Genomic DNA, 72,089 nt, shown 5'->3' with positions numbered 1-72,089 from the left:
ATTTTAATATGATTTTAATATAATTTTGAAATCAAATTATGTATATTACATCTAATTATTTCATTTAAAATTTTGCAATATTTAGAATATATTAAAAATATATTATTTTCTTTAACATTTGTATGTATGTTTATTTTGAAAAATTTTTTTTTTTTTCTCGAAAATACACCTAGGTCAAAAAGACGTTTACCTAGCATCATAAAGACATACAATCATAATTTTTCAATTATATTTTCGGTTTGTTAATTAATTTTTTTTTAATTAGTGATACAAATATTATTTTCTTTAATTAAATAAATTTTAAAATAACATATACATTATAATTTTAACTTCTAAAAATTTAAAAATTTTTAATATTAATGTTCTAACAATATCTAAGAAAATAAAAAAAATTAAATTATTAAATATAAATTACATCTTTAAAAATTTTTTTTACATATTCCCATTTAAGTACATACTTACATACGCATATATAGGAATTGTATTTAATGAATTTTAAATTTTTTTTTTAATATCGAAATATTGAAACTTAATTTTTCAAATCAAATTTAACACGCATATATGTACATTGGGGTATGCACATATACATTGTAAAATTTAAGTGCATTGTGACCTTTCATATTGATATATTGTTTTTTTTTCTCTTACCTGAAGTGATCATACATTTATTTTTTTTTAATTTTTGGTGAATACAGTAAAACCATTTTTTATTGAACGTTAATTTAATTAATGAATTTTAAGTTAAAATATTATTATATTAAACAAGTGATCATACATTTATTTTTTATTTTTTTTTTCATTTTTCGGTGAATACAGTAAAACCATTTTTTATTGAACTCTAATTTAATTATTTTTTATAATTATTCATATTTGAGTTTTATTTCCCCTAAAAGTATGCAAACGGACATCATTAAATTTTATTCTTTAAATTCTTATATCTCAGCACTCTTGCTCTTGCCTCGCAATTAACAATTTAATATTACAGAATAAGAGCACTATCTGTGCAAATTTTCTTAATTATTTTCTAAATTTGGACATTACATGTTGTTCAAAATTAAATTCTTCAATTAAAATAGCATTATCATATGAGACTGGTTTACCGAATAAGAATGCACAAAATCTATCATATTTGGATTAATTACCAATAGAAAATATTCTCAATTAATAAAAATTTTATTATAAGACCTAAAATGCTCTGATTTATTTGAACCTACAGAATTTATAGCTATCAAATATAAAAAAACCATCAAATGCAATTAAATAACACTTACACAACTATATACTATATACGAGTATATGTATATAGAATTCAAACGATTTCGAAAAAAAAATCCAGACCGTTTTTTCTTCAATTCTTTTCAAATTAACCATCATCGTCCAAATCAACATTGCAACCACATTACTACAACTATTACAAAAAGCAATTTTTCTTTTTTTTCAATAGTTCAGTGTTAACCACCACTATATTTGTATATATACAAACGCGTATACCAGCATTGCAATATTTATAAAATTTTTTACTTTTTCAGAAACCAAAAAAAAAAAAATCTCATTCTTTGAAATTTTAATCGATACTTTGTAGTCAAGTAGAGCGCATGACATACTCTGCTCACCTTTACATTTAAAAATATTATAAAAACTATTCCTATACATTATATTATTTACTTAGTACGAGTATATTACAAAAAAAAACAAAAAATTTTGTGTATAGAATGGAAAATTACATTCCATTCTGTGTTGTCATTACAAAAATTTCCCTTATATTTTAAGTAAATAATTACATATATATAGAGCTATATAGGTTTACAGGAAGGACTCTCTTCTCTCCAAAGTGAAATGTATAGTAATATCTAGTAACTATGATTAAAAGAAGGTAACAAAAAAAAAAAAACAAATATGTTAAATGCAACAGTGGTAAATTTTAATGTTCTTCTTTTGAACTAAAATTTTTATACTTGGTTTCTTATTACCCACGTATATATACGCTTTTACCATTCAACCACAAAAATCACATGTTTTTTTTAAATAATTTTCCCTTCAATTTTTTATTATACTCTTACTTTAAAGTTCTTAGATTTTTAATTTTATATTCAATTTTTATGCAATTGAATTTGTTATTTGCACTAATTAAAAGAATAAATTTATAGTAGGCTGGGCCATACAAATGAGTGAAGAGCAGTACCGACTCCGGTGGTCATTGGTATAATAGTATCCGAGTGGAAAACCTTATATTTCTGGAAATTTATAATTTTAGATGAATAAATTTTAAATTCTTTACTTATTAAAAAAATTTTTTATACTCCGAAAAGTATGCAATTTTTTCTTCGAAATTAAACTTGCTGAATCTGACTGCATTAACGATGAGCAAATTAAACTACTGGTTCACTGGCGAATATGGTACTCTAACGACTTGATAAGATTATTTATATAAGACAAAATGGCTACAAACTGTATTAAAATTGCATATTTTTAGGATAATTTAATTTTTTAATTTATATTATGGCAAACCTTTTGATAATAGTGAAAATTTCTAATAATTTTAATATTATTTCAGATGACTATTTTATATTCACATTAAGAATATACATACATTATATAAAGAAAATGATCAGAGCCAGATCAACTTTTTAATAAATTAACAATAAACTTATAATATTGCAATGAGAAATAATAAGTCAGTCCCGTAGTCGCTTTTTTTTGGACTGGTTTGCCCAGATTTAAGACTAATAGTTTTGGTACTTACTCCACATTGCCTCCATACGGCTCACCTGAAGAAAATAGGTTGGGTGGAAAAAAAATTAGCTATGTTGTCTCTGCTTAGAGGAGCATTCAACGGTGGAGCATCTGAAGTGCGAAAGTAAGGTAAAGGTCTTGCGGGCCAGGATTGAACTCTGCAACGACTGCCTGGGCTTATCGCACTCTAAGAAATTTGTGTCTCACCTGGGACTGGACGACAAGGTCTGACCATGGTCAGTCGTGCAAATTTGAGTACATTAGGGGGGTTCTCACTGGACACTGCCTCTCGAGGGTCCATGTGAAGAGGATGGGCAGGGTGGCGTATGCAGTCTGCCATTTATGCCAGGAGGAGGACGAAACAATGGAGCACTTACTGTGTGAGTGCGAGGCGGTTGCTCGCCTGCGACTGAGATGCTTCGGGAGAGGCTTTGTGACTCCGGGGAGGATCTCGCAGCTTGATGTGGCTGCCATACTGCGGTTTGTCAAGGGCCTAGGTATAGAGCTAATGTAGGTGGGGATGGGAATAACAAAATGTCCTATGGGTCGACGTGAGGAGGGCCTAAGGGTCTAGGTCCTCGAGAGGAAAAAAACAAAAATAAAAGGCAAAGGTGCTTCGCAAAGAATTTGTAACCCCAATTTAACTCAACTTAATAAATTTTCACACAGAAGAGCAGAATATATTCTGTCCTACAAATATTTTTCAAGCTTATTGTTTAATTATTCAAGTTTCCTCTTTTTGCAAAAATTAATTGAATTATGTCAAACTAATTACAACTCCATAAAAATATTATGTAGTACTGTAAACAATTATTGAAAACTCTTCTTATAATTTGCAACCAAATTTAATTCTCAACATCATATAATTTAATTTCAAAACAAACAGTGCCAAACCATATTTGTTCTGTCATTTACTGCTCATATTATACAAGCAATTATCTTCTCATAAATATGCGCTAAATATTAATGTAAAATCTAAATATAACATACATATTAACAAAATCATAAATTATATGCATTTATAAATTACAAATTTTTTATTTTGTTCGTAAAACTTGTTAATTATTATTATGCTGTAAATTAAATATTCAAATATCTTAAATCAATAAAGTAATTTGTAAACATAAAATTTTATGAACAATTCTCTTATATTTTTTTCTCACCACGCTTACATTATTATTTACGTATGTAGAAGAGTAAAATGTCTACTCACATATTAACTTTTAATATTGAAGCGCTTTACAAAACCTCATGTAAAACAAAACAGTCTTAAACAATTAATTTTAAAGATGAGAGAAAATAAGAAGAATGTGTAATTTTTATTATTACTAATTAATACTCTTGTAAAGTATATGTGGGAAGAAAGTAAAAAATTTTACTATAAGTTCATTCACTTTGTAAGATTAAGAAAATAAATTGGGATTAAATCAATAGTTTGTAAAATAGCGCAATTCTCTTAGAGCCTAGTAGTGTACCTTCCACTTTTTACCCACTTTTTACTCACTTTCAATTCACGTCTCACTCTCAAAAACAAGGTGAATAAATTTTGTACTCATATATATTTTAGAAAAAAACGAGATACGTAATCCCGAATAATTTTCATCAAAGTGTTTAAAATCGATGAAGCAAGTTTATTTCTATTATTAAAATTTATGAGTAATTCGTAGCATTATTGCATACTTTTAGGATATACTTAAAAAATTTACCATTAATGTCATAGTTTTAGACGAAATCTGGTACAGCTTTCAGTTTTGGTGCACTAAAAAGTGAAAACTTGAATCGATAAGGAGAGAAAAACAGTCAAGAGCCAGAATGATCAATTTGTTAATGTCTATGTATTGTTAATGTCTATGTAAAGTATCACATTGCTACAACTTAATATCTAAGGTAAAAAAAATTTTTAGAAGATCAAAATTGAAGCCGTTTTGTATATGAAAAATTTTGCAGCATTCTACATAAAATTTTGCCCAATAAATGGTATGTTTAATTATTTCCAGGCGTGAAAACCTGTAAGGAGGAAATTTTTACGGCATTGCATGGTTCTTCGTGAAAGAACGGACGAACAGACAAGGTAAAATTATTAGGCACACCTTTTTTTCAAAATTTTGTTAGAATGTTTCTAATAGTGGAGTAGATAGCATAGAAAGCATTTTTTTGTTTTTTTGCTTTATAAATCCCTTGAATATTATGTTTATTATTTGTGAACTTCTTAAAGCTATTATTAACTATGAATAAATTAATATTGCTGTCATGTTACTGTAATTTCAGTCTTATGAATCATTTTTCATTTTGTTTTCATTCACTTTATCTTCTACTTCTTCTTCTTCTTGAAATCGTCTTCATAGTATTCTTATTCTTCTTGATTTTGTGCAAAAGAAGCAAAATAAATGAGAAAAGGCTTAAAATCGTTTTAGTATTAAGTGCTAAAGTAAACTATTTCGCGACATGTGTATTTAAAAAGCAAAAACAAAATAAATTCCCACTTTTTATTGTAATATTTATTTTTAAAAAAAAAAAAAAAGATTATGTTTTCTTCTTTTATACCGCAAAATAAACTCTTCTTTAAAGTATTACAATTATATAAATATGTACATGTATATGAAGAATTACATGAATGAAAATTTTATATTTAAACAATTTACTTTATACAAATATATCTATATATATATAGAAAAGAAGATTATAATACGGATTATGAGAAACAATCAATCAATCGCTTGTAAAAAAGCATAATATTGTACTTGTATTGTATTTGTATATAAAATAATTTTCACTCTTCATTATTATATTTACATACATATACTTACTTACTTATTTGTAAATAAAAGTTCAGTGACATGAATTTATATTGCACATTATATACACGTTATTTACTCTTGAAGAAGAAGTAATTATTAAGTAGATTATAACATTTCATAGTCGATTACTTAAAAATTAATTTCTATATTATAAAAAAAAAATTATTTATTTAAAATTTAAAATTATAGTGATAACAAGGAATTTTTTATTTAAGAAAAGGATATCTTTGAATAAATTGTGTAATTTTGAACAAAATGGTTGGTACATGACTGCTTTCAATAGTGTGATGTTGAATTGAAGAATGTTCAAATTTTTGATTTGAAAATGGAGAACATTTTGTAATAAAAGTGTAAGATGGAATCTTTAATTGCAAATCAGCTGAAAAATTGAGCAAATCCCAATTATGTATTGGACATTTTTTTCCGTATGTATCAAGATAATACAAATACATTTTGAAAATTTCCAATTAAACAAGATACTTGAATAACGTTTATCTATAGACGCTTTAGATATTAGATAGATTTTGGACTATTTAATTGCTATAGATATTGGATTTAGTGGAAAATTGATTGGTACACCTTGGATTTTAAAAATACTGTATAAAATAAAAGTACTGCTTGTAAATGGTGTGGTCCCAAAATTCAAGCAAGATATGAATTTTTTGCCATTTATGCCAAAACAAAAATACAGCGGGACTGCTGACAATTCATACTAATTAAAAATGGAGCGCTACACAAAAAAAAACAACGCTATGAGTTTTATTGTTGGAAAATATTTTGTAAATAGGGAAAATTTTATCGAATCATCTTCAGCTATGAGTCTCATTTTCATCTTGATGGCTTTGTTATAATCGACAAAATTGTCACATTTGAGATTCAGAAAATTCACAAGTGGTTGTTGAGAAACGAATGCATCCACAACGTATCACTGTTTGGTATGGATTTTGGGTTGAAGACGTCATCAAACCATTGTTCTTGGAAAATGCAGCTGGTCAGACAATAACAGTTAATGGTGCTCGCTATCGTGGCATGGTAATCAAGTTTTTTGTGCCAAAATTGCAAGATATGGATGTGGACGACATGTGGTTTAAACAAGACAGTGCTAATACTTTATACTGTACGTTTTCCAAGATGAGCGCAAAAAAAAATTTTTTTAAAGAAAATTGGTTGGTATACCTTGGATTTTTTAAGTGAAATTTCAAGAATTTACCAAATTTATTAAATTTTAATAATTTCCAGATGATTATTTTATTATTATTTTCAATTATTCGAAATAGTACACTATTAAATCTTATGTATTCAATACGAACAATAAAATATTTAATATTAATTGGAATATTTTAATTAATAATGAAAATATATTTAAAAATTTGAAATAAAATTATTAATATTCTTATAAATAATAAGGTGATTACATTTATCAAAACTATTTCAAATTTTATTATAAATTTATAATATTTAATTTAAAATATTAAGTGTTATACCAATTAAATTCAGAAAAAAAATATTAATATATTAAATTCAATTTATTCACATTATTTGAATTAATTTTTTTTTTTTAAATTTAATCCTTTAAATGATATTTATTTTTTTTTTTAATTTAACATTTCAAGATCTTCTAAATTTGTTTATAAATTGCGTATAAGTATATAAATAAATATAAATATTATTAATTTATAAGTTTATATCATAAAACAAAAAAAAAAACATAGAAATCGTACTTAAAAACAAGAATCAAGTACAAGAAGAAAAACATAAAAAGAAATCAAGGATTATTAAAATCCTTTTTTCATATACAAATATACTCGTATGTACTTTGAATATTATCATGTATGTATGTACACATAATTATTGATATAATATAAAAAAATATCTGTTGATATTCTGTTATACTTAGGCAAAAATACAATGTTTGAATTCACATACGTACACACATTTTCAAATTTATTTTAAAATTATTATTTAAATGTGCCCTTACTCACTAATAATACAAATTATTGTAATTAATATATAGGGCTACTACAGATAATATGAATGTGCCAGGCATGACAACATATTTTATAAATTTTAGTACAAAAATATACTAGGATATATTGAAGGAAATGGGAGACTCTCTCATTTGAATTGCATAAAATTGTCGGAATTTTCTTGCAATTACTCATTGTCCCACTCCTAAATATAGTACGTTTGTTATGATGACCCACTAAATAATCGAAGGTGTACTGAAAAAATTTTTCATTTTCATATTAATTCACCAACGGAAACACTGAAATATAATCTCAATAATTGAATTTTCAATGCATCTTCACTAATCTTGTACCATATAAGATTTACTTACTAGTATTGTACTCGTAATATTTTTATTTAGTAGTTACCATCACTGATCTAATAACATACACTCATCATATACACATGTAATACTCATCATATGTATATATACTATTTTTTCTCTTTTTATCACAATATTCTATTTTTCCCTCCCTCTCTCTATCTCTCTCTCTCTGTATACACATTACATTAAATTAATAATATAAATAATAATAATAATAATAATGATGAAGCTGTTAATTATTATTAAGATAATGATGAGAAATCTATATAATATTATGTATTTGAACTTCTTTTTTAAATAATTATTAAGATATCAGAGAAAAAATAAAGCTACTTATAATGATTTATATTAAATAAATTATTATTATTATTCTACTGCTCTTTTAAACTTTTAAGTACATACACACATATTATATTATATTGTTTATATGTATACATTATTACTATAATTTTAATAATATCGCACCCCCATACAGAAAACTGGTAGCAAATCAAAAATAAAAAAAATAAATTTTTTTTTTATTTACGTAATGTTTAGGATTTAATTACATTAGAATTTTTTTCATCCCTTATTATAATATTCCTATATTCCCCCGGGGAACATAAGGTTCAATCAAGCTTCTCCTATTTTCTATGTTTTGTGCCAGTTTTTTTATTTCTGCTCATATTTCATTAGTAAACTGCAATCATTTTTTTTTTCAAAGAATTGTCCTTTAAAATCTCTAAAATCTTACTAGTATAACAGTTAACACAAATACCAAAAATATTTTCTTATATAATTTTAAGAGAATTATGAAATTGATTCCAAAAATTTTAATTTGTTGTCAAATATTTTTATTAAATTTTCACTCAGCTTTAATTTTAAATTCAAAATAGTAGACTTGTAATTTTGTAAATATAAAATCGTATTCTTCTGAGGGTGCCTATTTTAGAAATTTTAATATAATATTTTCATCTAATATATTTTAATATTAAGATTTAAATTTTTATAATAATTTTAAATAATATAGTTCCACATTTTTAAATAAAAATCTAATGAAGAGGGAATTACCCATTCATATATGAATGTATGCGCATAATTATGTACATATATGACAAAATGAAGAAAAATTATACTAGAAGCATTCTTTTTTCTTCATCTTAATTTGCAATTACAAAAAATATAATAATAATTTTATATATATATTGTATAATTGTTGAATATAAACTTCAATTATTCTATTATTTCTATAAAAGTTTTAAAAAGTTTAATGTCCTCTATACGCTCAGTTTTATTATATAGAAGATTTTTTCAAGAATGTTATATAGAAAATCTTTTACAAAAATCTTGAAAAACAAAATAGAAAATTATAAAATGCATAATAAGCATATCTAATCATATGTACACATGTATATATGTGTGTACGTATATAAGTAAACTATTTAACTACTTATATAATATAATGAACTTTAGTTTCTATTCTATTATCCCAGCTTTTATTTATTATTGTTACGAGTATATAAAATCAGGATATATGAAGAATATAATTAACATTAATGGTATATTTTTGAAATAGTTCAACAACTTTTTATATATATTGTGTGTTAGTATATGAACTTTTCTTAAATTATGAAATGTAAATGCAAATATACATTAACATATTATATACAATTAAGAAAAATTGTATAACAATAGAAAAAATATTATAAAAATATGAAAAATTTTAAAAATCTTGAAAAGTGCGTTTTCTAGTTAAAAATTAGAATGTTTTTATGCGAATTTCCGTATTTCACCAATGGTATACTTGATAAGAAAAATGTGTTATACGAAAATTTTAAGTGAGTAATAGTTACTCTATTTACTCACGAGATATTCTCAATTTTCTCCATTTGTCAATATTTTTTAATGAATATTAATTATTTTTTCAATATTTTTTCCAAATTCAATATTAAACTGTTATACAAGTATAAATTTCAAATAACTTAAAATTAAAAGCATATTTTTTTTTCTAAAAAAAAACTTTATATAATATACACATATAGAAACATACTTTTATATGCTAAATCAACATTTTTTACTCAATTTACTGAAATAATAAAACAATGCACTTAAAGAATTTCCATTTTTTTTTTTGAATCAAAGTGTTTTTGATTATTATTTTGTTATATTATCAAAAACAAAGAAATTGTTAAAGTACAAAAGTTGTATAATGTATGTATGTATGTAGAACAAAATTACATTTTTAATTTCAAACAAATACATAAAATACTTTGATTACTAATTTAAATATTAAGAATAACAAAACAAAAAAAAGAAAATAATGAAAAAAAAATTCAAAAACAAAAGCGAAAAATTTTCAGATATCAAAGGTAATTTTAGGAAAAACAAAAATTAGATATTCTTTTATATAAGGTATATATATACGTACACATTTACATATGTAATGTGTTTGTATATAATATTTCTGTGCTCCTTTTTATCCCCTATAATTTCATGTTCCACTATATATTTTCCATTTGTTTGTGATTATGTGTTCAGGAATTAAATTCCACTTAAATTACTCCATTGTTATTCAGGGTGCTTTGTGTTTATGAAATTTTTTATATAATTCATATTTTATTTTGTATAAATATTAGATTTTTGCAGTAAATTTATTCAAAATAATATGTTGATTACGCAATAAGTAATCCGTCAAACCGATTTTGTTTAACTTTATATGTTAGTTTAATATGGCTATGTCAAAGATTAATAAATTTTTTTGACAGGTGTCAGTTGACAAATGACAATTGACAGATGACAGGTGAAAGGTGATAGATGACAGATGACAGTTGGCAGGTGACAGTTGACAGATGAAAGATGACAGTTGAAAAATGATAGTTGAAAAATGACAGTTGAAAAGTGACTTTTCAACTGTCACAATTGAAATTTATCAGTTGACATTTAACATTTTGAATTTCTTTATACAATTGCTACATTTATAATTTTGTTTTCTAGGGTTCGGAAATCGAACTGAGGGCCGATTTTACAATTTTTATCATATCTATGTGGAGCTAAATTATGGAATTTGTTGGAATTTATTATTTGAATTTTGATTGTCATCAAAACTAAGTGGCAAACTTGTCGGTTAATTCGAATGGCACAAAACGAAAGTCTGCTAAGAGACAAGTTTACAAAAAGAAGTGTTTAGAACGCATTTTCATAATCTTCTCTAACACTTCACTAACTAGACAATACACGTTGCCGTCAGTTATATACTGATCCCATTTATATGTTTTCCGCAGAATGCAATTGAAAATCTTATAAAATTGGTATATTTTTTTAAATACCACTTTTATCATATAAAAAAGTGCAGCAGTTCAATTCAACATTTAATTTGATTGTAAAAAATCAACTCAATAAAAAACATCATTGTTTCCATGCGATTTAACCCGATCATACATCATACGATCAAACACCTAAAATAACTTAAATTAATTGACCAGAAAAGAAAAGTACAAACAGTGCAATAATCAATGAGTTGCGGATAAGAATAACATTCTATACACGTTTTTATAATTATAATGTTAAACGGAATCAAAAATGAAATTATTAGGCAAATAATAAAAACCTGCAGAATTCTCTCTTTAAAGCTGCAATAAATTATAATTTATAAAATGTGCCAATTCCCGTCTTAAGATGGATTTATTTCATATCACTTAAAATTTTATTTTACATTATTATTATTATTAGAATAAAAGTAATAAATTAATGGCACTGATATATAGTTTATATATATAAAGACATAAATAATATGTATTCAAATTTTATTATATATAATGTAAAAATAACAAAAGAACCTAATATTAAAGAGACGGGTAGAGGAGGTGAATCGAACTAAAATCTTCTGCTTTTTATTTTTTTCTTTCTTATTTTTTTTTTATTTTATTATTAACATAACCTTTACGCAGTTAAAATAAATTTCTTCTTTATTTTTATACTCTCTCATGCTTTCAACAATACAAATATCTATATATTTTTGCATATATACTCATATATATATATATATATATATATGTATCACATATATATACATATATAGTTGTTCTTCCATTTTAAATTAGTGAACTTCACAATATCAAAAGCATATTTGAACATATTTTTCCTTTTTTTTACAAAATCATAAAATATATAATAAAATAATGTAATAAAAATAATTTATGTTGCCTCAGGTATATTTATATATACCTTATATGGTGGATATATTAATATATATCAATATATATCACAATACACCTGTATTGTAAATTTATGCTCTTTCATACTAAATGGACCAAAACTTTTGGTCGACAATTCCATACATATATGGAAAATACAGCAGAAAAAAAGAGAATATATATATTATATATATATATATATATATCTGTATATATATCTGTATATATATATATATATATATATATATAGAAATCGCACATGTGCATTGTACACTCATCGTAATTTCAATTATAACAAATTTACTTTATTTTTTTTTCTCTTTTGTTTTTTCTTTTTTTTTTTTTTTACTTTTCGACTCTCTTATTATAATATCTTCCCAGTTCTAAGCTCTTTTCATTCATTTTCAACAAAAAATTCCCCAATAATCAGAAAAATAATAAAAAAAAAAAGAAACAAAAATTCCATTTGTAGTTACACTTTACATTTTGTATATTACATAGAATATAATATTAATGGAATTACAGGGTGTAATAAAAAACAATTAATAAACAAATATTAATATTTGTTGAAAATTATTTGTAAAAGTTTGTGAAAAAGGTAAAAAAAAAACCTTTCAGAAAAATTTCCATATGATTATTAAAACATTCTAAAATCGAACTTAAACTGACCTTGCAAAATAATTTTGTTATTAGTTCATCCAACAACGCTCACACGAAATTCGGAATTCGAATTCGCTAATGTTCGGCAATTTTCGGATTTTTCATATAAAATAATATATATTTCGATCAAATGAATAGCATGCCATGTTCTGGCAGAGGTTTATGTGAGCTGTGATATTAACACATCAGTGGCTCAGAAAAATAAGTGAATTGTGATTCATTTCGGCCTTAGTTTTCAGGTGTACACAATTATGAACGAAATTATTAGCAAACTCATTAAATTATGAACAACGAATTTCGGCAGAATATGCCAAAGTTGGTTAAATACTGTCTGTAAAATCTTCTCTCTAAATGTCATTTGTAAATATAAAAGTTTAAAGTTCAAAAAACAGTGCCGTATATTGAAAAGAATATGAGATTCATGGTCATCATCTGGGAACTATATAATTATCCTTGGAAAATTTTTCACAGTGTTCGCCATGGTAATCATTGTCTCAGCTCCATAAACTTGATTTTTAATCAACTTTATTATATAAACAACTATTGACCATCCTGTATAATATATAATATTGTATTACATAATTACATAAAATGTTTAAGCATATCACATACCTATCTGTTTAATGTAATATAAAGTATATATTTTGTTACGAAGCAAATGAAAAATGTAATCAGATGTGCATATATAAATAAGTATATACAACAATTTAACTTTATTTATATACTTATATTTAAATACATAATGGTATTATATATACAAACGGCATATTATTTATATATAATGGTTAATATAATATTTATTCAGTCGTTAAGCTCAATGTTCTAAAAAAAAAAAAATCATCTTAATAATAAAATAAATTTTTCGTGTAAAACAAGAGAATGGATGACTCTTTCTATCTTAATTTGAATCTTTGATATCTATGGAATGTTGACTGAATAATTTAGTTTTGTATATATAAAAAACAAAATAATTTCGGGGTCAAAATTGAACTTGAAATTCTACAAAACAATTCATATTAACAATATAATCACTATTTGGGCAGAAGACTCCCCCACTATCCAGAATGTTATGCAATAAAATGCAGAATGAGTAACTCAATTCTGAAAGAAATTATTTTAAGACTCAACCGATATAGCTATAAACTGCTTTAGAGTGAGAATATTCAACTTAATTGAAAAACAAAATATTTTCGCTAATCAGGCGTAACAGAATATTATTTCATGCACATACGAATATCTAAGCGAGTATATATAAGTGTGTATATTTAAAAGTAGAAAAATTTTATCTAAAAAATTTAAAAATATTTGTACAGGTGAGCATGATTATACAAAAAAATATATAATATTATTATTTTTTTTTTTTTAACAAACAATAAAAATGAAAATGGAATATGGTTTTTAGTGCAGGATGATGTATGCAGGATATTTCTCTTCCACAAATGTAAGGGAAAAAAAAAATAAAATAAAACAGAACAAATACGCTCTATAGATAGGTATTCTCCCTCTCTCACAGTGTTACATATTATATATTTGAAGGTAAATAATAAAAATATAAAATACAAATTTAGAAATTTTTTTTTTTTAATAAAGTTACCAAATGTTTAGTTTTAGAAATAAGTAAAAAAGTATGTCAATGTTATTGTTACAAAACAATTTAATCAGAACAAGAAACAAAAATTTTTTAATTATGACCGGATTCCTGATTACTTTAGTAATATCAGCTCAATAATCTATTGAGCATACCATGTTTTAATTACGTTCGAACAATTGCATTGCTTCCTGTTATTTTATGGTTTTTATCTCAGTTAAAAGAGAGCCCGAATTTTTTTAAACTTCTCAAGACAAATTTAGAAATTCAAGAGTACATCAAATTTTTCTGATGAAATTTTAAAGGAATTTCAAATTTTTTAAAATCACACTTTGTTTTTATTAATTTTTACTACTTTGTAAAAAATTCAGGGAAAGTGCTATGTTGGTAAAACGCAAAAAGGTACAAACATTCTTTTTGTACCACGGTCAAGAATCATACTTCGAAACCGCAAATTGAATTAAACCGTTAATAAAACCGTTATATATAAAACTCGTGTTGAATTAAACCGTTATATATAAAACTCATATTTTTTATCAAAATTATTAGCGACACAAATAATTAATTGATTTCTATACAAAAAACTATTTTACAATCTAGATCGCTTTTCAAGTCATCAAATCTTGAATTTTGTAAAATTTTAACCCTTACATTTACTTCCACAATGGCAAATTTTTTGAAATCTTATAAGATTTCTATAATAGCGAAAAGAACAGTATGAACAAATGCCATACCATCAAATACCCTTACCGTCCGTGGATCGGATTCGTCCATTTTGTCAACATTCCTTCAAATTATTTTTCATTTCATCCTAAATGTATGCAATAATTTGATATATTTTGTAATATTAATAAAAGTAATTTAAATAGCCAGCTAATAAATTGGTTTTTTGAAAAAAAAATCTTTCCACTTATTCGAAGGAAATGTGCTCCTTTAAAAACCATTAATTTACCATTCCCGAATTTATTTATTAAAATTTTGAATTGAAATTTTATTTTCTTATATTTGAACATCTGTTAACTCTAATTTGAAATTATAAATTTTTAATTGTTTTACACACATACAAGAATTTACATTAAATTTCATTTTACAAAAAAAAACAAAAAAAAAAAATTTTTTAATGCCCTACTTTTTTAAAATTTACTTTCTTTTTTATGGATTCCGCTTTTTAGATTTTTTCGTTTCTGTTTTTTTTTCTTCTTCTAATTTTTTTCGTTTTTCGTTGTTTTTGTGCCTTAAAAATGAGAGAAAAAAGAAAAGAAACATTAAAGTCATTAGTATTAATATTTAAAATCGCAAGTCTTTTGAATGAGATTCCATAATTTTATATTTTTGATTTTTTTATTCTAATATTTTTTTTTCTGCGCTTATTTTCTGTAAAATTTCAATTATATTTTTTATTTTTTTTACGTGGGGTAATTTTTATTTTATTTTTTTCTTATATTTAATGTTATAAAATAACAACCTTTAGATTTACTAATGTTTACATTTTTATAAAAGGCAATGGTTATTCGTTGTCGTTGTTAATGGGACCTTTGATATAAAAGCTTGTATAAAAATAAGAAAAAAAATTTTAAGTATATGTACTTACAATTATTCACTTACCCTATATATATACATATATAAAAATTTAGATGTATAGGCATAGATACTCATACATGTGTACATGATTATGTGAATTAAAGAGAGGCTATACTTGCGTATAATTAAAGAAGTATAGGACTTAATGTTTTTCCTCACATAGCGTATAATACATACAATATTGTATTGTTATATTCATTTTTTCAAGATCGTTAGAAAATAAAATAAAATTGACTATAGTATAATTGAAATGTTTAATTTTTCTTTTATTTCTAGACGCTTATTCTTAACAATATTGTTATTACTTTTGGTTATTTTTCGATTATTATTATTTTTTTAATGGTATGGAAGAATTAAAGTATTTAAACTGACCGATAAAAGAAAACCACTTAACAGGTAGATAAAGAAAATATTATTAGAGTAAAGGAAATAATTTTACTAAAAACATAGGGAATTGCACACGTTTAGAAATAAGTTGCATACCTTTGGGATCAAGCTATTTGAATTCGATTTATTAACAAGAAAGACGGAATAGCCGCATCTATCTAGTAACGGGTAAAATATTCGAAGAATAACCGTCTCTCAGAGAAAATCAAATGAATTGCATATCTTTAGGGGAACTCAAATTTACTCAAAACAATTTTACATAAATAAATCATAAGATTAGGTCTAGAAATATGAGAAGAAACTATTTCAGAAAAATTCAAATAAATTGCATAGTTTTAGGTGCCATATATTTGTTTTCATTTAATCTACGGGTAAAAAAATCTAGACTGCTTAATTAAAATAACTAGCTAGCTGTCCGGGAAAAGAAAAGGTTTTTTTAGACGTTGCATATTTTTAGGAGATGAATATTTTCATTTAATTCCCTATCGATTTTGATTTCATTTTAAATTTCTTATTGATTGGAGCATATCCCAATATTTTGATCCTGTAAGTTTTTGTGGAAATTCATCACTGTATCTGCGGTAATCAGGCAAAACTGCGCAAATCAAATTCAAAGAGTTTCGAGAAAATTAACCACAATTATATTTAATCTGAGTTCCTAAAATATACTAAAATAAAAAAAGGAAAACTCTAATGTTTCTTATTAAAAATTACTGAACAAAAGTTAAATTTATGTTTTTAGTTGGAAATTTTTTATTAATGAAGGTTATCTGCGTTTAAAAAAAATTGCAAAATTAAATTAATAGTAGCTAGAAATCAACAAAAAATTTTCCCCCATTTTCTTGTTTCCTCATTAAATTCAATGTAATAATAATTTATTAATAAAAATTTTTTATTGGTTCCTTTCTCGCATGGTTTTATTAAAAATTTCAACATAAATTAAATAAATATTAAGGATTATAAAAATATAAGAAAAATATTTTATAGGGAAAAAATCAAAAAGTAGTTTACATAAACTGTGAAAAATTATTTTTAAAAGTTAATTAGTAAAAGTTTGCTATAAAAATTTTTCACGCAAATCTGCTATTATTAATTTGTCTCTTTCCTTTTTCCTCTTTCAGTTTCTTTATTTGAAAATTATTATTTTTAATTTTATATTCCTATAATTTACCTAGTACGAGTATTTTATTTTATTACAAAGAATTTTATGGTTTTTTTTGTATAATTGCAATGAAATGTGCATATTAATTTTATGTAGTTTTAAAAAGTAATTACTGTGTATGCCATGACACAAAGAGAATATTGTAAAAATATAAAATTTTTATAATGAATGAGGATGTTCTGGAATAATTGAAGTTCAGTAAACACAAAATTTTATTGAAAAAGCAATTTTACAGAGAATATTAAATCCAAGAGAATTGATGTGGTATACTTAGATTTCAAGAGAAAATATTATAAATTAAAATTTCTTTCGATTCGAGCCGGTCCTTACAAGCACATTTTAATTTTTTATAGTTGGATTCGAGAATTTATCTAATAGGAATGATAGAGGTTTTAGAAAGCTATTCACATACTTGATTCAATTATTGCCGATTTTTATTATGCTCTTCCCTTCCTTTGCTTTAAATAAATTATATTATAATACCCCATTTGACGGATTGTACAAAACACTGTCAAATGTACCCGATGCTGTTTTATAACGTTGTAAGCTGTACGACTGAATTTTCAAAATTTCGACTGGACAATTTCAAAAATTTTATATCTATTTTTTAAGACTTTGTTCCAGAGTATCAGGTATTAAAAATCTATTACCAAATCTTCTCCTTAATCTAATTTTTATCATTTAATATTGTCTGACTGATATTGTAATCACTTGTATACCTTATATTAATGGCGCATGTATGAATGTACTTTACATATAATTTATTGGCCATCTATTTAATAGACAATCAACCACCCAAAGGACAATTTGTCAAATTTCTCTTCAATAACATTTAAATTAATCCAAGAGTCTGCAAAACAATTTTTGTTTTTTTCATAATTAAATTATTATTTGTAATCTTTATTTTCTTAAAATTTTTCATTTAAGATGAAAATGACCTTCTTAGTGGATAGTCAGGACATATAACGTAACAAACATCTTATTAAATACATACATTTAAACATACATATTTTCTCTGTTATATACACATAAAATTCTCTCTTCTCTTTATTTAGTAAATATTAAAAAAAAACCTCAATATTAAAAAAAGAAAAATTAAAATTTAAAATCTATTGTCTCTGAAACAAAAGAAAATAAAAAAGTTTTTTTTTTTGGTTCGCCTAGCACTCCTCAAGCGCCTCAAGAATTCAAAATTAATAATTCTAAAGCGTACTTTAATTTTTTTTCTCTTTTCTTAATAATAAAAAATTATAGTATATTGCCTGCTGGTATTCTTTCATAATCTCCTTATTATTTAATAAAGGTATACTTGAAAAACCAAAAAAACAAAAACCTTGTACCACCCTGATTTCTTTTCTCCTTAAATTCTCATTTGTTTCTTAAATTTTCAGTCAAAAACAAAGAAAACTGCTTACTTTCTAAAAAAAAAAAAGAAAAAAAAAAAATTAATATTTTATACTAAGAAATTTTAAGGAAAAAAAAAATTTGGTATTGTTACCACTTCCAAATCTTTTTTATAATTTTAAAAACCTAAAAAAAAGTAAAGAACAAACAAGCATACGAGAAAGAATGCACATTTTTACAAACATGCTCAAAAATTATTAAATTTGGCAAACAAAAGCGAAACGAGAAAAATTCAATTTCATTTATTCAAAAACTTGTTGCTTGCAATAATAAATGGCATAACAGCAGCAGTAGTAATATTAGTAGCAGCAGCAGTAACAGCAGCAATAACATTTAGTAGCAAAATTATAAAAAAAATTAAAAAGTAAATAAGAGAAAGAAAAAGAACCCTACGGGATTCGAAGAAATTTTTTCCATTTTTTCTTTCTTTTCTATTTTTGGTTTTTACTATTTCTTCTTTGTTATTTTGCCCAATGCATATAGTTTACTCTGATTAAGTATAATTCCTTTACCCATACCTACTCACATAATATTTTTTTTCTCTTTTTTATTAATTTTACAATATTCTTTTAAAATTTAAAAAGTTCATTACACGTCTGTTAAATGAAAATTCTTCAAGAAATAATAATAAATAAAAAAAAAAATTATTAAATTTAGAAAAATATCTGGGATTAAAGCAAAGCTAAAAGGTAAACCCACACCAAAAAAAAAATGATAATACCAAACACTTTTGAAATTATTAAAAGACTAGAAGAAAGAAAAAAACAAATTCACTTCAATATTTTCCTCCCGATCCTCCCCTCAGTCCTCCCCAAACTGTTACGTATTCTTTACCAACAAGTACTTTGAATATACACACACGAGTACCACAATACCCACAATACCCACAATATTATACTTTTATACTCGTTCTAACTTCAGCAGAAGAAGAAAAAACAGAGAAACTTCTAAAGAAGTTTATAATGGCTTTCCTTCTAAGAAAATTTTGATTGATCTGTTTAAAAAAAAAATATAAAAAAAAAAACAAGAATAAAAACAAAAACAAAGAACACTTTAAATCGCTAGGTGATTTTAATTTTTTTTTTTTTGTTTTTTCTTAACAAAAAGTTTTTCAAACTTAAAACAAACAAAGGAAAATATAAAAAAATTGAGGAGAAAAACAAAACTTATGCTAAAGCTGATACAAAAAACATAAAAAAAAATGTAAGATTTTTTTTTTTTAGAAAAAAAAAAAATTTTTTTTTTTTAGAAAAAAAAATTTAATTTCAGTTTTTCTTTTTATTTTTCCTAATTTTCTATTTTTTCCACAATTTTTTTTGTTTTTTTTTTTTAATATTTCTTTTTTCTCTCTTTTACTGCAGAAAATGGAGTCCCAGATGTCTTAATATAAAAAAATTTTAAATGCGCACATATACACAATCAAAAATATTTTTTAAATTGCTTACAAGGATTTGACAATCAAAATACTCAATTTTTTTTCACTCATGTGGAGAAAATTTACTAAAATTTTGAAATGGAACTATTGGGTTTTTTTCTTTTTTGTTTTTTTCTTTCAAATGAATTTTAAAATTATTATTGAATGAATCTTGCAATATATTTTTTAATTTTCAAATATATTTATGTAATACTTTTCAAAATGAAATTAGAAATGTGGGTAATAAGTGCTACAATACATTCAGATTCATTACCTACCAAAGCTTATGGCAACAAAAATGAATAAATTTTTTTTTCAAAAGTAAGATTCTTTTGGACCTATTATCAAACAAACTGAAGAGGAACTGTAAAGGTTGGGGATCAGGGGGAAAACACAATATTTCTCTGATGCATCAAAACGGCGTATCTCAGCATACATCAGGGATGACATGTCCCCAGAGGAAGCTCACAGATACAAGCTCGACAAGCTGCTGATCGCATGTTGTAGACAACCATCCCTAGAAGATGAAAAGGTCAGAAAGCAACACTCCGAATGCCGGACCCTTTAAAAGATGTTGATGAAGGGTAACGTTGAGGAAAAGGTACCGAGGAACATTCCTCAATAACACCCGAAAATGACTTCGTATGTGAATGTAGTTACATAGATCGAGGTAATCATAGATTTAGGAAAGAATATCCGAAATCCAGGTGGGAAAGCTTCCTTACAGAACATCTTCCATGAGCCGCTCTTTGCTTTTCTTATATCTTTATTATAAGGTCGTGAGTGAGCGTCTATACTCTTCCAACGAACCCGATGTCCTGGCCTTATTAAAACGCTTTTTGATCTCTATACAGATTAGAAGTTTTCGTATACGTTCTTCTTTCATTGTGTATTTCATTGTGTATAACTTAGAGAAGTGTTAATTATAATATCTCATATTATAATTAACACTTGCGTGTAAATATATAAAAAAAACAGTAAAAATAACAGCAGCAAAAATAAATGGTTAAGTAATTGAGAAAAGAAAGTGTTCTTAATGATTTCAGAAGTAAATTACCATAACAGTATATAAAATTAATAAAAATTGCATATTTTTAGGAGTTTAATAAAAAACTTGTTCATTTATTGTTGTATTATTGTGTTCCTCTACATCATTTATTACTATTATAGTATTATTCAATATTTAAAAAAATTTTAATTAAATGCCCTGGTATAAAAGTTAAATCTACGGTACCGATTAAGTACTAAGCCTCTATTTTGAATTGATCTCTCGAGACTTGTACGGTAAAATTTGAATATTTTGTTAGGAATTATTACTGCTAGGACATATGCATATACCTAGGTAATAAGGACGGATCCTTAATAAATTCGATGAACAAATCGAACAAAAGTACACAATTAATATAATTTTAATATTTTGTTATCTAAATATATAACTATTAACATATTATATGAGAAACAAGAACCACGTGTAGAAAAATATAAAAATTAAATAATTTTCTAAATATTTTTGATTCAATTTAGAGCAAATATCGCAAATCATTCTTGGACTCTATATCTTACAACTGCTTCTATTTGGCTTGCAATATGATTCTTTACCAAAAATTTTATATAAATAATTTTTGTATAACAAATTTTGTACTCATATAACTATAGATTGTCACTATATAACAAAATACAATTTCCATTTAATTATCAACTTTATTAATGTAATAATTCTTATTTATTTATTTATTTTTCTCAACAAAATAAAAATATATGTATATGTATATGTATAAGGATAAGTAAGTATAACAAATTATTTCGATAATTCTGTCAAAAACCAGAAAAAAAATTAAAAGGGGTTGTTTATCTTTTAATAACTATTTTATACGCTTTGTTTTTTTTTTTTATTTTTTTTTTGTATTCTAAGTACAAAATGATGTACATTACTATACATACTCGTATTATATAATGGAAAAAAAATATTTAGAGTAATTATTCTAATAAAAATATATACATAATAGATTTAATATACTTTTTCTTATGAAATGTTATACACAATGAAAGAAGAACGTATACGAAGGGTAATCGAAAAATTTTTTATTTAAGACCTTAGACGAATTTTTTGGTAATTAAAACGAATATAATGCCAATTCATAACTGTTATATCCGCAGAGTTGAAGACCATATGTTGATATTATGATCCGTTTTAAATCATTTTGATGGTATTAACAAATTTTTGAAATAAATTTACCTTACCGTTTGATTATACTAAGAAACAATCCTCTTAAATGTAGACATAATTGTACGTTTTTGAAGAGAGTCGAACTCTGAGTCGATTTAATCGTGTTTGTTCATGTGTCCGTCCGTCTATTCCAAGTATAACTCAAAACCTAATTGAGCTAAGCTCACCATATTTTCACAAAAGATTTATCATAGTTTTAATCCTGGAACCTTATCTAAATTAGATGCGATAACTGTGACAATGGTTCGGGTTGGAATTGTGACAAAATATCAAATACTTGCTCCACAACTTAAAAAGTTATTCTCGCCATATTTCAGAAATTATTGAAGCTATAATATTGAAAATTTACACAAGGGAATATCTTACTGGGACTGTTGAAATTTTTTGACTCCTTGTGATAGCTGCCGTAAAATTTCAAACTAAACTTTGAGATAAAATACTGAAATTTTGTATAAACAAATGTGGTAATATTTTCGACAAAAACACAGGGTCGCGTGAAAAAGTGTTGCAATTACAATACAACTCTTAAAATTATTCATTTGCACAGACATCACAGACAGATGTCACTGTCAACTCTATCTATTCAAGCAATTTTCGGCTAAACATGACCAAATAGAGCGATTCTAAGTGTTTTTCATATCGTAAATTTTAAAATTTCGCATCGAAAAATTTACAAATTTCAGCCTTCAATATTTTCTGTTCAACTGTACATTTGAATTCCAAAATTTTTCGATTTCTCCATGTCTTTCATCTACATACACTTGTGTATTTGTATGTATATAAATAAATTGTAAGTATAAATAAAGTTATTTTTATATTTTATATAGAATATTTTGAATGTTTTTATGGTTTTGAATAAAAATAAATTGTTAATTACCGTAAAATGACATGTAAAAATTGAACAACGTTATAATCTAAGGTAAATAATTTCTTAATTTTTTTTTTTTTTATTCATTTTTCCATTTTTATTATTATAATAATAATGTACAGGTGTTTTCTTCTCGTTGGTATACTCAAAATAAGGTTTTGTAATTACCAAGAGTTTATAAATTATAGCTTAATTGTGTTCTAACGCAAAACAAGAAAGAAATAATAAAAAAAAAAAATTAATAAAATATAAAAAAAAAATATGAAAAAAAAGAGAAGAAAAAAAAAATAAAGCCAGGGATTTTTTTTCTCTCTTTTAAGCTCTCAATTTGTTTTTGTTTTTCGTTTTATTTTATTTTTCCATATTTTTTTTCTCATGTTTTCTTATTGTCCTCTGGGAATTTTAATAGAAGTTAAATAATAAAAGTTATAATATTTTTATACTTACTTACTTATTTTTTTACTGTACTGGTTTTGTACTACTTTTATACCAAAAGGTACCACTGGAAAAAAAAATTTGTGAGGTGGACAGCACATAACTATTGTTAAAATGTTACATAAAATTATGAAATTTCCATTAAATATTAATTGTTTCAAACTCTGTAATTATCTCAAAGAGAAAATTGGCTTCAGTTACCTAGAAAAATATAAATTTAATAAACTTCTTAATAGAGGTTCTTATACTGTAATCCGATTTCCCTACAAAATTTCCCAATTAATCTAGTTGACTAAAATATTAAATATCAAACAATTCCTTTAAATTTATTGTCTAAATATATTAAATCGGTCCTTATTCAAAGTTCTGCTTGATTGATTCAGCCCTTAGTAAACTGGTTGATTATTTCTATCGATTTAAGAAAAAATCTAAATTCGATCCGACCCGTGCATATTCCGAACCCGATTTCCTCAAAATTTTAGGTGAAATGTTGTATTGTCACTAATTATTTTCTTATATATAGTCAAAAACGTAAAATCGACCCGTAATAAATATCCAGTTCCACATATCCTAAACATATCCCAAAAGTTAATTTAACCTCAGACATAAATTTTCGTGAAATTCGGTTCAACCAAACTTAAGATACTGATCTGCTCACAGGTATACAAACAGGCAAACTGACAAACATATAGACAAACAGACTGACAGATATCTCTCAAAAAATTTTAATTACGCTTCCTTACCATAGTGAAACACATTTTCACCGAAAACTCAATTTCGACATTTGAAATTTGCTACCATTACATAACCTCCCCTAATTGTATGCAATGCAGTCGGTAAAAAAAAAAATTACATTGATTATGGTAAACTTCTGTTTTGGTCCACTATTATTTTGTTTGTAACGGTGATCCAGCGAGGATTATTCATAATTAGAATTTTTTTGGTAATAATTGAAGTATGCGACTTAATATTGTTATTTTATAATAACAATAATAAAAATAATAAAAAAAAAAAAAAAACAATAATAATGACAACAATAATAATTTTTTTTCTATACTACTTTTTGTCTAGACTTCAAAATTCTTCGCTAGTTTTTCTTTTAATTTTCGAAAAAAATTAACTTTGATGAAGTTTTGTTTGTAATTTAATGAAATGAATCAAGGTAAAATAATCTGGGCTCATCTTTAATAGAAAATTAACAAAGGAAAAAGAAAAAACGAAAAATACAAAGTCATTAAATTCTCATAAAATAATGAAATTTTGGGGAAGGAATGGGGATGGAATGAAAACAAAACTTTCATTTGCAAGTACTTAGATTAATTTTCTTATTATTTCTAATTCTATAATAAATGAGTATTAATTATGCAAACAATTAAAAATGGTTTAAAATGGAAACTTCTATTGCTATGAACAATTTTTAGGGAAGGTAGGGGATTTTTTTATTGTATATGTAATTTAAGTTTCGAAATTAAATGTGCTATTTTACAAACCATGGAATCAGACAAAAGTTTATAAATCTAATTAAAAAATTTATTTTCTAATTGATTGAAAATTTAAAATTACAAAATTTCTGATTGATTTATAATAGCGTTTACATTATACCGACCCTGAAAATTCTTAATGAATTTAGAAGCCCCTTTCACCTTAAAATCTTGTCAAACCAGCATCGGCTAACCACTCAACAGTTGCATATAATTGACATTCCGTATTATCACTTTTCTCTAGCACCATTGCCATTCTTTTAAGAAAGGAAATAAAACAACCAATGTACATGGAACAAAACAATCAGTAGTCTACTAGCAAATTATGACCTCACATTAGCCGAATAGACATTCCACAGTGAAATTCACCTCCAACACATTTTCCAGTCATGTTAGGAGAAAATTTTACTCTTCACCATTCTTATTATTTTAAAATAGAGCACAAAAAGGCAATGCCCAATGAGTATTCCGTAGCAATTTTTGCCTCAAATCTACACTCTGTGCACTGAGATCAACTTTTTTCCTTGCTTATAAGATACTATTATTGCGAAGATCGCTGTTCGAAACCCTTATTATGCCATATTCTTTAAATAGCCACAAATATACCAGACAATTTTTTTTAATTTTCAACTATTTTAGGCCTAAAATTTTTTCACCAAATTACTTATTTTACACAATTTTCAACACTATATTTTATTTGAATTAGTACAATTGCATTTTTTATCATTGTTTTTATTATGGTCATTAGCAATAGACAAAAATTTTAAAAATTTATTCTTGGCAATATTATGATGGCACAATTACAAACAAAAAATCGTAATATTTTAATCTTAAACTAAAAATTTTTTTATACTTTGAATATAATATAAAAAATATTATGACCTATTGTGGAATTTCAGTTTTTATGGAGAAATCTTCAAAATAATGTTAATAACATTCTAAATTATTGTAATTTTTTTTCGTTATTTAAACAAAAACAGTAAAAGAGAAAAAAAAAATCACGTTACATAATTTTATTCACTCCCATTTATTTGCACATTTTATTATTGTTGTTGTCACTTTGTGTTTATGTTTTTGTGTTTGAACAATTTTGCAAATGAACTAATTGAAACTCAACTCACGAAAATTATGAAAATCCAAAACCAACATAAATAAACTATATTTTATGAACTCTAAACTAAAAAACCTACACTGAAAAAAAAAAAATATAAAACAAGGAATTTTTATTTTTTTTTATTTTTTTTTATTTTAATGTGCATAAAAACGCGATTTCCATGCCAAGAATGTCTTTTTTATTCTTCTGTTTTCTGCCATTGTATTTTTATTTTTTAAGGACTAAAGTGAAAAACTTTTGTTTCTTCTTGTTTTCCTTTTTTTTTCAAATTAAATTTGAGACAAACAGAAAAGGGAAAGAACAAAACACACACACAAATAATACAAAAAAAAACTAAAACAAACGGTACATATTACAAAATCGTAAACACATGTTTTGCCATTTTTTTTCTTGTGTTATCCTTTTCGTAAAATGGTTTTGTATTTTCTTCCCACAACCAAAAAAAAAAATAAAGGATAATATATATGAAACAGTAAACTCCATTATGTGACAGAGAATATCTACATATTTTTGTATAAAATCTCATTCACCATCCTCTCTGACACCATCATCTCCACTCTCACCTCTCTTTCCTCTTCACAAAATCATACATACTTTTGTTCATCACGTTTTTGCTTAGCTGTTTTTATTCTTTTACTATATTATTTTTAAAACTAAAGTATTACTAACATTTTCTATACCCTTATATACCAAATTCAGATCTACTAAAACAAACAAAAATAAAATAATAAAAAAAAACCCAAGAAACCTAACTAAAAAGAGAGAAAAAATAAAACAAAAAAAAAAAGTATTTTTGCATACGTTGTTCTCATAAAGGGGAGAGCAAAAATACTAAAAACAAAAATGAAAATACAAAACAAAAAAAAATAGAGTAAACTAAATGGAAAAGTAGTAAATGTACAAGAGTTGGCATCTCTTAAATTTTTTTTTTTTGTATTTTTTATGTTTTACACTAAGATAACAATACCAGAGTAATAAACATAAATATGCGAATAAAAGATGGTAAAAAAAGATAATAAAAGACACAAGCAAAACAAAAAGCGGAAAATAAGAACAATAAAATATGGGCAAGAAAAATAAATGAGTTAAATGTAAAGAGTTGAACTGCATGACTATAAGAGGTCTATTCAAAATTGTTCTCTTACAAAACTGCACACTTATCGAATCTGAGTTATTAATTAAATAAGCGTAAATCAAGAAATTAATTGAAATATTTTTTGTTATTTTGAAATAATTAATACCACTGAAAACGCTTATAAATTTCAATATTACATACAACTAAATTTATTTAATTTCAATAAAATTTGCATAAAATTAGGGGCCTATCATATAAACATATGGCAAAAATTCAGAGTTTCAGTATAGAACGATGCAAAACCGTAAGTTGATGACATATAGAGTTAACAACGTTTGCATTTACGTTAACATCAAAATTTATCTTACACGCGACGTATTCCATATTCAAAAGAACCCCAAAATTTAAACGTTGCAAAATTTAAAGAACAACCACTGTTCTAATACATGAAAAATTCATATACAATTCTTTAAAAATAATATAGTATAAGATTTTAATATATGTATTATAAATCGGATGATGAATTTTTCAATAATATCTAAAACAAAAATTTTTTTTATGTTTGGGATGGCGAAAAAAAATACACGAATAACACCGAATAATAGAAAAAAAAATTCATTGGAATTAATATTGAAATTCTAGACAATAAATTTTACTATACGCAACAAGTTTTATTACATAAGAACTACGTATATTTTTTAATATATACTTACACGTATACTACAAAGTAACTGAACGCACCTATATCAATAAAGACTATAGGTATGCAAGAGATATGATGGAATCAAACACGATATATCCGTATGTTTATTACGAACATTTCTGTAATTTATGAAATAGAGCTGCTTATTATTTAAATTTCCATAATGTTTCATTATAGGATCTTTTTATGAGCGCTCATACAGAATTGGCATATGACATTGACGCAATTATGAGAAGGGATTCAATATTCCATGTCTCGTTCAATCTATATTTCGGCAGCTACTGCTTTACTTTTTTAGTGTTGTCAAATAATTATAAAAATTAAATAATACTAAAATAAATCAAACGTCATGCAACTCAAACATGTTTGAAATCAAACTTGTTAGTCATATAAATTGCCTTTCGAACTCATACATGTCTGAAATTAATTTTTACCTTTTATAGTTTACATATACTTCTAAGCTCATCTCCTCATAAATTTAAATATTAAACATAAATTCTTGTATGATATATTATATGTAGCTCATGCATGACCTCAAACACACTTACGCAAATTTTACAATACTTACATACATGAATGAATATATTCTTTTTTTATATTTATGCGTGGGTATTTTTAAAACTTTTATAACATCATAAAACAAAAGAATGTCTTGACTAATCTTGGGTACTCATTTGGTGTGGCCCTTTATGACACCATTTGCTCTTTTTTTATTTCCCGTTCTTGTTAGTTTTTGCTTTTGTTCTAATTTTTTTCTTTAGCTTTAACATATAGAACGTCCTTTTTTCCTTACCTGTATGTGTTTTGTTCTACAAAATTTTTACTAGGACAGATTCAATGCACTTGCACGTGTAAGAAGAAGGTGTTTTTTTAAAGCTGGCAGCCTTCAGTTTATATTTGATCATTTTAACAATTTTTATGTTTGTTGTGTGCCATTGAAATTTCACTTTTTTTCTTAATTATGAACATAAAATTTATTAAAACCAAGCAATCTAATTGAAAATATTTTTTTTTAAAACAAATTACTTTTTATTTTTACTTCATTTTAAATTTAAATACAATAAAATTTAGAGAAAATTTTAGACCTTCTGATTCTAAATTCGATTTTTTGTTTTTTTGGAAAAATATTAAAGAGAAAAGAATATTGCATTTGAATTTGCAATCTTAATCCTTTTACATTTCTTACTGGAATTTCTATTTAAATACAAAATAAGAGGAATTGATTGAATTGCGAGCAAGAACTAACAAAGGAATAGAAGCACGATCAAAATGAATTGTGGATGCTGTTCAGGTTGTTGCAGTTTTTTATGCAAAGGCAGCATTATAAAATATGAAAAACCTTATTGCTGTTGTTGGCCAAAACCATGTCCAGCTCACTGTTACAACACACCACCAGACGTTAGGCCTTGTTAATTATATGCAACAAACAACATAAAAAACAGAAAACTAATTTTACATACATACATACAAAAGGAAAAAAATTAGAGCTTTGGTTATTGGATTTGATTTTTGAAATTTTTTTTTGGATTTCCTAAATTTTAATCAATTTAAATTGAAGAGACGAAAATGAATTTTGTGTTTGACTTTGAAATGGTAAGAATAATTTTATTTTTTTTTCACGTATTTTCTGTTCATTCAATCCGAATTCTAACAACAAGTGTAGTTATATTGCTTATTATTGTCATCAAATAATTGAAATTTAACTTTCTTATGGTGATTTTAAATAGAGAAATCTACAAAAAAGCTTAATATTTTATTATACTTATACTCACCTCTACAAAGCAAAATCAGCTCAAATTATCATTGAACTTAAATCAATATTAGATTAGGTTAGATTAGATATGGGGTAACAATCCACCGCCACCTAAGAGGTCAATCTGTTGTGCCCCCTACCCACCTCGCTTTTGTTGTGGATCAGCTCCAAGAAGACCACGCCTACCAAGAAGATGCATCATATACAGAACCTTTAAGTGCCCTCGTCTACCTGGCTCAAAGTCCTTATATAGTCCCTTAGCCGGCAGTGTCTCGTTAGAAGATCTACATTCATTCTCACCTGGTCCGATTTCGTCGCTTCTGTCTCCTTCCTGAATTTCTCGAGAATTTACTGCGACCTGGTTAATAAACAACACGAAAGTGTTTTGTTCACTTGACACACATTTAGTGGGATTTTAAAAATAAATTTTAGCAACTTTTCGTATTATTAAAATTTAATTTCAATGCAATTAAAAAGAGAAACCATATTTATTTATACGAAACTTTATTTTATATATAAAGGAAAAACAATTAAACTTTATTATAATTAATATTGCATATATAAATATAAGTTCCAGCCCTCAATATCATTAAATGAAAGCAAAAATCTCACGATCCATTTTATTTTTATTTTTTCACTTGCTTTTTTCACTCAATTCTCTTTCTAATTTTTCATTAATTTTTTAGTAGTAAGTATATGGAAAGTTCTTTAGAATCACAAAAAATTACTTTTGTTTCCCTCATTTCCTCGTTGTTATAGTCCCTAAATGAATACAAACCCAAAAAAAAATTAACGCTTTCTTTAAGATTGGATTCGTTTGTCCATACATTTACCATATACACTGTTAAAAAATTAATACGAAATTGCTACAACAAATAAAATTGAAATTTATTATAGAATTTTCGCTATAGCAATATAATTTTCACCACATTCAGTCGGAATTTATGTAATTTACCCTGGAAACATACTAAGCAGAACCGGCATTAGAGCAAAATTAACCGGGTAGACACGATTTCACTTATTCACGGAGCGATTTCTTTCACCTTCTGCCATTCATTTTTTTGTGTAGCAAAAAAATTAATGCAGTAATAATTTTTAAAAAACGTATAACACTTTAGTATAACACTTTTATTGATTGTATTATTTACACATTTCTTCAATTTTTGTAATAATTTTGCACGAAAATTTTTTACAGTGTCTTATTATAAATAAATCTATACCATACACACAATAATACTCACATTACAAATGGTATACACAGTGCGTTTAATGTAAAAATGTTGATTTCCTTTGACTTTGGTTATCCTTTTATTCGTTTCTAACTTACAAGTAGAGGTACTAACAAAAAAGAAAGGTTCAAATAATTTTCCTTTTTTTAGCTGTTGTACCTTCTTTACCTTTTCTCTCTTTTTGAAAATACAGAAGTTAATTTGCATAAAATATTCCAAACAATTACATATAATCGAAATAAATGAATTTTAAAATATTTTTCATTCAACATTTTGTATCTACACGCAGTTAAAAAGTCCTTTTTTTTAATTTTATATATCCATTCTTATAACAATATGTTCGTCCCTTTGTGTGTATCTTTAAATGCAAATTTATACCTATATACAAGCATGTATACCTTCTTCAATGTATATTAAATTATAAATATTGCATGTTTAATTTATTTTAACGGTTATTATAAATATTTTAATAAAAACGAAAAGTTATAATGTGACTAAAAAGTTCATTTTTATAAATGTACACAGAGAAAAAAAATAAAAGAAAAAAAAACTTTTTCTAACTTCTTTTTTTAATAAATTTTAATTAGGTCTAAGCTAAAACATAACTTTAATAACTATAAAAACATAAAAAAAAAATAAAATATACAAAGAATTTATAATAAAATCTCATAAAATATGCATATATACAATCATACACATGTACACAACATACAATGCATTCCACAATAGTGGAATCACGTATAGAATGCAAACGGAAAGGTGCGGAAGAAATAATTATTAAAAACGTATCATATTTTAATGGCATTACATGAAATAAATTTTTTTTTTATGTAATTAACCATATAAAACGAATTAAATTATAATTTTAATGTTACACTGTTGACACAATTACAATAAAATAATTAAATTTTAATGGAAATTTAAAGTAAAAACAAAACATATTATACATAATTATTGTAATCAGAGAAAATCTCATATAAATTAAAAGTTTTTTAACAATTTAGTCGGAGAACTTTGTATGATTAAAATTAAATTTACTCTTATTAATAAATGAAATTAATTAAAAAGTTCAAACTCCAAAGAAAAGGAGTTCATAATTCTTATCTTGTAATGAAATTACACTATGGGACAAGAAGAAACCTATTTTTGGTATTTTTGCATAATTTATATTAAATTAACCCCTGTAAATGCCGAAGTTTTTTTCATTTACATAACCATATTTTCGTTTCAATTAAACACTATCACTCTGAATTCCTATTTGCAATGAAAAATTAAAAAAATTTTAACTCATTTAAAGCGGCAAAACATTTCCAAATTAAAATAATATCCATCTATCACTTTTGTAGATGTGTACAGCGGGGGCTACAGTGTACCGCGACCACGTATAAGGATCTGTTGTGCGCCCCCCCCCCCTCCCCTCTCTGAGTTCGCAGCATGCCCTACAACACATGATCGAGGCCCACCTTCCTGATCAACGTAAGCAGCTTATGAGGCCCAAAGGACCAAAACTCCGCCGCCGTGAGAGCAAAGTCCCCAGCGCCTCCCTTTTCTTTTAAGTGCGAGCACCGTACCCATACCCCCACAGAATCTTCCCAAGTCCCCACTTCCAGAATAAAGTGTCCCCACTTTCCAAGTTCAGCCGACTGAGGTGCCTCCTAAGGTTCTTGTCCATCCTTATAATTTTCTTAAATCGCTTCAGGCCATAATCCCCCAGAAGTTCCTTGGACTGCCGCAACCCCGGAAGATTTTTTCAGCGCTCTGATCGCCTCTCTGTTTGTTTCCTTAATTCCCAATGAATTGTATGCGGTCCAATTCCGCAGAAGGGCTCCCGCCCAACAAGAGGTATACTCGCCCCCCTTCCTCGCTAGCGCATCAGATGCCTTATTTCCTTCCACGTCTACATGGCCCAGTACCCATACTTGTTTTCGACCCATCACCGTGCCATCACCTTACCGGGCTCGTTACGAGGTGTAGAAAGGAGCGGAACCTCCTGGATAAGACGATACCCATCCCCCGCTCCGATCATTCTGACTCCATTTCTTCCCGACTTGTAAAGGCGCTAGTCCCAAAATCACATCCATTGCCGCAGTTGGACAAGTTCTCATAGCCCCTGTAATGCAGACGCAGAGTCTCTGCAATCGTTTCAGATTCCTCCTAGCCGTACCACCGTTTTGAAAGCATCTTTCAAAAAATGAAATATTTTATAAAAAATATACGTCAAATCTAGATTTTATTACAATTTTAAAGTAGAAAATCTAAGTTTATATCACATTGAATTCTAAATATAGAAAAACTTTATTAGTAAATCCACTTATATTGTATAAGAAATGATTAGGTACCTCTTTCACACTAACACTTTAAAATACTACGTGTAAACGTACTTACGTCAATTACATTTATGTATTTATTATACATTACGTATTACACAGTTATATAGTTAAAAAAAAAATAGTTAAAAGTATAACATTAAAATATTTATGATAATGTACGACAATTGTTTTTACTATATAATTTAACCCGTTTTACACTCCCATTACACCATAAATGTTACATACATTTATATGTTCCGTTACTTATAAAATATTCAGTAAATTTTTGTAAACATATATATAGCTGAAGCTATAAATTTCGAATAAAAAACTAATCAATATTAATTAAATTCAGCAGAAAAATTATTTTCTTATAAGGTAAAAGAACTTTTATACTCGAAGTAAAATTACTTTTTCCATTATTTTTAAAAAGAAAAATATGCTATTGGATTGTGTGCTTTGTATTTTGGTTATGTCGGGTATTAGGGCCGTTCTTCGGGTCCTCTCGTTTGATGTAGTGGAATCCAAACTGCTAAAGGAATGCGTTGATATCCTTAACGTTTTGGCTAGGTGTAATAACTTTGATGTGGGTGCCGGGACATTACTGCATTGAATAAAATGATAAATTAGACAGTCTCACCCGGAGGAGAGTGGCAACTTCTTTCATTGGGCCGAGGTCATGATTTAGGATGTCAAGGACAAGGATCCTGCACATCTTGAATGGTTGACATGGACAGCTCAGGGTCGATCATTGGAACAAGGGTCCAGGTCTAATTCACTTTAAAAAAATTTATGTCTCCTTTAGAACCGAGGGCCTGGAACATCACGAAACGGTTGAGCACTTATTGTGTAAAAACGACACGGTGGCTCATCTACGAGAGAGATGCTTAGGAAGGGGCTGGTGTACTGCGATTTGGCAGGGGCCTCGATATGGAGGTCAACCTAAGATTTGCTACGGTCCCCAATTGAAAAAAAAAAAACAAATTTTAGATACAATCACTTATCTTTGGAAAAATTTCAAAAATTATACAAACACTAAATTAATTCAAAATTAAAGACCGAATTTTTAATTATAAATTGTATAACAACTATCTACCATTATTGCACGTTCACAATAATCAAGAACATTTAAAATTTCACAACATTATGTAAATTTCTTTAATCTCATATTGCATTTCCGCTGGCTGCACCATGTCAAATTTTGTTCTTCTAGCGAATAATCCTTCCTTGATATATTCGTAATAATTCCCAATAAATCAAAAGAAAAATGAAAATTTCTTTAAATTCTTTAATGTATCACAATATTGTATACAACAATATTATTATGTCTGCATTGAAGAAGGTTCTGATCTAACAAAAAAAGTTAAAAAAAAAAAAATAATCAAATGACCAGCTGCAACAAAAAACTCATAATGTACGTATAGTTAGATTACTTTTTTTTTCATAAGATGGATTAAAAACTGAATCCAATTTAGTCTTGCAAAAATAGGAAGAAACAAATTACAAAAGCCTACGACAACATTACAAAACAGAAAAAAGAAAAATTTCTATTAGAAAAAACATTAAAGAAGTGACCCAATTTTTTCTTCCCCATAAAACCTTACTACTCTCTTGCTTATCAAGTTTTAAATAAATGGACTTTATATTGACACAATTAAAATGAAAAAAGAATTTTACATTTTTATTTTTACCCCTTATTTTTTACATTTCATTTTTTATTTTATTTTTTAAGAACTTCTTTCATATTTAAAGTTTTTATATAAATAAAGAAAATTCGTCTCGTCAAGTTCTATAATATTCAACCTCCTAAGAAATTAAATAAATAATAATAATTTTAGTGTTGTCGTTTATGCTTTTTTAAGAGCAAAAATTTTCTAGTAGCTTTAAAGAAATTAGCATTTCTTTAAAACTACACTTGGAATTTTTTATAATTTTTAAAATAAGATCAAGTTCAAGTTATTGAATCGATAAGCTTAGCAAATAATTATCTAAAATTTTTCACTCGGCAACACTAATTTTTGCTCAAAAAAGCGTGTTACTCAGTTGTGAACTAATTTTTGCTCTAAGAAGCGTGTTACTCAGTTGTTAAGTAATTTTTTTTTCAAAATTATGCTTCCATTTTTGGATTACGCTCATTTAATAATACATATAAAGTATTAAATATACTTTTTCTTACAAATATACTTTTTTACCGTCCAATACATAAAAAATTGAGAACGACAACCTTAGCGACAACTACCGATAGATTAAATTTTTTCATAGTTTCTTAGCTATGTTCAAAGCTTTATTGAATCAAAAAATCTCCAATAATCTCATTATGTCAAATTTTTTTTTTTTGTAATTACAAAACGGCAACACTTTCATCAACAAAAATTTCAAAAAAAAAAATAAGAGAAAAACAAGCTAATCTAGTACATTATTGTCATGGCGAAAACTTTCTCAACTTTTACATATTTTATCATTCCGGACAGCGTGTGAGTCCTTCCTGTTTTTTTTTATACAAAAACAAAATTATATTTTATGCATTATAAAGAAAATGAAAAATACAAACAAATTACATAGACCAGTTACAGATACAATTTTATAGATAAAGTTTTGAGAAAAACAAAAAAACAAAACAAATTTTATTGTTTAAATTTTTAAATAGCTAGCAGTGTACTCGTAAATAAAATCTCATTGCAATACGAGATCAGGGAAAGAATGAAAAAAAAACAAAGTTTAAATGTGAAATTTTCTTTATTATCCACTTTTAATTTTTTTTCTCTTCTTTCTATACTCCTTCAGATTGAAAATAAAACACTTTTCTTCTATACTTCTTCTTCTTCTTCTTCTTAAAAATTTTTCTGTGTGTATAGTTGTAATTTATTTTTGAGAGAAGAATAGGAAAACAAAACGAAAACAATGTTAATAATACACAACTATCTTAAATAATATTTATTTACTGTTATACAATAGCACAAATGCCATAGATGAAGAATAAAGAGAACTTAAGGTGTCAGAGATGAAACTAATGGTTTTATAGGAATACAAAAAAATAAACAAGAAATAAAGTTTTTCTTTGTTCTTGTTTTGCTTTTCTCTGCAAATAAAACAAAAAAAAAAATAACAATTTTTAAAATAAACTTTTCAAAAACAAGTTATTGAAACCTCGACAGAACTTAATTACCTTAAACTTTAATAAATAGTTCATATAAAAAAGTTTTTTTTTAAAGCATACATGTTGGACCTATTCAAAATTAATTTCAATTGGGGAAAAAAAAACTTTGTTCACAAAATAATGAAATGTCAAAAATTTTTAAAATAGTTTATAACAATAAGAAATTCCAGTGAAAAAAAAAATGTATTGTAGCATATTAAAATAGTGTCAAGCTTGCCATTTGTCGAAACAATTAAAAAACTTTATATTCTCCCTAAACTGTAAATTCCCCTGTTCCGATTTTCTAATGCGGTCATAAAACAAAATTGGGATTCGACCATTCAAGCTCAAATTTAAAGCTCAAACACCGAGCAATATACAGTTATAGTTTTACTCTCTCTAATCAGAAAAATTATCACATCTCTGTTTAAAGAGCTCGGTGTTTCGAAAACCAACAATCGAATTTTTCAAGTGTAGCGGAAGAAGCGGAATATTTCAACATAATTATAGCGAATTATCTCCTTCTTATATTTAAAACCCAATGCTGCATGTTTGTCTGTAAGTCACACTTTTTGGATAGGTATACTGTGATAATCACTAAACGGAGAAAGTAGCGGTCAAAATTTTACACGCAGCCGAATTTAATCGTTGGACGATACATTCAATTTTACCCACGATAGATTTTTGACGACGTAGAAGGGGTTGGCACACCGCCTTTACGGGGCATTACTTTTATTTTTGTGTAATAGCTCACATTCAATACATTGCATATGAAAAATCCAAAAACTTGTACAGTTAATTTATAATGAAAATTTAATCCTTAATTTTTTTACTCGTGCATGTTTGCGTTTAAAGAACATTCGTGTATTTCTCCTTCCAAATGAAATAGGTATGCTGCTGTATGCTTTGTAAATTTCCATATTTATAAAATATTAACCCTAAAATTAAAAAAAAAAAAATTAATTGCATTGCATAAGGTAAAAACGGCAATGATTAAAAATAAAATTTTTATTAAAATTAAAAATACTTTTTTTTGGATCAATTTATATTTAATAATTTATATATTTTTTATAATTAACACACACGAGTCGATAAGTGTAGAATTGGAGGGTTACCATTGAAATATTTTTACATGATATCCTACAAGCTTGTATAATTTTCCTATGAGTTACAAATGGGAGCTGCGAGAAGTGTTGTGTGTCGTTTTTCATAGAACAATACAACCGCATGCACTGGCTTAGGAGCTTCAGTCTACTGTGAGTTAAATTGGAGTATAGTAGGTCACATCCAATGTTTACAAACTACTTGAATATCATAGTATGAAAAACTATTTAAGAGCACAAAAATCTTAACCAAAAAGAATGTCGGTAAATGATTAATTTCTTTTAAATAAGGTTCATTCGATGTAGTCCTTTTTATTTCAAATTTTCTTAAATTATTTGATTCAATTATAAATGTTAATTGAAGGCAACGTGATTTTCTTTAGAAATTTCAATTGGTTTGGCAAGTTTTGGAATTGACTGAACTCACCATAAAAAAAACTCTCTTAAATATAATGGTATCCTTTCCAAAAACTGTGTATAAAGTAATAAAAAAAATTTTTTCTGTTAAACAAATCAAATGTAAGAAAAATTAAATTTTAAATATTTTATTGAATTGATTCAAAAAAAAAAATTAAGAAACTGCAAAAGAAAAGTACAAAATGAAAATAACAAAAATGGAAGCATTTTCATTTTAAATGGTCTTTTTCCTGTTTTCACTCCGTTGATTTTATATTCCAAATTCATTTTGCAATATAAAATTTTGGTTGTTTAATTGTAAAGTTGCATGAGTTCATCATATTTGAAAAAAAAACACACACCATCTTTCATATAAACTTTTAGGATCCGCCAATTCATTATCCCGAATTTTTAAGTATACAGTGCGTTCAATAGTCGCCGGCACTACCGAAACACAATAATAGAACGCACCTAGACGAATAAAACGTGAATACATTTCCATTCCCCTTCTCCTTCTCGATTCGATATCTCTGAGAAATGGGTTATTAATGACAAATGAGAGCTAACTGAAAATACTCATGTTACCTTTTCGCCTTCTTGACAGTAAACATTACAATTCCTATAATTTTCAATTTGAAATTATTTTAATCTGAGGCAAATTTCCAATCAAATTTTCGGAAAAAAGTTTATGAAAATTTATTTGAAATTAACAAATGTTCATCGGTACATAACTCTTATCTGTATTTCAAATTAAACATACGGGGTTACAATATACCGCGACTCAAGAAATAGAGGTATTGTGTCCCCCTCTTTCATTCATTAAGTCTCAAGAGATTTTTCGAGACATATTCTTCTGACAAAATCAAGTATCTTGCGGAGATTGACTTCTCGTATCTCTCTTACTGCGAGAACGCAGCCAGCCAAATGCTCCATTCCATTGTAAATAAACGCTTCAAAGCCACCAAGAAGGTGCATCAAAATCTTATTGATTCACTGAGTCGAAAAAAGTGTACCTGCTAACGTAACTTCTATACTTCTATACTACTTGGCTCAACTTAGTATCAAGGTACCTTATCCGACTCTACTTAGATAGGTAGACCTAGATTATGCGACTCGTTCCAGAATACTGTTATATAAAAATAAATAAAAATTAAATTATTATTTTTAAAAATATCTTGAAATTTTCGTTTATTTCACAATTTAATTTCGAATTGTGTAAATCATTTTCTTTCAATTTAAAACTTAAAATTGAAAATTTAATAAAATTTATTTTTAAAATATAAAAATTTAGTTTACAGCAACGTTATATACAAAAATTTTCTTTAAAATGAACATTCTCAAAAAAAAAAAAAAAAAAAAAAACTCAAGATAACCTGATTTCTAAGAAATCATTTTACCTATATGGCACATGTTGACAGCCTTTTTTTTTTTTGTTTTTTTTTGGCATTATAAAATCCATTTTGTCCCATTTTGTTCCTCATTCCTTCCTTTCAAATAAAAGCATAAATATATGTTTGCATGTATGTATGAGAGTACCCTTAAAGAAGTAAATTCTCTTTATATAAATATTTACCAAAAAATTAAGTATAAATATGTATGTATATATATGTTTATATGTAAGAATATGTATATAATATAAAAGATATTTTTCTATTTACATCAAATGAATTGAAAGTTCTCTAACCTTTTGTTTAATTTCAATGTTGTTTTTTATTTTTATATATATATTTTTTTCTTATTAGTAAATAAATATTCAAAGGGTTGAATGTACCCAATTTTAATATGCATATACCTTTTTAAATTGTTCAAACATTTGTTGTTTCCTCAAAAAAAAAAATTTCTTGAAACCTCGTCGCCACTCCTCAACTCCATCTTCTCATTTAATTTTTCTGATTATTTCTAAACAATATTCCTTGCTACTTGCTCTATTCCTATTCTTACTCTTGCCCTCATATACTATATTTTATTTATACGCCTTACTTACCAAAATTTTCGAATGCTTGTTTTCCCTTTGAAATGTAAATTTACAAAATTTTTACACCTGAAACGTTATAAAAACTAAAAAAGAAAAAGGAAAGAAAACAAACTTAACATTTTTGTTTTTTATTTCTTAATCAATAAAAAATAGAATGAAAAAAAAAACCTATACAATTCGAATAAAAAAAAAATATTATAAATCTCAAATATTGATTTGGAATAGTGCACATTTTATGGAGAAATATTGAAATATTATTTGAAACAACATGTGTTACAAGTATTAAAAATCTCATATTTTTAATATGAAAATAGAAAAAAATATAAAAATATAAACGAAATTCTTTTTTTGTTAAATAACACTGCTAGAAAATTTATATACAGCGCAACTATAGGAAATTAATGAATAATGCCCGATTCTTATGCAATAATATAATGTCCGACCCGCATGCGAAAAAGATATATCACGCGCAATGTTGAATCTACAATATATGCAAAGTAAGCATTTGCAATGGACGCTGGAAAACAAGGACTCCAGTTAAAATTTTTAAAAATATCAATTTTTGGAAACAGTGTAGAGCGCCGAATAGTTTAGAACAGATTCCTCACTCTAGCACGTTAAACTACAACACATACAAATATATAAAATCAAAAATAAAGAAAATTTGGAAATATACTTTTTAATAATACAACAAGCCTCGATTTAATTCTTAATTCCTTCCGATTTTATTGTATTATTAAAATGTGTTGTATTTTGGCAACACGTACCGGAAAGAAGAAGCGACTCTCCTTAACAAAACGAAACAGAATTTTCTATTACATTAAAGTCAACGTTTCATTATACTATAACGCTGTATGAGCTTACAAAACGAATGTAGTCCTCTTACTTTTATAACGTTAACCTTATATTTATTTCTATATATTAATATATATTTTTTGAAATAAATCCAAAATGCATAAAATTAAATTCAAATCAGTGTTAAACTAAAAAATATGTACATATATGAATTATATTTAAATGTTAAAATAAGTAAAAAATAAAATTCCTGGCCATATTCCATAATAATTTTAAAATAGATTTAGAAAACACTAGTCATCCATAACTAAAATTTGAATTAAAGCATTTTTAAAAATTCAAATTTAAAATCTACATAAACATAGTTATGAAACAAATTAATATTTTTATGTTAAAAGCTTATAAATATTAATACTAGACACATATACACAAAACATAAAAAATATATAGTATATCAGTTATTAAATGAGTTGTATCAGTTGTTTATTAAGCCTTGTTTACAATATACAGTCACACTGCAAAGGCAAGTTTACTCGAAAGTGTCAAAAAATGTGTGCCAATGTCTTTTATCTAAATGTGATAATTCATAACCATGTGAGATATTATTTGAATATTTTTCATCGGAAGGTTGTTAAAATACACACACTGACATACTACACACTACTGACATACTTTCGACAATGTACAATAATTAAAATTTTTGATATTCTAACAAGTTTCTTCCAAAATATTTAAAAATTTGATTTTCATTTGTTGTGCTCAAACTAAAATTTTACTTAATTCTTTATATAAGATCCTGCAATTAACAAGCTGCTCAAAAAAAACTACTGTCACTTCATTGCTGTCATTACTGTCAACAGTATTTTAACTTATTTTACTGTCATATATGATTACTTTTCAAACACATAAAATTACGCACATAAAATTTTTTTATCCTTCTTTTTTCTTTATTAAAGAATTTAAATATTTCAAATTATTCAATTAAATTTAATTTATATAGAAGTCAAAAACAATACATAATAAGAAAAACAAAGAAAAAAAAAAAACCACATCAACCCTTACAGTTTAACAAAAGTTGTGCATTTCACAGTAAAATTTCCACCATATTGAAAATTTTCTAATTACTTTTTACAAGACAATTTGTAATCAATTAATATTTAAAATATAAAAATTTTTGTATATACGCATGTATATAATATAGGTATGTATATATTTAATGATAACAGTAATGATAGATTTATTTATAGGCATAATATTACAAAAGTATTTGTGAATATAGGTAATGTTATGTATATGTATATGCATATTCATGATAATGAAAGTATGTGTATGTATAATGTATTACAAATACTGTAAATTAAGGTTAAATTATAACTTATGTATTATTTTATATAAATAAAATTTTTGAATTTTAAATTAGTTTTTTGAATAAATAAATATAGAAAATACTCTGGTATACAAAAGGCTATAATAGTATAATCAAAAATAATAAATATAAGCATATAATGTACTCATACAAGGACCTAGGAAATTAACTCTGGAACGTTCTTGTAACAATAAAAAATTATTTTTAAAATTTTTAAAGTATGACTGGTGGGGAACAATGCACCGCGCCCCTGTGAAGCAAACGCATGCGATTCTTTGCAATCGTTCCAGGTTCCTCCTAGCCGTTTCAATGGCCACTACTCGCAACTATATGCCAATGCTCTATAAGTCAGGTATACATCCATATCATCATCATGATATACATCCATAATATAAAAGACCGCTACCCGTCCTGCCCGAGATGACCCTGCAAACTATAAATGCTCTTGTGGCGCGTCAACATGGCCCATTCACAGCTAAAAATTTGCCAAAGTGACTTGAAATCAAATATCACTCTTAAGTATTCGGCCTGCGATTTTCTCTCTACAACCGCTCCGCATACATATGAATTATTTGTAGGCGATTCAGCTTTCTTGTTCTAGTGAATGGTACTAGTGTCGTCTTGCTAGGGCTATGTCCGAGTCCTACAGCGTTACAACAGACCTGCGCCACACATTATCATCTTTGGACTATATTACAAAGAGTACATTTAAATCAAGACAATATCATCGGCATAAGCTTGAATATCCATTTCTACACTATACTTAACTATTCAGCTCAAATTTCTTATGGAGTCAGTATTGAAACAACATACATTTATATATCGTAAAGGAGACTCTTGCTTCAAAAATTTCTATACGGAGGAAACTAAACACCTCTTCGTGAGCACCCAAAATTGGTTATGGCAGCAGATACAAAATGTTTTATAAACAGCATCCTCAACATCTCAAAAAATTTTTATATAAATATTTAAAGGATATTTCTAAATGCATAAATACTTGGATTCGGAAGAAAATATTTACGTAAACGGTGTGAGAATGCCATATAATAGACTATACAAGAGGTTTCGATGGTGAGAAGGTTTTAAATAAAGTCTGCAATTTATAACGTACACACACGGTTCTTGCTGTAATAATATTATAATATTACAAATAATTATTAAGGGTACTACAATCTTATAATACCTTAATACTATAAATTTTATTGTGCATACCGACTTATATATTTATGTTTATATATTATAATAAAATGTATTACAAAAACTTTTCAACTTTTACCATATTCAATTTGTATTATATTAAAATAATTTCCATTTTATTGGTTTATAAGTTATTCCAGAAAATATTATTTAAATATGGACCTTATGTATAACAATATGAAGGTACATATTATAAAAACCTTTAATAACTTTTATAACAAAAAAAATAAAAATTTCATTAGAAAATTTACATATAAAATTATACTATACACACATATATACACACATAAATATATAAATTTAACTAAATAATTAAACATACACATACTATGTATGTGTATATGTAATGTACATAAATGCGTATGAAATAAATTAAATGGAAATAATTTTTGGTTAAATTCATCATTCTAATATTTTATATTTTTACTTAAAATTTATTTATTACTTTAACCATAAATGATTATTATTTACCCATGATATGTGTATGTATATATGTAAATTTATTACATTTAAGATTTTTTTAACTAAATCTGCAAACTCATTATATTTACATTAAGTATATGCTTATGTGTATGTATATGAGTTTCTACTATTATATAAATTTATTCTCTTTATCAAAGTTTTAATTTAATTGTAATTAACATATTATAATATTATTATAAATGATATTTAAAGAGTAAATTTTTCAAATTAAATACATAATTACTTAATTTATATATATACAAAAATTGTGTAAAATACTAAATGCATACTATAATTAAATATATAGGAATTTTAGCTTCCGGAATTAAATTATCATATTGAAATTCATCCAAATATCATGAATATTGAAAAAAAGGTCAAAATATTATGAATATTAAGGCCGTTTCAATCGACATTAACCGACTGTACCCCCTGACTATAAAATTAAAACCTAGCTGCAGCTGAACAAATTTTCTGAAGCTTTTTTAAATTATAATTCAACACTTTCTTATCAAAGCTGCCACAATTTGTTTTTCAAATATTTAAAATTAGCTTTTATAATGACAATCTGCCTACTTAAAACTGTCTATCTACTTGATAGAGACTTCTAGAATATATCTGTATAATATAGTTGGATACATGACTATCAAATTTCATGCAATTAGCTTCATTAGTTTTTGAATTATTTAAAATAATCTTATTGAGTTGTGTGGCGGCTACCCGAAAACGTTATTGAAATTTATTAAGTTAAAATAGTAGCTATCCTCGGCAGATAGGAAACATTTTCTAAAAGTATAACCTTCTTTTTTGATTTTTGAAATATTGTGAGAATAAACAAATATTATGCTAAGCAAGAACATATTATGTCCATGTGTATAGCTATGTTCATACTGTAGGCGACACCTTCAAGTGATTACAAAAACTTTCTGATTTTTTATTGAGAAATTGGTAATACTTATTTTTTTTTGATTTAGTTTGCTTTGAATCTTAAATCTGTGCTGTTTTTTGAAATAAAAACCTGCGCATAATTACACTAATTTAAATTAAATTTATTGCCAAATGAATTAAGTGCAGTTTTGTGTTATATTCTATTATCTTATGTTCTGAACGTGAATTAATAAAGATTTCCTATTAAAATTAAAAACATTTCTAACTTTTAATTTTGCGCACAATTACCCAGTAGTGTACGAAAAATTACCCACGGGTATGGGTAATTACCCACACTGATGGGTATTTGTGCAAATAGGAAGGATATAAATACAAAATGGTAGATTACATATTAAACTACCATAATCAACCTTAATAGGTCGAAAAATTTTTCCAGGAATGCAATTACTGACAATTCCCCATAATTGCGCACAATTATACAACCTTTCCCTACTTCCATATATGTACTTAATTGAAAAAAAAAAAATTAATGTCAATATTCAAAATAAAGGTATGTTGTATGAAAAATGCCCGAATAATAGAACTTCCATTAAATTTTTTTTTTATAATAAAACCCTTTAAAATTTTATCACCTCTCCAACAAAAATTTTAAAATTTCATTTCTTATAATAAAATCAAATTAAATCAAAAAATTTCTAATCAAAATTAATAACTCAATTATCGTATATGAGAACAAAAAAACTTTTATATAGTGTTATATAATACCATATTATGAAAAATATGACTTTTGACCCTTATAATATTTAATATTATGTATATGCCCATATTATGATCTTATCATATAAAATGATTAGATTAAGAATTCTTATAGAAAAAAAAACAGAGTTCTAAAGGCTATTCAATAGAAACAAAAATTTCCATTTGAACTTTTTTAAGTACAATTTTCAATATACACATTTATAACAATTTACATTCTATGAACTGGACAAAACATAAATTCATTAATAGCATACAAAAACAAAGTCTAATGTGGGCAGCACATAAAGGACCGCAATCTATATTCAGATGATTATGAATAAGCATTTTGAACGCTTTCTTTTAATTTTAAGGAAATTAGCAAGGTTTTAGATAACCTACCTAGAAAATTATAAATTTGACTATTAAAAGAATTTCCCTTTGTGACACCCGAATTCCCTGAAAAGTTCACTAGTTAGTTTCGGTAACAACCAGAACTGAAATACAATCCGTTCCGTAGATAAGGTAAAAAATGTAAAATTCGGCCCCCAGTTCGGTTTTCGAGCGCCAATCATTCCAAAATTTACTAATTTATTGTTTTAATACTGCAAATTTACATATAAAACTTTTGTCAAAATCGGTTCAGCCGGCCTTCAGATACACGCGTGTACACATAAGCCGTACATATGTAAAAATTTTATATATGAAACCTTAAAAAACATTTCCTTATCTTCACTTAAAACAAATAAGTTTTGTGCCTTTTAATCATAGGGAAAAAAAACTTTTCTATTTAAAGAGTTTTCAAGTTTTTATTGTGTGTGTTTGAACTCCTGTGTGTGTGCTTGAAAATCCTTTTTTTGTTTCCTTTGTTTTTTAAAATTTTTTTTTTCTATATTCTTTTAATTTTAATTTCGAAAAGAAAACAAAAAACTTTAAAATAGTTTTTTAGTGTTTTTTTTTTTTCTTTTTAAGAAAAGAAAGACCAATAATAAAAAAAAAAGAAGACTTGAATTTCTTTTCCTTCTTTTTTAAAGAAAATTATGCACTTATCTTTTTTCCAAAAATAATATTAAGTAAAAGGGTTAAAATTAGTTATTGAATACAAATATACATACATGTACAAACACACATGTGAAAGTTTCGTTCAATTTTTATTATTATTGTAATTTGAATTAAAAAAAAAATTTTACCAATTATTTTTTGTATTCAAACTTTTAGTAGTTCTTCTCAAACATATGAAATTTATTTCAAAAAAATTGCCAACTTCTCGGCGTTTTTATGCAATATTAATAAAATCATATTTGAGCTACATAATTAGCATTTCCAAATTAATACTATTACTCTAAATAGCCAAATACATTATAATCTAAAATTTGATTTGTCAAGCAGCTTTCAGATTGAACAGATAATTGGGCATTTAGTACCATAAATATGGCATTTTCTTCCTTTTTCCTATACTTGAGAGTATTAGAACCATTTTGACTCCCAACATTCTGCTCACTTCATCAATAAAACCTCATTATATTACTTTATTTTATGATTTTAAAGTCAAGCTTCAGATTCATATAAGACATTTTGTTAACTATGTGAGTGACTAACCTGTAACCATAAATAATAAAACCATAAATTTTCGAACTGTACAAATATTCATCAAGAACTTCTTATAATTTCTCAATTATTTTTTATGATTTTAAAGTGTTTTCGAATTTACGACTGATCTAGTTAGTAAATTTTTTTCACAACATAATAGAGCTTTTAGGTGTCTGTGCAATATCGCCCTATTTGCAATCTACATTCGTTCATTAGTGTTTTCCAAATTCTATACCTTCTACCAGCAATTTAAATATTTCCAAATTAGCTATTTCAAAAAAATCAAAATACATCCTAGCATTCCGCCAATCATATCACCAACAAAACCTTATTAGAGTTTCGTTAATCCTATATTCAATCCTTAAATGAAAATAAATACAAACAGATTTAAAAAAGAAAAACCTTTGGCAACAAAACCAAAAAATTTAGAATCAATGGTACTCGTATTTATACAAAAACAAGAAATAAAATAAATATCAAAAGTATTTGTTAAAAGTTTTAAACTATTATTTGATTTGATAACTATTAAACAATATAGAAAAAAAAAATAAAAAAAAAATAAAAAACAATAAGCTTTAATAGAATTTTTCCTTCTTTCAAAGCAATGAAATTAATTTTTAATCACAGAATAAAAAGAAAAAGGAATTTTTCTTTCTACATACTTTTATTTTTTATATTTTCCTCAATTTTTCTTTTAAAATAAAGTAAAATATAATGGGCCCAGCCCGCCCCTCCCCCTCCTTATAAGGGGCAAAAAAAATGATTAGATTCGGTGAACTTTTAATTTCTTTTAAGTGGACTTTTTTTTTTTTTTTGAAATTCAATTTTTCAGAATTGCTTTAGAATTTTATTCAAAAAAAAGCAAAGTTCTTTAAGTTATTCTTTACCCATTTCACATACATTCATCCGTACACAGACATCCGCATACATATATACAAACTTTCATTATAATACAAAAAATAATCAATGTCCTAATGACATACTTTTAAGTAGTTCTTCTCATTTGAATTGTTCATGAAATGGTAAATCAATTGGATAACAGACGATATTATTAAATAACAAAACTAGCAATTTTATATATAAAAAAAAAAAGAATTTAATGATATTCAAAAATTCTAGAAATGAAAATTAAATTTTAATTAAATTTTAATTAATTTTTAAAAGAGTATTTAACCTGTTATTGAAAATCTGAGAAGAAAGTTGAGAAAACGAAGCAAAAATGTTTCAGAGATCAAGATCTTTAAAAATGTAAATTTAAAGCTAAGTTTAATTTAAAAATTGCATTATTTAAATTGGATTTACAACAGGATTAAGAGAGTTTGAAAGTTAATAATACGTATAAAAAAATTAATTCTCATTTTACGGCTAGAGGAAATTTAATTAGGAAAGCAGGGTGTTAATAAGAATAAGCAGTCAATGTAAATATTATTAAAATGTTAAGTACAAAATTAAGATTAAACAAAATTTTTCTTATATATAACATGGTAGATTGTAGATTTCGGAAGAAAGATATTAGCAAATTCTTCCATCCGACCACCACAGTCAGCCATTGCTTATTGTAGAACTTCCATTTCCCACCTATACTACCCAGATACCATGTAAATGCCCGAAAATTTCTAATAAACAACATAGGGGATTCGAACGTGAGGTCTCCAACATTCGGAAGTCCCATTCAAATCATCCGGCTGCAACGGGGCGTCAACCTCTCCACTTCCTCGTTGCCGATTTTACAGTCTGAAACGCAATATCGTCGTTAGACAACCCAATAGATAGATCTAAACCTATACGTTCACAACATACGGAAAACAATACAGTACCAGTTAAACAAGAGGTCTTAATACTATCCAGATAAATTTGATTGCCTATCTCCGATAGAAACCATAGCTGGACTCACCTGTACTGGGAGCCAGGATATAATTTATCAGAAAATCGAATATTCGCATCAAACGGTTCGCCCGCAATTTTCCGATATCGAAATTGTATTAATTCCAATTTCTACGGTTTGTAAAAATACTATGTTTGTAGATATCATATTTTTTATACATTTACTCTTCACCTTTTCAAGGAAGTTCACATTTTCACCGCTTTACTCTTCACCACCTTTTCAAGGAAGTCTCAAATTTCGAAAAAAATTAACATACTATCATCTGAAGCAAACACATGTTTATTACTTCAATTAAACACAAATTTTAGTAAGTGATTAAAAATTTTAGTAAGTGATTTGAGGTCAAAATTTAGCGAGAGAGAATTGAGCCCGTTGTTTTAATTTCTTTTGAAAATTACTAATTTTTTATTGTCTTTTTAATGAAATTTAAAATTCACTTTTTTAAATCAAAATTGCAAAATCAATTATTTTCTGTATTTAAGTATGTGTTTAAAAAATAATATCGTATGTATTTAATATATACCTTATATGTATGCACTTATAAGTCAAAAAAAAAAAAATGACCGACATTATAAAATAACGCTCCATAAATTTTCATTCATTTAACCATAAAAAAAAGAACAAAATCAAAAAAAAATTCTTTTTGTTTTGCTTTCTTATTTCCTTTCATATTTCCTGTGTGTTCTACACTTTCTTAGAAAAACTTTTTTTTTTTTGTTACATTCTGCCCTTTCCACCCATCATACATAATAATAATATAGTAAGTTTCTAGTGGATTTCTTGAGAAATGGCATCAAAAGTTATAATCTTTTATACAAAAAAATAATAAAAGTAACAAACAAACAAAAAAAAAGGAGGATAAAGGATAAAATATTAAGACATAATACGTAAAGAAAACGTATAACAAACATAAAGAAATAAGACGTTTTCTCTCTCTCTCTCTCTCCCCCTCTTTTAGTTTAATACTCTTTTATTATTACTGAATTTATGTAACGTGTATGAATGTGTACACATGATTATAGTAGACAAATATAAAAAAAAATTAGACTGACTGTAAAGTAAAAAGTAACAAAAAAAAATTTAAGAAAAAAAAACATCAATTGTGACTGTTTTACGAAATCTCGTAAAGGGCAAGAAGAGCACCATTAGAGCGTACCAAAAGAGTAATATTAAAGGAGAAGAGCATAACATACGTACATTTTTTAGACTCATATATGAAAAATAGGAGAATGAAAGAAGAAATTTAACAAAAAAAAAAAAATTTTTTTTTTATTATTATTATCTCAGTTTAACCTCTTATACTCATGTATAAATCGACAATATTCCACTTGTTACATCAAATATATCTCATATAAATCTTCTCTCCTATATATATTTTCTATTTTCTCTATTCATACTTTCTATACACCTACCCCTATACACACTTTATAATAATACCCATTTGAAATATACATATTAACATATACATATACATATACTCTAACAAAATTAAACTATATATATGCGTATATTTATACATAATAATATTATATTGTTATAACTCAAAAAAGTTAATTATTCAGTAAAATCTCTTTAGAAAACTTTCTAGTAAATTAAAACTTAACCTTCAATTCAGATACTATATTAAAGATTAAAAAATTTGTCATTACTTTACGTATAACAATTTTTTTCTAACTGTTATACAAATATAGAAAAGTGTTATACATATGTTTTTAACGAAATGGTAATTAAATAAAGTTTATAAGTCATTGAATTTTTTAGCTTAAATAGTACAGTTAAATAATTTGAATTTTTTAGCTTATAAATAGTACAGTTTTTTTTTCATAAATATTATTTTAAAGTTATATTATTATAATAATTACATTATTTCGAACTGTGGCAATGGAAAAATGGGAACCTTTCACTGTAAACTCAAAGGTATAGTTTTCTGCAAGCAAAAAAGCCTATGTTTTATATTAAAATAAAATTAAGTATATAAAAGTCTCTTGACCGAAACAATTACAAAATTTTATAAGAAGCCGAATCGGAAATTTCTCTACACAAAAATTCCGTTTTTTGACTTAATCAGTTTCTGCATGATTCAGACGATATATGCATAGTATTTCTGATATGTATATAGTAATGCGATCCGCACTAAGTTTAATAAACAAAAACGAAAAAAAAAAGTGAATATAATAAGAATATTTTCAGCTCTTAAAATAGACATTTTTTGGCTAGATTCCTAATAAAGGATATTTTATTTGTTATAAAAACAAGAATAAGAAGTAAGAAAAAAAAAATTTCCAAGCAAAAGAATTTCTGTTGCTTTCTCTCTTATTACTTTTTTTTTATATTTCTTTTTTTGTTGTTTCCCTTCTTATTTTGTTACTATACGTCTATACTACATATTTCATCTTCTATATTTGAACACATTTTTCTTCGAAAGGACACAATAATTTCTATTGATGTCCCTTTGTATTTTGATTCGTTTTATAGAGAAATGGGAAATGAAAGAAAACAATTCTTAAGTCTTTTTTTAAATAGATTTTGTTTGTTTTGTTTTATAGAGTGTATAACAGTTTTATTCAATATTTTTACATTATAATAATGAAACACTTATATTTCCGTTAAATATTGTTATACTTCTATTAGAGTATTTCAACACATTTTATAAGAAATGATAAATTAAAAAATATTTTCGTCACATTCATACTGTTCGTATTATTTGTTAGCATGCTATACAACGAAATGTGTAACAAGGAGTTTATTACTAAAAATTATTGTTTTTGTTGTGTTTATAATTTCTGAACACTTATGAAAATGTATAACACATTTTCTTAAGTATTTGAGTTAATGATTTTTCTATTATTTCGAGCTAATTGCCCAGGCATTGGCAGTCCTCTGGTAGACTCTACAAAAAACAGAGTCGGAAAAATTAGATTTAAGACTTTTCCATATTTCCATTTTATTGCCCAGGAATCGGCAGGACCCTTACAGAATCAACACAAAACAGGGTCGGGAAAATTTGTTTTCATAAAACTGCTTACAACAAAGTTACTTCTTGTATTACACCTCAATATACATATAATTTGAGTCAAACTAAAATCTTTTGCAACATAATTTTTAAAAAATTGCATACTTTTCGGGGTATCTATTATTTTTCTTACTACAAAATATTTTCAAAAATTAAATTTAAAGAATTTTCTTTTAACTTCAAATATATTTTTTGTTCCAAATTCCAAAATTACTGCACATGCTATTAATTTTCGTTTATAAAATTTAAAAAATTCAATTTAATATCGAAATTAACTTAATTTTATTCCCATTTCTTTTCTATAATATTCATTAATTTCTTTTATGACAAAACAAAAAATTCTTACATTATAAAAACTTTACTCTCATAAAAAATAAACCAAAAACGAAAAATTTTTGATTAAAACGCAATGCAATGCGAGCATTAAAAATAAAAACCAAGATAACAAAACAAAAAAACTTTATATATTGCAGACAGAATATAAAAAAAAAGCGAGGATCGTTAAAAAATTACAAACTTTCCTAAAAGCATCAAAAAATACCAAGCCCTTTAACTTTATAAATGTCGTATACATATTGTATATGAGTGTTTAATGTATATTGTGTATGGATTTCTACGTCACAACAATAATGTACATACATACTCTACAAACACATTTTATATATCGTATAAGAAAATCCGCTCTAGACGAATTTATCTTATTTTTGTTTTGTTTTTTTTTTCATTTTCTTGATAATTTATAATACAAATTTTGGAGTTATTCCATTTTCTTTTAATTTTTTCTTATTTTTTTATTTGTGATTTTTGAATGTTTAGAGAAGATTGACAGAGAAAACCAAACCAAACCAAAACTGAACCAAACCGAAAAAACAAAAAATATTCTTGCAATATAAAACAGCGAAAACAATAACAAAGACAGTGACAGAAAACTTTTCACATTAAAAACATGTATTGCTATAAAATATAAAAATAAAAACCAAAAAAAATTTGGAAAAGCAATAGAATAAAATACAAAACAGAAAACATATATACAAACTAACAAACAAAATACCAAACAAAAAAAAAATAGAATGGAAAAGTTAAAATTGCCATTAGATTTATAAATTTAAGGATTTCTTTTCTTGCTCTCCTATATCCTCACATATGAATCCCGACAAGTAAAGAAGATGGAAAATAATATAGAAAAAGTGTTCAAAATTAGTTCTTTGAACTAAAAGATGAAATTTACATATTAAGTCCGAGTGCATCAGTTGAGCCAATACAACTAGACACAACACAATCAACAACATAGTTTAGAAAATGAAAGATAAAAATATCAAGTCATATTGAATGGTTTCATACAGTTTGATTTAAGTTACATACTCATTTTTTTTAAATGAATTTTCATACAGTTTGATTTAAACTTTTAAGACACTTCCATACAGTTTGATTTAAGTTTGAAGGGCACTTTCATACAGTTTGATTTAAATTTGAAAAATACTTTCAAACAGTTTGATTTAAATTAATTAGACACTTTTATACAGTTTTTATTTAAGTTTGTAAGACAGTATCATATAGTTTGATTTAAATTTGTAAAACACTATCATACAGTTTAATTCAAATTTGTAAGATACTATCATACAGTTTGATTGAATACTGAAAAACCTTATCACACAGTTTGATTTAAATTTGTAAAACACTTTCATACAGTTTTGATTCTACAAAGAAAAACAAATAAGCTCTGATTAAACCCAATGATTCATAAAATTTTCTATTGCGTTTTTATTGAAATTTTCGCCTATTATATACTGGTATTGCATATTTTTAGGAGAAAAATAATAAAAATTGCCGAATTCAACCATTAATTAAATTCAATAAAATATTATGTATAATTTATCATAAGGACCTTTAATTTAACCCCCATTATGAATGTTAAAAGAAGTTTTCTATAACACAACACAGTGTTATACAAACACAAAAAGTGTTTTCTATTCAAGTATAACAAATGAACAGAATGAAAAATCAATGTTTTTTTTGTTGTTTTTTAATATACTCAAAGTTGAGGTTTTTATTACTTTATTATTTCTATTATATTATACTTGATTTGAAAGAAAGAGAAAGATAATAAATAAAATAAATAAATTTTGAGGATATTTCGTTTTATTTTTTGTTTTCAAACAAAGAGGAGTAAAAACAATTTAAAAAAAAAAAATAAAAAAACAAAAAAATCGCGATTTTTCACATTTCTTCAAATATATTCAAAATCGATGACTCTGACTGATTGGAGATTGAATTTTATAAATATAATCAAAAAGAAAAATCGAAATGAAAACAAAAATAAAAAAAAATATTAACAATAAATTTTAATTTATGATTGATAACTGTCTGTCTAGATTCTTTATAAATTTATATAGTTAGAGAGAGGAAAGAGATACAAAATGTTTGCATGCAGACAAACAATTTCTAAAAAGTTTTCCATTAATTTAAGGTAAATGTCTGTAACAGCAAAATTAACATATTGAAAATTCGGTTATTTCTGTCGATGAATTTGAAATGGTACGTCTAAATTTGAAATGGTGGTTAAATGGCATAGGTCTAATGTCAAATGTTTGAAAGTCTAATGTCAAATAATTCGAAATTCTATTTTAGCACTATTATAAATTTAACAAGCTAATTAATAAATTGTTAAGTTGATTCTTATATTATTCAAATGCAGTTATATTTTTTTATTAATTGTCACTTTAAATTGTCATTTGGCCGATTCGAACATGCAACCTACATTGACCTCATTATATGAACGATTCATAATGGAGGTCTTGTGAGCTATTCATAACATCTATCAATTTTTTTATGAAATCAAAATTTTAATTTTTAAAATACTATTAAAGAAATAAAAAAAACTTTTACTTTATAATATTTTAGCTAAAATATGAATTATTTGACGAATTCGATTTACATTTCGATAAATCAAAAATTTCATCATCTTTAATATTTTTGAAAAAGAAAAAAAAATGTTCTTGAACTTTTGTACAATTGATTTCAAAATCAAAATCATTTGTATTTAATGACTTTAATGGATTTTTTTTATGCAGGACAGAAAGTAGGAACAAAAAAAGAAATATTGTCAAAGAAATTTGAGTTGTCTGAAAAATTTACTAAATTATTAATGAATATTCAATTTTTTTAAAACTTTTTTTTTTCCAAATTTTCATTTGAATTTTTTAAAATATGAATATATATAGAAGAAGTTATTAAAACTTTGAAGAGCATTGCGATATAATTTGAGAAAAACAAAAATTTTGTATGACAGATGGTTCAATACGAATTGTATGAAATAAGGGTTGAAACGACATCGGACATAATATATGTATGATTGATTTTTTAAATTTTATCATAGTTTTTAATTTTGAAATTGAATTTACTATTAGCACCTACGTTATATTTGGATAAAATACAGATGATCCTTAGGCTCCTATTTATGAATATCTGCATTTTATTTGTGTATTCATTTTTTGCTAGCCATGTTTCGGAACCATACAACAGGGCCGGCTTCACACATGTGTTGAATATTCTTAGTTTTGTATTCTTGGATAAGTGTGAGGATTTCCATATGATTCATAATCTGCCGAATGCCGCCTTAGCAAGTTTTAGTCTACTTTCAACGTCTTCTTTAACCCCTCCGGTTGTCGATATTATACTGCCGAGGTAGTTGAATTGTTTAATATCTTGTATAGCGGTTATATTTATGACGAAGGGGATAGTATTTGTTGCTTTAATTCGGAGTGATTTGGTTTTTCTCGTATTTATTTTCAGACCGACCGCTGCTGCCTTTATATGCAGCTCGTTCAATTTTGTTTGCATGTCTGAATGTGTGTGGGACAGCAGAACGATGTCATCTGCGTATTCTAAATCCTCCAGGCGGCTCGTTAAAGTCCATTTAGCCTTAGATATTTATAACTACACACAAATTGTAATTCTGTTATTTTTATTTTGAAGATTATGTATACTTTGTTTTATCTATATTAATGGTAAGCTTATGAAGTTTAACCCAATTTTGGATTAATACTATCGCTAAATCATTAGCAAACATATAAGGCTTACCATTTAGAATAAACTCAAGTAAACTGACAAATAGAGAATGAAGTAGTTCTGAATGAATTTCCCTGTATAAAATTGCGTATTCTTTTGGCTCAATGTCACTAGTCCTCACACTCTGCATTCTGGAACCAACTTGTGAGGCAAATTTTAAATCAATTATACTCCCTTATATGCCATACTGAAACAATGCTCTTATTAATAATTTTCTATCTATACCACCAAATGCTTTTTGTACATCAAAGAAGATTGCAGCCACTTTATATTTTATGACATTTGATGATTGAAACTCAGTAATAATAAAAAGAGCAGCTTGTGTGCTATTATATCTTTGAAGCCGTACTGTCGATTTTTTGTATTGTTAGTTATTATGATTAAAATATAAATATAAATTACCACAGATAATAAAATCTTATAATATATTATAATGTAAAATAAATATCTAATTTCATTTTAACTGCTACACTATTAAATTCTACATTGTACACTATATTTTTATTCTTAAAAATTTACCGTTATCAAATTAATTACAATAACTTTATTATTATTACATGAATAATATCACATTATTATGTAGTTCATAAATTTTAAAGGCTCTAAAATTAGGAAAATTTCTAAGAATTTTTTCACATAAAATTCAGTACATACATACATACATATATGCAGTAAATGAATAATATATTCAAGTTATATTAGTGTGTATATCAGATAATATATGTGCATATACATAATATTTCGTAAAAGGTTTCATGTATTTTATAGTTTATATTACTTCTCTAGAGAAATATTTTTTATATTAAGGATATTCTTAGAAAATTATTCATACACATACAATATCACGTTCATATTTATTTTATTATTATTTTTAAGAAAATAATGTTAAAAATTTCATTTTTTTAAATTGTGACAATTTTTGTGACTTAAAATTTCATATTTTAATGTATTAATGTACACGTTACGAACAAAAATGTTATATTGTATGCATATAAATATTAAAATATGTACTTGTTTATGTGTATACACCTGTACTAACCTTCAAATTAAATTTACACTTTTTACTGCAGATTCAATTCAGCAAATACATAATAATACTATACTATAATGTAAAATAAAATGTAAAATACACTCTTAAATTATAACAATAAACTCTTATTATGAAAATATTTTAATAATTGAGCATATAGGAAAATATATATAATTAAAATAATAAATATTATATAACATCATTTCTCAAAATTTTTCTAATACATAACAATAATATAATAATGGTTATAAAACTAAGAAGATTTTAAAATTATTTTTTATATTACATAAATAGCAGTAAATAACTTATATAAAAATTTTAATTAAATATTTGTCATTATATTATATACTGTAACTGTTATAATTCTCAAAATTAATGAAATTTTATTACATTATCATTAACATTATAGACTAGTGAATAGATAACAGCTCATGGATATCAATATATGTTCTCTTTTTCTCATTCACATATTTTCTCTTAAAAAAAAACTTGCTTTAATAAAATTATATTAATTACACTTAATACGCTCTTAAATTTCACTATGCCACAATCACACTGTTAATTGACTGCAATAATGATAATAACGGTAATGGTAATATCTATTACTATAGCTGTTCCTTTTGCAAAGACAGCAGTAAAAGAGAAGGAAAAATAAAATTTATGAGAATTTAAAACGGAAAATATAGATTCTTATTAATTATTCATTCAAAAATTCATAATTTTTAATATTTGAAATTTTTTCATTTATCATACAATTTGGCAATGTTCTCTTATAAAAAAGAAGTACACCGTATTAATATGTAAGTTATCTTAAAATTAAAGAGAGGGTAAAGAAAATTAAAAATAAATTTTCTCTTTAATTTTAGGCATTACTGTGTAGTAAAATAATATTAACAAGGACCAATAAAAGCAACAGATACGTAATGTAAACTTTAAAGAGAAATAAAAAAAGAGAGAGATTACGTGTACAAATCATTTTAAAAGCAAATGCTAAAGTTAAGAGAAAAATTTTGTTCTCGGTAGTTGAGATAACAGTAGAATGTAATGCAACAGTATTTATTACATAGTAAAACAAATTGTGTACTCTTCATTGTCATTATTGAGGCAACATAGGAAAAATGCAGTGAAAAATTCTTCTTTTGTTTGTTAATTTGTAGTTTTGATATTATGGTTGTTATTAATATTTTGTTTGTATATATAAACACAATTATTTTCATTTTGTAATGAAAAATAATATAATTAAGATGCTCTGTATTATATCTATATGCATAAGAATCTATAAATTATTTCACGCATACATACATAAATTTATGTTAATATAAATTAATATCATACAAACATAACAAAGATACTGGCAATATTAAATATAGAAACAAAAAGAAAATGCATTTAATCCCAAGCTTTAATGAATATTAAAAAAGAAAAGCACTTTAAAGTTCAAAGTCTTCAAAATTAAAACACTTTTTGTATCTTTTTCTTTTCAATTTTCTAACTAGATGAGTGTTTAGATAAATATTTATTGTATGTATGTACAGAAGAGGAAAGGATTAATTTAAAAATATTATGGAGATGCTAAATTTTGTGACGTCAATATTTTAATTTTACAAATATAGATACAGAAAAAAATTTAAAAATATTTGTGCCTTTGTGTACGTAGCATGTAACTGTGAGTAAGAATGTAATTAATGAAAACATAAAATGAAAATAAAAATTATCATAGCTATATCTATACCTATATACACTATTGACTATTCATTAAAATAGATAAAAATATTAAACCTTAAGTTTACTAGGTGATCTTCGTGGCTGCTTCTGCTATTCCACCTTTTTAGGAGTCATTCTCACATCGTTATTGTCATCTTTCTCTGTCGGTTGTTTTTGGAATATCTGAAGCACAGATACTGACAATGTGAGTGTTATGCAAACCATTCAAAGACACGTTACGATAACAATATGACTGAAATTGTTTTCCAATTTTTCATGAATGAGGAGACAAATACCTGATGAAGCTCTTTCTTTCTTATCTGTACCCCTACAAATAAAGATAGAATTATTAGATTTTGTACAACCTTTACCTTTTCTTTCAGCCACCGATAGTGTACATATATCTATATTATGATTGCTTCGTTCAATTCAGATTTCTTGATCTCTTTTGGAGAAAGGCTTAATATTCCAGTACCCCATTCTCATATTGGTCTTTTCTTATCGTGTTTTCTGACTTAACTTTTTACTCTCCAAGTTTTTACCATTAATTCCTCCATAATAGTTATTCGCAACTCTAAATGATAAGTTCAATTAAGTAAGTGATTAATATTAAGGGAGTGATTTGCAAATACACCTAATTATAATATACATTCATAAAAATTAATGTGTAAAAGCAAAAAATAATGAAGAAAAATGCAAAACAAATTGTTTTCTCTTCATTGCATTTGCATCGTCTCTTCCTAATTTATTTTAGTTTTATTTACACTCTTTTACTCTGCAGTTTTGAGTGATAAAAATAACGCGCAACAGTAAACCTTATTAAAATGCATTTATAATTATTAATATTATATTATTATGTATACGTATGTATATGTATGATATTTACTATACCTTGAAATTTTAATGCAACCATATTTGCGCACATAAATAGCAAAGCATAGTGCATAAACATTCTTTACATACATAATTAAATTCATATTATTATTATATTCAGTCGTTTGTTCATAAATATTTGATTTTGAAAAAAAAAGCAAAAAATAAATTTCTTCTGAAGGTTAAAACTATTATTTTAGAGCACAATATACTCACATATATGTATGTGCAAATATATAAAACGCATCATGTACCCATACGTCATTATTTACTCACATACACTAATCTATTCGAGTATATACGTATATAAAAAATTTTAAATATTATGTTGAAATTACCATTAAGCGGAACTAATTCTCTTCCTTAAATAAATATTTTTAATTCTAAAAATGAGAGAAAAAATAAAAAAAAAAATTATAGAAGATTCAATTTTAAATTTTTTTTCTTTTGTTTGTTTTATTTTTTTTTTTTTTTGAAACATTTTTAATGCCCTTTACACTTTTTAGTATATTAAACACCATTTTTTCTATATATGAATGAAAAAAAAAGTATATCAGAACGTATGCCTTTCATTTTATACGTATACGTGCTATATAAATTTATTTTATTTTATAATAAAAAAAAATTGTAAAATTGTGGGTTATTCCAAGAAAATTTTTCATTATTTAATTTTACATTACATAATCTTACAGTTAGAAAAATTTTGAGAAGCACGACTTCTTTATACTTGTAGATTGTAGATTTGTATAACGGGGGCAATAGTGCACCGCGACCACGTATAAGGATCTATTGTGTGCCCCCATCCAAGTGCGGGGCATGCCCTACAACACACGCTCGAGACCCACCCTCCTGATGAACTCAAGCAACTTGTGATAACCAGAAGACCATAGCTCCGCCACCGTTAGAGCAAAGCCTCACAACACCTCCCCCCTCCTACGAGCAAGAGCATCACAATCCCCAAGGAGGTGCACCGAGTTCTCTCCATACTCCCCACAGAATCTGCAAGTATCCTCATTTTCCAGGCTTTCCAAGCCCAGCCGACTGAGGTGGGCTGGAAAATGAGGATAATTTTCTTAAATCGCTTCTGGTCATAATTTCCCAGGAGCTCCTTGGCCTGACGCAGTCTTGGAAGACTTCTCCAGCGCTCCGACCGCCTTCTTCCTTTCTGATTCCTTCCTTAATTCCCAACGAATAGTATATGGTCCGATTCCGCAGAAGGGCTCCGGCCCAAGAAGAGGTGTGTTTGCCCCCTTCCTTGCAAGCGCATCAGCGACGTCATTTCCTTCCACGCCCGGTTGCATCAGCCTAATTCATTGAGCTTCTCAAGACAGCAACATACTGCCGCGGAGGATACTGAAAACGAGTTCAACGCTCCGATCGCAGCCCGGCTATCCGACGTAATCATTATCTCCTGTCCCCGATACCCCCTTTCCAGACTGAACCGTACGCACATTTAAATGGCGTGCAACTCAGCCCGAAACACACTCGGAGAAGTTCCCATAGGTTCGGAGAATTTTGTTCTTGGCCCAAATACCCCCGCACCCGTCCCAATACTGGTCCTTAACCCATCTGCGTAAAATCTAATAACGTGTGTTCCCACTGTGCGACCTGAAAAGTCACGCTCCCAGTCCCTTCTGTTACTCAGCAACGAGGCAAAATTTTTCTCGAAGCTGTACCTCGTTACCATATCGTCCCGAGGCGTCGATAGTCGCAGAACCTAGGTACGTTTTCAGAGGACCTTGGCCGATCTCTGAGGAACTCGAGCTTAACAATGGAGGCGGCAGAGATCCGGCTGCACCACAACGAGCCTAGGTGGTTTGGTATACCCTTCGTGGAGCGGCGTCACCTAACCTAACATAATTTATGAGCAAAAATTAGTTTAATGAACACACATAGAATTAAAATAATACTAATTTACATACTCAATTTTAATGCAAGAAATTTCTTTAGAATCACCTAGAAATATACTATTTTTCATTTGGATAATGTATAATATATATTATACGACAAAAACGAATTCATAATTTAAAAGAAAAAAAAAATAAAATAAATTTCTTTCTATTCCGCTATAATTCCATATGGTTTTTTTTTGAGGATATCATAGTACATACAAACATACATATATACACATATTTCAATTTGTTATACACGGAAAATTTTCTAAATTGAAAGCAAACACAAATAATATTATCAGAAATAAAAGTAAAAATGGATTTGAAATACAAATGAACGAAAAAAAAAAACAACACAGAGAAAAAAAAATAATAAAAATTTAATTAAAAATTTTTAATCGAAAAGGGAATTGAAATTTACTGTTATACACGTATGTACAAGTCCAAATGCATAATAATTATACATTTATACATGCATACATATTCGCATAAATGAATTTATAACCCTATATATTATAGATATAGCCATAATATTCTATACAATTATTCATGGATATCTCATTTCTTTTCCTTAGAAATTATTTTTTGGGAAAAAAACACCCCTGCAATTTTGTATTTCTCCTTTTCCCTCCTTTTCTTAAAACTAATTCCTCAAAATAAAAAAACAAAAACAGTATTCGAACGTTCATATCTGAAAAAAACGACGACCTTTACCACAAATTTCTATATATATATATATATATATATATATATATATATATATGCATAAATGCATTAAAAACCCCAAATGTAGGTTTAACCTAGAAAACTAATTTGTTTTGGTGTCCTAAAGCATATTATAGTTTTTGTATTCCTTTTGTAAAAAGAATAAGGTTATGTAATCCCATCATTTATTTAATTTCCTTTTTTTTTTATTCCTTCAGTTCTTTGCTCTCATGAGAATTTTCGTTTCTTTTACTGATGATATAAAAAATAATATTTTTTTTTTTTTTTGCGGTGCATTAATGCAATAATTCGCCTTCCTCTTAAAAAAATTAAATGAAAAAAAAAAATTTCATATTATTAAATTTTTATATTTTGTAATAAAAAAAAATTATTTATCTTCTTATATACCTACGTCATGGGATACATATTGTAACAGTATATATACATATACACGATATATACACAATATATACATATACAAATATACAATTTTCATTTTAAATTGAAATGAAATGCATATATGGCTATGCAACTGGATAAGTAAATGTATATTTGTGTTTATGATAAAAATAAAAATGGCCGCAACACGACGTAGCCCGTAATATTCTCGGCGAAATTCGGTAGTTAACGTTCGTGTTAGTCCGATGTGTTAGTTAACTGTCGAAATCACAAGTAAAATGAAAAAAATATTAAGACCGAAATTTCAACAGCTCATTGTTATTTCTCTGATATTTGTATTTTTTTTTTTCAAATTATAGAAACGATCACACATATCTTCGAAACTGCATCACGTGATGTGATATGTGATATTATCCGATATTATCCGAATATTTTGATATCAATACATAACCACAAATTCCATAATTGATTTTATTCTCTAAACGATCGACATCTGTTTAAATAATATATAATTACATTATGGCGTAAAGCGTCTTTGAAAATACCGGAATCTAAAACGAAATCGAGAACTATGCTACAATTAGTAAAACGCTCAAAATTATTTCGGATTGGTATGTAAATTAAACGTTGTTTTAATAAAACAAAATTCTGTTATATTAGTAAAAGGTATATAAAGTTGCTTATTTTAATGTGTATAACAATTTACAATTAAACGGAAACTCATATAACATATTCACCCTATCTTTTGTAATTCTTCTTAATTGACGGGAGTATAAAATTCAATTAAAGGAAAATCACAAAGGGAAAAAAATATGTTAAAAAAAATTAAATAAAAATTGTAACATAAAATTTTGACAAATGAAATAATTAATTGAAATTTTCATTATTTTTATTCTCTTCTTTATATGGCCACGGTCATATACAATATTTTAAACCGAACATCTTAATATTTCACACACTAGTTTACTACATACAATCATCTTCGCTCAAAAAGAAATAGGAAGTTCACAAAAAATATTTTTAAAAGCTCTAATTGAAAGTTCGAAAGCATCTTACCAAATACCAACTTTATCTTACCATATGGAATCCATCAAAATTTCATAATATTTATAATTTAATTGGTTGATTAGTTAAGGTGGCAGCAGCAACCCAGACCGAATAGCACCTTAATTAGCACAAATGTGCCGTTTTGTTACCTCCTTTTAGAAAAAACTAGGGCGTCACAGTGCGTTCAAATAAAAGACCGACCACTACAACTATCCTGTTTTCCTAAGGGATCTGTCTACATCCCTCAAAGAAATAATCCAAATCCAGCCATGCTTGTTAAACACAACGAGAAGAATAAAGCTGTCAGTAGACCCAGGCTCTCCCAGAGGTAGTGAAAAATCATTTTTGTTTTTACCAACCTCCTGACAACTACGATATAAAGGATTAGGAAGAAGTTCCTGATTAGCTGCTTATTCACCCACAAACAAGTATCAAATATAAACTGTTATATTATTCATATAAACCACATTATTATACATATAAATTTTTTTTTAAATAAATGAGAGCATAATCTCAATATAACGAACTATTATTATTATATATAGAGCATGCAACTACTTTTTTCTCGATGATTTTTTATAAAATTTACAAAATTTTATCTGTATATGTTAAGAATATTTTAAAATTGTATACTGTAAAATATTCATATACTCATTTCAACAACGTTCTCCATACATACATATATTCCATTTGAGTATTTTTTTTCGAATATTTAAATCATATATAATGTCAATGCTAATCCTCATCTGGATGCATCATTATTATATCGATATTTCAATTTTTTTTTTCATATTATTTTTAACTGTATGCAGAAATCTGCTACTATATGCTCGTATATCATACTGTTATATTCTAGCTAAGTATTGTAATACTATTGTATTGAATATTAAAAGAGAGTAAGCATATACGTAATCTATATAGTTTATTCAATAATGCGTGTACAAAATCGAGAATATATTGCGTATTAAAGTGATCTATATTATAAACTCTTAGACCCTTACAAATATGCCATTATTATTATTGTTGTTGATATTATTGTTTATTATTATAAAAATTTAATATAAAGAGATATATTAATGAAAATCTTCTATTATCATTTATCAATAACATTACTATACCCTAAATATATAAAGCCGCATATATATATATATATAATAATTTTTGAATTGTACATGATTTATGAGCAGTTCTTTTCAAGTATTACCCTTTTAAAATATGTATTATATATATATGAACTCTATATATCCTGACTGAAATTCGTGTAGAATCTACTTGTATTATAGTTTTTTATTTTTTATATTTTCTTTATTGCCGTATCCATTCCAATTGTTTATTATTATTATTATAGTTATTTTCATTTGAAGTATGAATGAAATCCTTCAAAGGATTCCATAAATATTCCTTTTCATTTTAGAAGAGTTTCTCTGTACATTATAAAAGTTTTGTTATTATTGTTTTGTATTTCTGTTGTTGTATTACTTTTTTATTGAAAAAATACAATGTGAATTGTACATTTCTACAACAGGCAAAAAAAAAAAATAAATTTCAATTGAAAAAATAATAATAATAAAAAAATCTTTTTATAAAGAGCATTTTTGCTTCTTGAAATGAGAATCTAAAATAATTTTTTTATTTTCTGTTCAAGTATGATTTGTTCTACATTTAAAAGTTCTAATTTTCTTGGTATAAGTATGCTGCTCTGGAAAAAATTATAATTCTTAGTCAATTGGCAACGATTAAAATTTAAACTTTGATCAATATTGGAAAACGACAAAAGTTATGGCAATAATTAAAAAAAAAAAAGATAAAAAAAAAATTGAAATTTTTTAAAAGTTAAAATTAAAATTTAAATTGGTATGCAATAATGAATTTCTAACTAACTCTTAGAATTTTAATTAAATAATAATTTTCTTATTAATAAAGAAAATGTTAGAAGAACTAATTACAGGCTATTGAAAGTTTCTTCAAATAATTCATAACTGTAAACGCTTTAAAAAAATTCAATTAACTGTCTATTCAATTAAATGTTATATATCAACTATCTGTTATACTAAATTAAATAACACAATTTATATTTTAAATAATTAAATCCCAAAATAACTTAATAAAAATATTTAAGATTTAGTGTCTACACTGAATACAGTCTTCTATTTTCTGAGAAAATGCAGGCACTATGTACAATCTTTTTAAAATGAAATATAAATGTATTATACTGAAATAAAAATATGTCGAAAAAGCTTATTTAACGCAATTAATTAACTTTTTGGCTCTTAGCGACAGCACAACAGCGAAACAATTCTTGCAATACTCCGTTTCATGCTAAGAACTTAGCCACACAAAATATAAAAAATCTCAACAACTCTCATCTGATTCGGGCTGATCAGTAAGCCCCGGATGGGGCGATTTAATTAGCTTTACTATGTTCTCTCGCTATTGGAGAAATTTAGAATTTTAAAGATTCGGTCGTTGCTGACAGATACTGAGGCCGTTTTAAGATGTTGACGGAACACTGTCTCTTGAGAAGATCGCTAGGATTTTGGGTAATTTTTCTCTGAAAAATATAAATAACGTTCTCCATGTACGAGCGCTCATTCTTACGAGTGAGAGGAGAGATACATACTCGGTAGATGCATTTTTTTTGGTGAATGGAAGAATTATCTGGTGCCTCCTTCGCAAAATTACTAAAATTAATAAAATAGGTGGGCTGAACGACTAGTTTTTTTTTAGTTCCGAAGGGAATGCCCATTGATAGAAGGGAAGGGAGTTTTCCATTTCGACGGTTAGCGATGTGCCTCATTTTTGCCTTAGTGCTTTGTCTCAATTTTCTTTTTTACTGGCAAAATAAATAATTATCTTGGACCTTTAAACACTTGCATTCTTTCAGTTTTATTTTATTCTTATTAAACACCCCTATAATATGTTCTTTCATCTACAACTCATAGAAGTATTTTTGAAGTAAACTTCAATGAATGAGTTTAGTAACAGCAGTGAAATGAAAAATAATGACACAGAGAGAATACAAGTGTATATTAAGACGTCATCACAGGAATACTTTTATATATGCATGTGTTCTTATAAAAATTTCTATATGGCACTCTATATACACATTTTTATATTTATTATAATCAGTAAGTCTTTTGGAAATAATTAACTTCTTAAGTATTACCATTAACAACATAAATAATCATTTTTGTGCATATAAATCATGACAAAAATATTTTGTATATATAAATCAAACAGGATGCAATTATAAAACAAAAGAAATTATACACAAAAACAAAAAAATATTTCCGCTGCAAATATTTCCTTTATAACGCAAACATATACATACATACATATTACGTACATACTTATATGATATATTTTTAAATTTTGATCAACTAAAAATCAGATATGATACAATGTTGGTCAACATTATATACGTATACATAGTATACTTTTCGTATATACATAAAATTTAATAGCAAAAATTAAAATAATAAGTGAAATAATTTTTATTTTTTTGAAAGGAAGAAATAAAAACCCTTATATAACTAACTTTGTGCACTTCACTTTACACAAAAGAAAACTGACATCCTTTTGTACTTATATACTAAAGTATATATGTATGTCAAAATGTATATTTAGATGCATTATAATAAATTTTAGACTTGAATGGTTGATGATTCACAAAATAATGTTGAAAGAATTGAAGTAAAATAAGAAGAAATATAGCAAAAAAAAAAAAAATTATATAGAACAATAAAAAAGAATTGCAAGGATTTCCTTTTTGGTATATAATTCAAATACTTCTGTATATAAGCAATATATATATACATATATATATCATATATATAAAAATAAGTACCAATTATTATATTGCACGACAATCATTTAAAAATTGGCAGAGAATCTTGCGAATAAGTCAAGATTTAAGACTAAAAAATTATAAAAGAAACAGCAGAAAAATGACATTTTTTACTTGGAAATTGCAATCCTTCATTTTCACGCTAAAATTTTTGATTTTTATGTTTAATTCTTTTAACACGCTACCGTGTTTGTGCTTATCTACTGCGTAAGTGAACGAATTGTCGCAAAGAAAAATTTTTAGCCTGGCAAAAATTAAAGTGAAAAAAAAAAATTTTTTCATTTTTTGTTTCTGTGCGAATCACACTATTTTAAGGACATCTTTTTTTTTAATTTTAAGTCTTTATTTCCCTTGCTATACGTAAAGAACGTGTACTTATACTTATTGTTCTTAAGATAAAATGAATAATATAAAAGGTGTTAAGAGTTGAATGCCTAAAAACAATTGAAAATACAAAAGATTTTTTTAAGAATTTTCGATTAGTTTTTTTGATATTTTTTTTTTTGGTCTTTTGCGAACAAACCATGGCATAATTGTGATTTACAATTAGATTCGAATAAATTAAACGAAATATTTTGAGGAAGAATCATGAGAATATTTTTTTTTCAAAATTTTCCTTGGTAAATATTTCAAATTACTTTCAGTTGTACTTATCTTTTAATTAGAGCGGTCCAACAAAATTATTAAAATTTTTAATTATACATACATTTTAGGGTTTTGGATATATATACTTTTTTGGGATCACCTTCAGTCAGCAAATTCCGTTCATTAACCGTTTCATACTATGAGGCGCCATAGGGTGGAGCACAAGAAATATTTGTTCAGCAGAGCATTTTAGTGATTATCTAAAAAGATAAGAAATTGAATTTTCTAAAATTTTAAGTTAAAATACAAAATACATACGAGTATCTGGCATATCAGAGACGGTGCAAAGTTGCACCTATTACTCAAAAATCAATATGCGTATCAGACGGAAAACCAACGACTAGCGACCTAGAAAATTATAAAAAAAATAATAAAAGTTTAAAAGTCGTTCGAAAGAACGGAAGTTATTCGATATTAAAATGCTTTTCATAACACTTCTACGGAAAGACGAGAAATAGACGCAAGTATATCTAGATGAATTGCAAGTATACCTAAAAGTAGGATAATCACACTCACATTGAATGACAAAAAAAATCCCATAATATGGAAGGAGTCCGCCTCTTCTGAGATCTATTGTTATTGGTGAACTGCTATGCATTCTCAGTAAAACAGAGGTACACGAATATATACTGACGATATAACAATTCCAATTTGTGTTAAGTTTGAGAGCAGAATATTTGATACTGAAGGCGAGAGCAGAGTATGAATAGCCGGCGCAAAAAATTTGAATTAAATATAAATTTAAATAAAACAGGCATAAACAGGAAACCTGTTGAAATATCACATTTATTCATACACATATTGCATAAATATCAATTTCACCTCACTGTAAATCAACTCTTTCTTTAAAACTTAAACAAAATTTTAACACTCAAAAAAAAGTTCTTTTATTCCACTTTAAAAAACATAATAATCTCTTTTTAATAAATTTATATAGTTTTTGATTTAATAATCATAAAAAAAAAAAATAAAAAAAAAATTTTTATTCTATTTTTTTTTTTATAAAGGAAAAGGACAATAAAATTCAATTACAATAGAAGCATAAAGAGTTTTTCATATTTAAAATAAATCTTTTTTTTTTTTGTAATTTTAATCCTTTTTAAAATGAATAATTTTCAATAAGAAAAATAAACAAGAAAAAATTTGAATAAAAAAAAAATTCATACATCCATAAATCTATTTCGATTCAAAAATAATTTCAACTTTAAACTCTCCCTACCCTATACTATAATACTAGTACAAAGTGGTGAAAAAAAAAAAAAGAGAATAAAATCATAAAATCTCAATAGCAACTTTCAATATTGAAAAGAAAGAGAAAAATAATAGCAAAAAAAAGAGAGGAAATAAATGAATGTAATAATCTTAATCAAGCATTTCGTGCTTATTTAGACCCAACTTTATCAGAAATCATCAATATTAAAATCGAAATGAACAATAGTAACAACATAAAAACAACAAAGAGAAGAAGAAAATTTAAAAGGAAAAAAAAAGGATCCAATACATTTTAATTCAGTTGAATATTAAAGTATAAAATGGTTATCTCATCAAATTTAAAAAAATTTAAAGTAAATTCATTAGAAGAAAAGAGTCTGACTCCCGTTATATGTCCGACTATATGGTTACGTTACAAGCTTTCAAATTGTTAATTATTATCTTTGATAGAAAAGCCAATATTTATTATTACGCCGACCGGCCGGCATTAACTTTTATGATTAATGATTAAAATTGATTGTTTTCCAGCTCCACAGATTGTCAACTATTCCACCTATTCCGAGTGTCCAACTCAGTCCAACTTAGTATAAGTAAGACGCTCAAAAGACTCTGTGTGTAAAAAATACCAAAGACCCTGTTTGCACGATTGAATATGACTTCAAAATATTTTGGAAGAGCAGGTTTCTCATCAATATCACATATATATATATATATATTAAAATATAATATTTTGAGATTTCAGAATAAGACGACTTTAAAATTTTGAAGAAACTTCTATTGGAGTAATACTACAGCTTAATAGCTCGCCACAAATGTTGAAAATAATTTCCTTCCTTTGTATAAAGCTTATGTTACACAGGCTGTATTACATAGAAACTAAGTATTGAACGACTGCAGTTATATCAAATAGCATCTTTCGTGGATACGAATAATACATGGTTAATTTCCAAGCTTTCCGATTAACCTTAATTTTTTTTTTCAAATTTAAATGTGCTTTAATAATATTATCGATACTCTTATTTTATTATTTAACTTAATATTTTCTGTACCTAATTTAATTTTCATAAAATTCTAAATATGTATGTATGCATGCATACAAAATCAAGTATATACTATATTTTTGATTGTTTATGATTTGGGCGGCAATAAGAGCATAAAGGCTGTTGTTTATACAGCAGGCACCTATATAAAAAATTTTTCCTTTTTACTTTTTTTCAATATAACATTGTCTTCCGTGATACTTACGAGGATCTTTTATATTTTTTTTTATATTCTTGTATAATATTATTATTTACGACTTTATTTAACTATTGTAAATACCCGGTTTTTATTTTCTTTTTTCGCTTTAGAAAAGAAAAAACAGAATAATATAATAGAAACAAAAAAGCTTTTGTCAGTCATAAGGCTAATGTACTGTGATGATCCTGATAAGTACATTTTATTCTTCTTATTTCGAATATAGCTATAGCTTATATAATATTATAAATAATAAATAAATATAATAGATTATAGTATATGCAATACATGTATATATGTACGTAGTGTCATTGCCCGAAGCCATTTTTATTTTGTGTCAGTTTTGTCGAATATTTGTCGAATAAAAGTTATGCTACTGTTTATAACTTGGATTTTCTTACATGTTTTTCTTTCTCTTCTATTCTTTTTATTTCTTCATTCTATTATTTGCATTCTCTTCAATCGACTGTATTTTCTGAAGAGCTTTTTGCTCTTCTAAGTGAATAGTAGTTTTTTTTTTTTTTTTTTTTGGGATTAAAGCCGAATGCCTTCCTTTATACACAGTGTTTTATGATGAATAGTGAGAAATAAGCCAACAATAAAATGGTGTTGTAATAAAAGAAAAAATCAAGAAACAAAATGTTAAAGTAAAAAAAAAAAAAAAATTTCAAAAACTTCTTTAGTCACGTTCTTAGCTTTTTTATTTTTTAATTTTTATTATTTTCTTTTATTAGTTTTATTCATAAAATCACGTTTATTGTGTCAATAGGAGTAAATGTGTTTAATGTTATTATTATGTAAAGCGTTGCAATTTCTTCACACTTTCTCTTTACTAGTGTATACGTTGTACTTAAGAAGTGTTATAATTTAATATAATACATAATTATATAATAAAATTTTTGTTTGTTTTTAAATACACACATACACTGAATACATATGTTGGGTTGTTTTTCTAATTTTTACTAATTAAGGATAAATTATTAATTTTTACTAATACAATTTCACTTGTCAAACAAGTCATGAAATGCAACGTCAGTCATCAGTAGCTGTGGTAGAGACTAGTATGGGGTTACAGTACAAAAATAAGAAAAACAAAGTTCTTTCTCCTTGATTCATACTATAAAAATGTGAGTGAGCCTTTAAAATCCAGTCAGTAGGAAAGAGATTGGAATACAGGTAGTGGTTAGTCTTTTTCATAAAAATTGCAAACTATTTCCAACATTTGGGATTTTCTCAAAAAACAATTCGCATTACATGCAGATTTTTCGCTGAGAGAAGTGAGAGAACGGAATTTATTTATGCGTACCGCAGTATACCGACTGATTACAAGCAATAAAATAAATTACAGTTATTAAGCAGTAAATATAACAAATATAAATTTATGATTATTACCAACCTTTTATTATAGAAAAATTCTAAAATTTTATTGTCGTCCGTATAAATTTGTTATCCCATTCCAGATTCC

The sequence above is a fragment of the Condylostylus longicornis genome, unplaced genomic scaffold (genome assembly GCF_029603195.1).
Source record: "Condylostylus longicornis isolate FDR11 unplaced genomic scaffold, ASM2960319v2 ptg000005l, whole genome shotgun sequence".
Lineage (NCBI taxonomy): Eukaryota > Metazoa > Arthropoda > Insecta > Diptera > Dolichopodidae > Condylostylus > Condylostylus longicornis.
The sequence above is the reverse complement of the archived record's forward strand: the minus strand, read 5'-3'. Positions refer to the sequence as shown.